The 54,164-nt window shown below is 43.4% G+C and overlaps 1 protein-coding gene and 2 pseudogenes across 1 annotated transcript; 2 read left to right on the top strand and 1 right to left on the bottom strand.

Moving 5' to 3' along the window:
• The first annotated feature begins 11,229 nt into the window (after nucleotides 1–11,229).
• LOC125995825 (transcription factor BTF3-like) lies at nucleotides 11,230–15,222 on the top strand (annotated as a pseudogene).
• A 17,251-nt stretch (nucleotides 15,223–32,473) lies between these two features.
• On the bottom strand, nucleotides 32,474–34,041 carry LOC125996311 (prenylcysteine oxidase 1-like; annotated as a pseudogene).
• Nucleotides 34,042–35,285: 1,244 nt separating this feature from the next.
• TBC1D7 (TBC1 domain family member 7) lies at nucleotides 35,286–46,497 on the top strand. The gene is made up of 8 exons (XM_049765308.1): nucleotides 35,286–35,424; nucleotides 36,594–36,713; nucleotides 37,635–37,715; nucleotides 38,530–38,717; nucleotides 41,677–41,814; nucleotides 43,560–43,705; nucleotides 44,530–44,659; nucleotides 46,153–46,497. The coding sequence occupies exons 2-8, from the start codon at nucleotides 36,602–36,604 to the stop codon at nucleotides 46,237–46,239; spliced, it is 882 nt and encodes a 293-aa protein (XP_049621265.1). The 5' UTR covers nucleotides 35,286–35,424; nucleotides 36,594–36,601; the 3' UTR covers nucleotides 46,240–46,497.
• The last annotated feature ends 7,667 nt before the right edge of the window (nucleotides 46,498–54,164 follow it).

The following is a 54,164-nucleotide window of genomic DNA, read 5'->3' as shown; positions in this document are numbered from 1 at the left end:
CATGCTGGCAGTTACCCTATAAGGTGAAGTGGGGGAAAGGCCCCTGCGGGCTCCTGAGCTACTTCACTTGCAGCTCTTTTTTTTTTTATTTTTTTATTTTTTTTTTATTTTTAGGTCACACCCGGCAGTGCTCAGGGGTTACTCCTGGCTCTATGCTCAGAAATCGCTCCTGGCAGGCACGGGGGACCATATGGGACGCCGGGAGTTGAACCACGGACCTTCTGCATGAAAGGCAAAGGCCTTACCTTCATGCTATCTCTCCGGCCCCTCACTTGCAGCTCTTACTCTGCTCTTCTCACTCGCCATGGTGCCTGATAACAGACCACTGGTTGGCCTTAGAGGGATCACATCCAGAGACAAACTCATTCTAGAATGTTCTAGAGGCTTTATTCTCAGCTAAGAAAGGAAATAGCATCTACCTTTGCTCTGGCTTTCTCCCAGTGGCAGAGACTGCACCCATGGAAAGAAACTCTATGCTCTCAGGTTTTGTTGCTCGGTTTCTGAAGAACATCTTCGATCCCCACCTGGACACCCCCAGTCTTCTGCAGAGGTTTCCACAGACACACTGGGGACAGGCCATGTGGAAAAAAATTGCTCCTATGTCAGTGGCTCTCAGTGCAGGGTCAATGGTAGCAGCTTCCTTGGGGGGAACTTTGTTTAAGGAAAGTTCTCAGTTCTGTTTCAGACCCACAGTTCCTAAATTCTGTGCTGGCTCCAGTCAACCTTCTAGGACATTTGCCTGCAGAAATGGACTCTAGGGGAGGTCTTTATCGCCCATCTTTTCCCACATTATTAAGAATCATATTCTAGGGGCTGGAGCGGTGGTGCAAGTGGTAAGGTGTTTGCCTTACACATGCTAACCTAGGACAGTTTGATCCCCTAGCATCCCATATGGTCCCCCAAGTCAGGAGCGATTCTGAGCGCATAGCCAGAAGTAACCCCTGAGCATCACCGGGTGTGGCCCCCCAAAAAAACAAAACAAACAAACAAAAAAAGAATCATATTCTAGAACTCAGCCCTGGCTGCAGCTTAGAATTGCCTGAAAAGAGGGGTTAGGGTGCAGAGGAATAGCACAGCAGGAAGGGTATTTGCCTACCTGGGTTTGATTCCTCGCATTCCATATGGTGCCTAGAGCCAGCCCAGAGTGATTTCTGAGTGCAGAGCTAGGAGTAACCTTTGAGCACTGCCAGGTGGGTATGGCTCCCCAAACAAACAAACAAAAAAACCCCAAACAAACAACAAAAAAGTGAATTGTCTGGAAAACTTTCACAAAATACAGAAAACCCAGATATTATTATCTCCCCCTTGCCCCTGTCTCAGGCTCTGATCTCATCTGCCATGGGTTCAGTCCTATGTTTCCAGCTGCTTTTCATGGACCACTCAGCCTGCTTTCTCTGCAGATGTGGGCAGCCTGGTAAGCCAGGACTTGCTTGCTGCTTCCCTCTTGGTTTCCTAGCCATGTACAGAAATAACTTATTGCTTGTGATTTGCCTTGAATGCTCCTTAGCTGCAGAGACCACAGCCCAGAGGCCTGAGCTTTAGGGGATGCCCCTTCGACTGGCTGGAGGATTTGGGGGAAATGACATCATGGTGCCTCTATAAACCTCAGTTGCTGCCTCTGGTGAGCTAGGAATCATTCTTTACTTTCAGTCAGAGAGCCAGTGGATCATCTCAGAACAGCTTCTCAAGCAGGAAAGAAACCTTTGAATCTAGAGCCTTTAAAATATTTCAAAGAGGGGCCAGAGATAATGCGCAATGGGTAGGGCAACAATACAGTGAGTAGGGCACTTTGCCTTGCATGCAGCTGACTTGGGTTCATCCCCAGCCTTCTGGGTGTGCCCTCCCCCACTCTTCATAAAAGGAAGGTGAAGAGGTCAAATGACTCAACCAGTTGTTTGTTTTCCTCTCTCTCTCTCTCTCTCTCTCTCTCTCTCTCTCTCTCTCTCTCTCTCTCTCTCTCTCTCTCTCTCTCTCTCTCTCTCTCTCTCTCTCTCTCTCTCTCTCTCTCTCTCTCTCTCTCTCTCTCTCTCTCTCTCTCTCTCTCTCTCTCTCTCTCTCTCTCTCTCTCTCTCTCTCTCTCTCTCTCATGATTACCTTCTTCTTCCGAAGTCAAACTACAGTTTCTCTGCCTACCCCGCCCTCTCCAGCCCCAGGAAGCCTCTCAGTCTGCTGGGTCTATAAGTAAATGCTGTGTCTACAATCCAGACTACAGAAAAACAAAACCAGGAACTCCTAACCACACTTACCTGCAGTGTGGCTGCCAGAAGCTTCCTGTACTCCAGTAGGACCTCCTCACTGAGTTTCAACTACCACCCGGGTAGACCTTCGATAAGGGCATTTCTAAAGACTTGGCTTCCATTATTCCTGCTTAGGAAAAGACATATCTGGGGCCGGAGAGATAGCATGGAGGTGGGGCATTTACCTTGCATGCAGAAGGACGGTGGTTTGAACCCCAGCATCCCATATGGTCCCCCGAGCCTGCCAGGAGCCATTTCTGAGCATAGAGTCAGGAGTAACCCCTGAGCGCTGCCGGGTGTCACCCTAACACAAACAAACAAACAAAAGACATATCTTTCACTTCAAATATGATGATTTAGAAAGGATGCTAAGGGGAAAAACTTTCAAACTCCTGATGGAGAACACATTGTCCTCAGCTTCCTGTATGTCAGTAAATTACCCAGTAATCTTCATATTTTCTTAGTTCCCTCATTTCTTCCAGCAGTTATTCAGGGGTAAACACACACACACACACTTATATACATAATCACTGGCCATACACATGCCCCGACTCACACCATACATACACTCACACATAATTCCTTTCATGCTTGCACACATGTTACACACATATGTTACTCACACATATATGCCTACACCCGTAGGTGAATCTGAAGAAAGCCTTTTATAGATGCAACAAGAAGCAAACCCCTGGTTGGGGTTCACAGATGTGGATGTGCAGTGCTGAGATTCAGACCCAGGTTGTCTGGTCTCCAGTCTGGACCTGGTCTTTGGGACTGAACCCTCTGCAAGTGTTTTCTGCAGCAAGAGATCAATTCCTGATGCAGAATGGTGACAGTGGGGCGCTGTGTTGGTCTGTGATTTCCAGAGTTCTCAATATCTTCAAGAATGAAGATACTGAGTGATAAAGATGTTCAAACTAAGAGTTAGAAGATAGAAAAGTTTATTGAAAAGTAGAGGCATGGGGCCGGGAAGGTGGCGCTAGAGGTAAGGTGTCTGCCTTGCAAGCACTAGCCTAGGACGGACCTCGGTTCGATTCCCCGGTGTCCCATATGGTCCCCCCAAGCCAGGGGCGATTTCTGAGTGCATAGCCAGGAGTAACCCCTTAGTGTCAAATGGGTGTGGCCCAAAAAACCAAAAAGAAAAAGAAAAAAGAAAAAGAAAAGTAGAGGCATAAAAAGAAGGAAGTCCCAACATGTTGAGGACTTTAGCATAGGACTGAATTAATAAGGCTCATTTTGTGGGGGGTTTAATTGGAAAATGGAGTCTTTGTATAGTCTCTAAATGACTCCTTGCATTCCTTATCAATTTGATAAGAACAAAGTTACAAAGAGTATAAGGACCCTACAGAGTGGTATGGCTCATCTGAGTTTAGGGTTTGGCCATTTGCTTTGGGCATCTCATATTAACTGTTTCTCAGTGAGCCTCAATTCTGTGGCAGAATTTTATGGTCTTGAAGAATTACAGAAATGTTTAAAAATATATAATGGGGGGGTGAGTGATAATATAGCAGGGAGGGCATTTGCCTCGCACATGTCGGACCTAAGTTTAATCCTCTGTCATCCCATATGGCATATCGCAGGTCGAGGCCATTCACGGCCCTCCATACAACATTTTGTGGCCCTTGGCCAGCGTTTAACTATCGCAGTATTCGCGATTATTCGCAATAAAAATCGCATTAGTAAGAAAAAAATCGCATTAAACATTTGCATACCCCGAATGGAACTGCTCGGGGTATGCAAATGTTTAATGCAATTTCTTTTCTTACTAATGCGATTTTTTATTGTGAATATTCGGTAAGTGAAATCCCTTATGCGGCCCTGCCTCACCCCGACTTTGCCTCCTGTGGCCCCCAGGTAAATTGAGTTTGAGACCCCTGCCATATGGTCTCCTGAACCTGCCAGGAGTAGGTTATGAGCATCGAGCCAGGAGTAACTCTTGAGAGCCACCAGTGCGGCCCCCCCCCAAAATATATAAATAGGACAGGGACAGTCAAAGATGGCACTGCTCACAGCAGCTGGCAAAAGGAAACAGGCTTCCTCTTTTATTCCCAGTGCCTACTTTCCTGGGCTCACAAACTTCTGGTACTTTCCCTCAATTTCTGTCCCTGGTCCAGGCTGTTTCCCCTGTTAGGATGCTGGGCTTTTCCTTCATTACTTCAGATGGACTGTGCAGGGGTGTCTCAGCAGGGCCTGGCGCATAAATCTCAATTGCTTGTTAGCAGCTCAGGCACTCCCACTTCAGCAGGGCAGTGATCATAACTCCCACCACTTCCTTAATTGCACAAGCAGGCAGTTTCTTCATCATAATATTGTACTGGCCTCTGGACACCATGAGAGTGAGCTGTGTGGGTCCATGTACCTACAGACACATAGACAAGGAATCAAGAAAACCAGGAGAACTATCAACGTGTTTTCTTGGCCTTATCTTTTCTCCACAACCTTTTCCTTTTCCTAGCTTACTTTATTACCATAAAGATAGTATTTGTTAGCAAAGAAGATAGTATAGACTACTTATAACATTCAAACTATGACTTTATCAACTACATATGCTATTGGCTAGACTCTTCTTGCTGTTCACTTGAAATTACCTTTTGTTGCTGATGACTCTCTGAGTGCAGGGCTCCATTCAGAGACAGAACCCAGGTAAAAATTGGAACAGGGACAAAGTAATTGCCTTTTAGACAGTGATAGAGGAGAACTGATTGGCAAGTGAGACTACTGAAAGCTCAAGAATACAGAACTAGGGCCAAAGAGATAGCATGAAGGTAGGGCAGTTGGTTGCCTTGCATGCAGAAGGACAATGGTTCGAATCCCGGCATCCCATATGATCCCCCGAGCCTGCCAGGAGCAATCTTTGAGCATAGAGCCAGGAGTAACCCCTGAATGCTGCCAGGTGTGATGAAAGAAAGAAAGGAAGGAAGGAAGGAAGGAAGGAAGGAAGGAAGGAAGGAAGGAAGGAAGGAAGGAAGGAAGGAAGGAAGGAAGGAAGGAAGGGAGGGAGGGAGGGAGGGAAGGAAGGAAGGAAGGAAGGGAGGGAAGGAAGGAAGGAAGGAAGGGAGGGAAGGAAGGAAGGAAGGTAGGATGGAAGGGAGGGAGGGAGAGAAGGAGAAAATAGGGGGCCTGAACGATAGCATAGCTGTGGGGCATTCGCCTTGCATACGGCCAACCCCAGACAGACTGGGTTTGATTCCCAGCATCCCATATGGTCCCCCGAACCTGCCAGGAGCAGTTTCTGAACACAGAGCCAGAAGTAACCCCTGAGTGCCACTGGGTGTGACCCAAAGGAAAAAAAAGAATACAGAACTAGCAGTTATAGTGAAGGGCCTTAGCTCCTGAAAGTGAAATTCATAGCATTGGGGAGGAAGGGAAGTCTAGAAGAATGGGACCCTCACATACTCTCCAAGGTTGAGGTATAGATTAGCTGATGAGGTTACAGCCTTGACTCTGATGAGAGTTTGCTGAGTAGTTATATCCACAGGATGCGCTGAGAATTGGCCCCAGGTACTCCCCTTGGAACTTGCAGCACAATTGACAAAGTCCCGAGAAGAGGCATCTTGTACTGCCTACTAGGTGCCAACATGGCCTATGGAGGTCCTGGGAAGCAGCCCATAAAGCCCTGTGCTCTGCTAAGTCCCTCTGGCACATGCATCTAAGGAAAGGGCCACAGCAGAGGGCAAAGCAAAAACCCCATTTGCTCCTGGGGTTGGCTCCACAGTCAAAGATCGGGCAAGGAAAGTAGGGTTTGGAGCCAGAATTAATGATAATGTGTTTGAGTCATAACTGACCACAGCAGTGGCCGTCACTCGATGTCTAAACTTAACCATTCAACCTGCTGTCCTGGTCCTGTGAGGGGTTTGCTTCCACTGACTCATTCCCATATCCCAAGTCTCTGGACAATCCCCATGTCTAATGAGAACCCCAAACCTGTTGGATCCCCTAACATGGGTCTGCAATCTGACCACTTGTCAACTCGTCTCTCTGTTGCCTGGCAAAGGTCATCATCATCTCTATGTGGTAAATATAGGCTTGTGACAAAGGTCGTGAGGGGCAAGGTCAATGAGACCCGAAAAAGATGGCTGCTTAAGTTCACATCCCCAAAGAAAGACCCCCTGGGAAAGGCCATGGAAGAGCAGCAGGGTGGCCAGGAACAGAGGAATAGTAGGCAAAATACTCCTGGGGGTGTTCTACATAGAAGGTACAGGCCAGACTGGACAAATGGGTTCATGATGGGCCAGTTTGAGTAATTCTGCAGCCTCTGGACATGGGGCTGATCTAGGGAGCTGTTGTGGGGTGACTCAGGCAGGTGGCTCATGTCTCCAAGTGGGATAACCAGGTAAGGGCTTGTTGATGAACAGGTAGTTCAATCCTGGCAGGTGTGTCTATACATGACAGGTAACCATCACAGCTTTAGGCTCTCTGCAGCCGGAAGCGGAAACGTGGTTGATGGAATCCTTGAGTTTCCATGATGGCTCCCAGCAGATCCCCATATCCTGCAGGTGTCCCTGTTCTCAACCCAATGACAAAAAGAGATTCTAACACCGTGAGGTAGAGCATATCACCCACTACCCAGAGTTCCCCATTTCAGGGCTGGAACAATAGATAGTGTAGTGGGGAAGGCATTTACTTAACTTGCATGTGACCTACAGATGGTCCCCAAGTACCACCAAAAGTGATCCCTGAATATTGCTGGGTGTGACCCCCCAAACCAAATACATATAAAAATAAATATACAACGTTGGTTTGGATGCAGGTTGGAAATCAAACCAGAGTAAACCCTGACTCCATCTCCACAGGAACCACATAGGTTGCACACACACAGCCCCAGTGTTGGGTGCAGAGATTCAGGCTCCTGCTGCGCCACCCTCTACTCAGTCTTTGACCAAATTCTCCACATCCTCATTTTCCTTCGGAATCAACTTCCTTCTGAGCCCCTTGCTACCCAGTAGATGCATCTAAAGTGTCACATGTCTGGATGGTTTTCTGGACCCTTTGGGTCTCTTCTGTGAGAGGTGGGAGTTGCTCCCAGGGTGAGGCATAGAGTGGCCTCAAGATGTTGGTTGAGGATGAGGAAGGTGGATACTCAGAACCCTCTCACCCCCATTTCCAATCAAGTTCTCCAGAGGGCCTCTGATGAATTCACACACAGCCACCATGGCTGATTATGTTGCTCAAATATATGGATCCTTCCTGGCATACTTTTGTTTTGTTTCAATTTGGGGGTCACACCTGAAAGTGCTCAGGGGTTACTCCTGGCACCATATGGAATTCCAGGGAATGAACCAAGGTCAGCTGAATGCAAGAAAACCATTCTATTCTCTAAACTATCCATCTGGTGATAATAGGAGCCATTCTTGAGCCCAAGAAATGCCATTTAAATATAGAGTAGGAGCAAAGAAGGAGAGATTTGGGAAAGCTGGAAATTTCTCCTGATGAAATCTCTCATGCCATCAGGATAAGCAGCTTTCCTGTGTTTACACAAGAGTGAGTGGGGGTCCCCCAATCCAGACATGAACTCCCTGGGAAAGGAGAAACCTAGCAAAGAATAAAGAACCCATCTTTCTCCCTTTTTTGATTCTAACAAACTCTATGCCCCATTTAAAACATTCTTTTACTGTCTTAACAAGTTCTTTTGTTGGTTTGATGATTTGTTTTTCTGAGACATGTCAAGTCTAGAAGAATTTTTTTTTTTATATTCTAAAAAAGCAACTGTGATGTCAGAGCTACAGTGTGGCTCAGGGATCATCTTTCAGCAGAAAATCAGGTTTTTTTTTGTGTGTGGTGATTAACTAGAGTTAAATTCATCTGGAAGTCTGGTTTGTTATATGCGTTGTCTCAAACATGCAAAAATGTATTAGAAAAAAAAACAAGACCAAACAAAAGAGGCTATACAAAAATTTCATATGCCATCTGCTTCTTCTTAATTTTGTGCACTTCCTGTCTATTTTGCAGTGAACTGGCCCAAGGCCAAGAGGAGAAAGAGTCCTCTTTACCAAGATCTCTCGCTTCTCCTCCTCTTCTCTCTTTTCATCCATCCTCCATACACTCCTCCCCTTGCATTCACCCCCTTCTTCACTTTGTTTTAATCATGACTATTCATGAAACCTGTGGGAGGATAGATATAAAGGGGGTTAATCTTCCTTATTTTAATAATCGGGCTGAATGTTCTTTTTCTACAAACTCTAAGACTAAGATCCTACAAACTTGCCTGTTTTTCTGTTGAATTCTACATTTCTTTTTAAACAACCTTTTGAAGAATCACGGTTATAAAACTGGAATTCTACACATTTAATCATTTGTGGACTGAACTTTTCTCCAATATCAGAACTAGGAATTACTGGTTAAAGGAAATCAACAGACAAATACAAACTCATGTATTTTTTGTTTGTTTTGGTTTTGGAACCACACCAAGTGGCACTCAAGAGTCTCCAACCTCTGCCCTCAGAAATTACTCCTGGCATGCTCAGGGGACCATATGGGATGATGCGGATTGAACCCAGTTGGCTGTCTGCAATGCAAAGGCCCTATCTGCTAGCTATCGCTCTGGCCTCACCAACCAAGGTTTAATCATTAGATTCTATAGACATAACATTACTTTATCAACTTACTCTTAGTTTCATTTTGTTGTAGACGCAGAACTGACACTCCATAAATCAATTCTAGCCAGAGGGCCAGACTTTAAGTTATGCTGCTCCAGCAAAACCAAACATTTTTTCCCTGCCATACCTTGTTTTTATTTTGGATGGAGGGGCTGTTGTGGGCTATATCTGGGAGTGATCAGGGCTTACTCCTGGCAGTGTGCACAGAGATCACTTTGGAAGTGCTCAAGGGACTATTTGTGGTGCTGAGAACTAAACAGATGCAAGATAAGTACTTTATTCCTGGTACTATCTCTGTGGCCCATGTCTTAAAGTGTGTGCTTTAAAAGAAAAGATTAGCATCTAAACATTCTATATCTTACCTTGAACAAAGAGACTAACAGAATTTTTTTTACCAGAGAGCACAAGGGTTTATTTGCTCTCTCTCTCTCTCTCTCTCTCTCTCTCTCTCTCTCTCTCTCTCTCTCTCTCTCTCTCTCTCTCTCTCTCTCTCTCTCTCTCTCTCTCTCTCTCTCTCTCTCACCTAGTATGGTAACATATGCCATGTGCTTTTAGACATACTTTCTCAGATGTGACTGGTAATACTAATGACAACATCTTCAGGCTATTAAAAAAAATTCATTGGTGGGGCCAGAGAGATAGCACAGCAGTAGGGTGTTTGCCTTGCATGTGGCTGAATCAGGAGGGACCTGGTTCGATTCCTGTCATCCCATATGGTCCACCAAGCCTTCCAGGGGTGATTTCTGAGTGCAGAGCCAGGACTGACCCCTGAGTGCTGCTGGATGTGGCCCAGAAACCAACCAATCAATCAATCAGTCAATAAAGAAATAAGTTTAAAAAAAAAAAGAAAATTCACTGGCATAATATAAATAAACTGTTCTTTCAACTCTAGGTGCTTGAGTTATTCTTTTACCAGGGGGGATGAAGACATCCCTGCTGCCTCGCCTCGTACTTCCCTCTGTGAGAAGATGGATCTGTGATTGAACCACCAAATCAGGGCTAGTTTTATTTCCCAGCCATCTGTACTAGCGACTGTCTGTTGGTGAAGGCAGAACCTTAAGTGCCTCTTAGGAATGTTACTCCAGGGTCCTGGTGGGAAATATTCCAAACGCCTGTGGTTGCTGCCCTCTGCTGTCAATATTGAGAATTACACCAAGCAGATTTTTCTTTTCCATCCCTAAGTAACCCTTGAAGATGGGGCATCCCTAAACTAAGCCCTAAAGATAGGCATCACTTTGCTGGGGATAACACTGAATGCTACAGACATCTCAGCCCTTTCTCCCATTCAGTTCCAAAGCACACATGATCACTTCTGTGGTTTAGTGGGTGCTGTAATTTTTGTCAAAAATACTCTCTTTTTAGGTTGGAGTGATATAGCACAGCAGATAGGGTGTTTGCCTTGCACACAGCTGACCTGGGACCAACCTGAGTTCGATCCCCAGCATCCTAGATGGTCCCCCGAGCCTGCTGGGAGCGATTTCTGAGCGCAGAGCCAGGAGTAAGTCCTGAGTGCCTCCAGGTGTGTCCCCCACCCCACCCCCCCCCCGCAAAAAAAACACAACACTTTTCTATAAAAATTTTTTAGGATGTGTGTGTGTGTGTGTGTGTGTGTGTGTGTGTGTGTGTGTGTACTTTTGGGTCACACCATGTGACGCTCTGGGGTTACCCTTGGCTATGTGCTCAGAAATCGCTCCTGGCTCCAGGGACCATATGAGACGCCGGGGATCGAACTAAGGGTCCTGGATCAGTCGCGTGCAAGGCTAATGCTGTGCTATAGCTCCGGCCCCAAAAATTCTTTAGCAAAAGAATGTCCTCCATCACCAGTGACTCTTCTTGTCATTCCAGAAAATATTGCCTCAACTCCCATGATCTTTATTATATACATCTCAAATTCTTATCAAATTTATGTACACCCAAATGAATTTGCTTTAACGTGTTTTCCCTGATAAACTGTGTTGTTAAAAAATAGATAAATAAGGAAAGCCAAAAGAATTCAACTTTTTTTCTTGACTTCTGCTTTTATTGGAGTCGTAATTTGAAAATGACAAGGAAATATTTATCTTCAAAGTTAAACAATAAAGGGCATGGAAAAAACCAGACTGATAACTACAGTGAACAGGGCACTTGTCTTACACATGGCTGGCCCAGCTTCCATCTTCCATCTCCAGCACCTCATATGGTTCTCTGAGTCTCTTCGGGAGTGATCCCTGAACACAGAGCCAGGAATAAGCCCTGAACACAGCCAATGTGACCAAGAAAACCAAAAAAATAAAATAAAACAAAAAAATTTATAAAATACATTAAAATAATTTATAAAACTAGAAATGTAGGAGAGGGTTAAAGAGTGGCAGCAAAGGAGGTACATGAGCTCTGTGGTTACCTCAGAATACCACATGGGGAAAGCTGAGCTGTAGGTGCTAAAAACATCTTTGATATGCAGAGATAGCTGGGAGGCCAGGGAGACCCCAATGACCTGGTGAGGGAAAGAGAGGGCAACCCCATGGAAAGTGGGGCTCCCTTCCAGTTTGTCAACTGGTTTGTCAGGGCCCCACCTGGGATAGGAGAGCAGAGCTGTTTCCACTGGCCAGCAGAGGCCAGACTGGCTAATCTCATCATCTGAAGGGTACTGGGGAGAGTTCTTTTTGGTTTTGGGGCCACACCCGGTGGTGCTCAGGGGTTACTCCTGGCTGTCTGCTCAGAAATAGCTCCTGGCAGGCACGGGGGACCATATGGGACACCGGGATTCAAACCAATCACCTTTGGTCCTGGATCGGCTGCTTGCAAGGCAAACGCCGCTGTGCTATCTCTCCGGGCCCTGGGGAGAGTTCTTAAGAAGGCTTGTCTTCATTCTAGAAAGTTCATAGTTCCAGAATAAACACATCTCTGCTTCCAAACTAGCAAGTCTTTTCTGATCTGCAGTTCAATGCAAGGGCTACTGGGTGTGGTGCTCAGACTGCACTGCCAGAGATTCTGGGACAACTCCAGCTGTGTTTGGGGGTTCTAGGACTGCACCCCATGATGCTTGGGGAAGAATAAATGATGCTAGGAATAGAACTAGGGTTGGCCACTTGTCAGGCTTGTTGTACCTCTAGCCTCTCTTCTCTCTGGCCTCTAATCAGCAAGATCCAAATGTCTGGAACTGTTTCCAGTGAACTGGACTGCAATCTAGAGCAAAGCTCGAGAATATTGCTAGAAATGCAGTTACATTCAGACCCCTTCCCCCCAAAAAAAACCACCAGGTTTGGTATCCCAAACCCATTAGTGAACCAAGAAAAAAAAAGAAATATTGTCATACTCAGAAAAAAAACAAAAAACAACCCTGATATCTTCAAATGGATTCTAAACTGACTCCAATGTTAAAATGACTAGACAGGGCCCGAAGAGATAGCACAGCGGCGTTTCCCTTGCAAGCAGCCGATCCAGGACCAAAGGTGGTTGGTTCGAATCCTGGTGTCCCATACGGCCCCCCGGGCCTGCCAGGAGCTATTTTTGAGCAGACAGCCAGGAGTAACCCCTGAGTACTGCCGGGTGTGGCCCAAAAACCAAAATAAATAAATAAATAAATAAATAAATAAATAAATAAATAAATAAATAAATAAATAAAATGACTAGACAAGGGGCTCACTCTGTTGTTGTAGTGCTATTTTTTCCCAGTGGAAAATAAGGAGAACTAGAAGCTAGAATAAACCCAAAACTGAACAGGGGAGATAGGACAGGAGATAGGGACACATGCCTTCCCTGCACTGGTCTGGGCTTGATTGCTGGCACCACATCGTTCCCACATTATTGCCAGACACAACCCTGGAAGCCCCAAAGCACATGTGTGGATATGAGGTCCCCAGCACCACAGGATTTACCAATACCAAATCCTCAGGCTCTTGCATTAAATAATTGACCCGATTGACCTAGAATTGCCAGAAGTGGCTCCCAGGCCTCCTACCACTTGAGAGGTATCCTCACAATCCAAAATATACAACTGAAAGTTCAGAGACAAAACTACAAAGTCTGAGATGACTAGTATACCAGATAGACAAATGGCAGCTGAGACATTACAGAAGGAGAGAAGCGAGTGTTGGACTTTGTACGTGAACGAATAACATTTTCCCAAATGAAACGGAGTAAAATAGAAATTTAAAAATATACAGGGGTAGGGGGGATGCTGGAGTGTACAGAAGGTAGGACCCTTGCCTGCATTCAGCTGATCTGTATTTTATTGGCATTTCATTTGGTCCCGCAAGTCCTGCCAGGAGTAATTCCTGAGTGTAGAGGCAGGAGTAAACCCTGAGCACCACTGGATGTGGCCCTCAAACAAACCCCTCCCTATACCCAAATTAACAACAGTGTCCCTATGTGCTGTGAGATCAAAGCAGCAGACCAACACAGATGTACCTGGAATCTCTAAATTTGGTAGAGCAAAATTTTAGTGCCTGAATTTATTTTGTTTGTTGAAAGCTATAAATTCACAGTTATTTTTTAGGGAAAAGGGGCTGGAGCAGTGGCGCAGTCGTACGGCATTTGCCTTGTACACGGCTGACCCAGGATGGACCCCTGGCATCCCATATGGTCCCCAAGCCAGGAGCAATCTGAGCACGCAGCCAGGAGTAACCCCTGAGCCTCACCACGTGTGCCCCCCCTAAAAAAAAAGATTAAAGAGAAACAAGGAGCAAGTATGAAAAACAGATGCAAAGCTACATTATAATAAAACAGCTCAAATGTTTTCAATTAAAACATTTTAGCTGATATAAACAGATACTAGTTCTTAATATTAAGGAACAAACTGGTAAATCTTGGTTTACAGTCAAGCTCATATTTTTAAAATATTGGAATCTGGAGTTATGCCAGTCATCTAACAACTAGAACAATCTTTCCTAAAGTGAGTGATAGTGTCCTGGAGGCAACAGATGTTAGAAGAATCCAGTTTTGGGTGCAATTGGGGGACCCTGCTGTCCTAAAGCTCTCCTGCTCCTAAAGACACAATATAAAATATAACTTAAGAATTTGGGCCCATGAATATGGACCCTGCATGCATGTGTCAAGTCCACATCTCCCCTCTTGAGATGTGGATTTTCCTACTTTCCTGCTCTCCTGCTGTGTATCTGATCACCTTAAGCACACACCCTATTTTATGACTCCCCTTACCCTATCTTTCCTAAACAAAGAAGCACACGCCCTGTTGTAATCCCCTCTTACATCCTACTCGATTGGCTGACAGAGTCCCACCTTACTCTCCACCTTACTCTTCCCTAATATAAATATCCCTTTCCAATCTACAATAAACTGAGTTACTCTCCCAAAGTGAATGGTGGATTCTTTTTTGTTAGTGTTCTACTCGCCTGAGATCTGACTTCACCAGTGACTTCTACATCTAGCAACCTCACCATTGAGGTCTACTACATCGTGGGATCTGACTATATCAGCCTCATTTACACATGGTGCCTGGACCAGAGACTTCCCTTAGGACTGGTGAGATGTTCTCTGGAGTAGTCTCATGGCTGCTCAAGTGGATTTTTCTGCTGTGAACGTATATATTAGCTCCTTTTTGGTTTAAAGTTATGGTCGTAGCTTGGTTTGGGGATGAGGACCTTAAACTTTTTTTCACATATATGGCTACCCTCTTTTTCCTAACTGCCGAGATGACACAAGTGGTTCTTCTTGTTATTATAGTTTGTATGTATCGAGAAATGCGAAAAATTCGAGCCAAACTTTCTGAAAGACTTTCAACTGTTTCTGAAGCTCCCCCTACTGTTTCTAAAAAGCATCCAACTCTGGAAAGCAAAAGTGTATTTCCAGTAATTACAAGAGGTCAAGCCCAAAGCTCTGAAGCTGGTAATGCACCACATCCTATTGGCACTAGACCAGAGACAGGCGCACCCACTCAGGCTGACTCTCAGGGGCCAGGTCTAGTCAGGGGCAGCTGCCCAAGGGGTCAGGAGGTGATGTCATTGTCTCTTCCTCCATTGACCACTGGATCTGGAGCACTGGAGTCTCAGATGAAAGAAACAATGAACCAAGAGAAGCTTGCAAAACTGCAGGCACAAGTGTGTATTGGTGGGAAAGGAACTGCTCGCAGAAAGAAGGTGGTTCATAGAAGAAGAAGATAGGAGTAAACAGTACCTCTGGCATTGAGGAGGTTATGCTGAGACAAAGCAACTGACAGAAATTATTTCCAGCATCTTAAACCAGCTTGGTGCAGACAGTTTGACTAGTTTAAGGAGACTGGTGGAAGCTCTGCCCAAACAATCCAGATGGAAAAGCATCACTTGCTACTGGAGAGGATGATGATGATGATGATGACGAAGTTCCAGATCTCGTGGAGAATTTTAATGAAGGCTTTCAAGAATGAAGCAAATGGAATTGTGTCAACTTCTGAAGAAGATAAAACATGAAAAAGTTACCGGGCACTGTTATTTTATATTGTGACCATTGGAAAGCTAAATGACCAGTTTGCAGGCTATAATCAAGAAGATCCACATGAATTATTTCTATTACTGAAGGAGAGTCTTCACCAATCTTTTTGTCTGTGTGTGTGTGTGTGTGTGTGTGTGTGTGTGTGTGTGTGTGGTGGCCACTTCTATGTCTGTCTAATGTCCATTATATTGTACCCAATGTCTGTCTATGTTGTATGTAGCCCTTCCTTCTTGAATATGGCCATTTATTTCTCCTGGAAAGATGAAGCCACCGCCGTTGCTGTTTTGTTCTCGTGCCCCTCTTTCCTCCCACTTCCCTTCACCATGAACTGTTGCATGTAACTAGTTTTGGCTTTTGAGAGATCCTCGGCTCTAAAACATTTCCTGATCCATGACTGCTGTGAGCCATTTTTTCAGACTCCACAAGACCATGTTGTCAGCTGAAGATGTGATCCGGAATTTATTCTCCCTGAAGACTATTTCAAAAGACTTAAAGGGGATATGTTTACCTCCTTTGTATATTTCTTAGGTGTATTTCCTCAATATGTATATTTTTTGAATATTTTATTATAGAGATGTATTTTCCCCCCTTCTCTTTGGGTTTACTAGTAGAAATTCATAGTAGATAATATATATGTATCCTTTGAGTTTTGTGTTTTTGATAGAACTAGGTTATAGGAATTGTTTGGTTTGTTATTATGTCCCTTTAGGTTCCAATAGTACCCTATGGCACTGTTCTTTTTGCATGGGCACTTTAAAATGGGGGAAATTTTAGCTATAGAGAGGAGTTACTATCCATTAGAGATGGGGACTCCAAAATTTTTTGTTATGGGGGAGGCTTCCATGCTGAACAATTGCCATAGTGACTTGACTTAGGCTTCAGTTGCTCGGACTTCAGCTGATCACCCCTGAACCTTGGGTCCCATATTTGATTCCAGCATTGTTTTCTGCACCTACATCTGGAATTGACCTTCTACCAGGACAAGGTTCTAGAACTGCCTTAGCATCTAATTGCTCCAGGGTGGGCTCATACTCCACCCTAATGACACCTTGGAAATCAGCAACGAGTTGCTTTCAAGCCGGATGATTTCCATGCCTCAGCATCTAACAGTGAGATGATACCAGGAGACACTTCAAGACACACTGACTTTGACTTAGCATCTGTGGAAGCACCAAGATCTCTAATTTCTGAAGCCTGACTGTGACAAGAATGATTGAGGGGGCTGGAGAGATAGCATGGAGGTAAGGTGTTTGCCATGCATGCAACAGGTCATTGGTTCAAATCCCGGCAGCCCATATGGTCCCCTGAGCCTGCCAGGATCGATTTCTGAGCATGGAGCCAGGAGTTACCCCGGGGCATTGCTGAGTGTGATCCAAACATCCCCCCCACCCCACCCCCCGCCAAAAAAAAAAAGAAAGAATGATTGAGGAGAACCTTTCCTGAGACCATGAAGAAAGACTTTGGGGTTAGACAAATGGGTATGTCTGGAGCCTGTAGTTGGTCTATGTCAGGATGCTTCATTGGTAAGAACACTTTGTTTTTAGGCAAAGTTCTTTTATTTTTTTTTCCTATTTTCCCCAACTTTTGCTGTGCCTAAGCAAAAAACTATCTGTTTTATCTTTTAGATAGAGACATCTTCCTTTTTCTTAGAAACTTGGGGCACAAATTACCTGGTTTAACATCCAGAGCTTTCCCTCACTAACACCCTGCTTTCCCTTATCCCCTTACCTTTGATCCTTGGCACCCCATATGGTCCCCCGAGTCTTCTAGGAGTGATTTCTGAGTGCAGAGTCAGGAGTCATCCCTGAGTGTCATAGTGTGTGAGCCCAAAATCAAAACAAACAAACAAATAAATAAATATCCTTTCCCCACCTACAATAAACTGCGTTGCTCTCCTGGAAGTGGCTGGTGGATGTTTTTTTGTGAGTGGTCTACTCACCTACAATCTGACCTCACCAGTAACTTCCATATTTTAGAATCTGACCATAGCAGTTTCATTTACACTGCTGGGTTGTGTACTGGGGTTCTCTTTACCAGTGGAGAAGCCTGGGCTCTCTCTTGAGCATGTCACTCTCTCCCTTTCTTAGCCTCTCCTTCTTCTTCCTTAGAATTTCCAAATAAAACCTGTTTTTCCCCCCCACCCAATTTTTTTTTTTTTGTAATGACACATCATTAAAAATGTGACTTCAGAAACAGATGGTAGGATGTGGGCTGGAGGGAGTGAAAGGTAAAGTTTTGTATGTGATCAAGTTGTTAACAACTTAAAATAGATTGTTAAAGCTGTAAAAGGTTTATATAAGATCCATGGTAACCCCAAAGCAAAAATATACAGTAGAGACATATAAGATGAAAAGGAATCAAAACATTCTACTACAGAAAGTCTTTTAAATTCACAAAGGAGGATTGCTTGAGAGAACAAGAGACAAAGGCAACAAAGGTGACAAAAATGACTAAAATAAAGAAAATAATAAATATAATAAAACAACATTAGAAGCTTATCTTTCACTAATTACTCTGAATATATAGAAGCATATCTACATAAAGCAAATATTAGCTGACCTAAAAGGGGAAATAGTTAACAATATAATTGTAGTAGTGGAGTTTTAATATCCCACTTTCACTGATGGACTCAACCTGCATAAAATCAATAAGGAAATATCAGCTTTCTGCAACACGTTTGACAGACACATACAGAACATTTAATCAAAAAGCAACATTCTTTTCAAGTTTACCTGGAACAGATTCAGAACAGGTCCTCAGGTGGGTCACAAAACCAGCCTTGATACATTTAAAGAGAATGAAATCATCGTAGGCATCTTTTTCAACTACAGTGGTACATAACTAGAAATAAAAAAAAAAAAGAAAATGAAAAAAATAGAAAAACATGCTGAGATTAAACAAAATGATACTCATCAGTTCTGAGATGCACAGGCTCTGGGGGCTACTGGGGATCACTTTGGTGTGGATAATTAATAATACTGTACACTTGAAACTTGCTAAGGGGAAAGAGCTTCTGTTTTCTCACCACACACACACACACACACACACACAAACTAGGTGAGTTGGTGGTGTGTTAAGCTATTTGTAATTATTGCTCCACAAAATAGTGTTTCACATGATCATAAAATGTATATATTTACTTGATAATTATATGGAAATTGTCAAATCCATGAAGACAAATTTTGATAGAAAAATAATACAGAAGGTAGACTAGAGTGTAGTAATAGATTCACAATCACAAATGTGATTGTCTCATTTTTCAGAGTTACAAGGAAACAATAGGAACAAATGGTGTAACTAGATATTTATATCCCCAAGCCCCCAAATCTATCCCACACAGCAGCCACATGACTTCAAAGTGGTTATAGTGCTAAATGTGTCATTTGAAAGTAAATAATTCTAGAAAGAAACATGGGGGATATCTTTGAGACTTGAGTTTAGAAGAAATTTCTTATGTGCAGCACCAGAAATAGGATCTATGAGAACAATACAACAAAATACAACTGATATGTTAGACTTCATTAAAATTAATATTTCTTTCCTTAAAAATACCACTAAGAAATGACAAGTTTATGGGCTAAAATGATATTACAGGGAATGGGGTTCTTGCTTTTGCACTCAAATGACTTTGGTTCAATTCCTGGCATCTCATACAGTCCTCCAAGCACTGCCAAAAGTAATTCCTTTATAGTGTAAAACTAGGAGTAAACTTGAGTATGGCCCAAAACCAAACCAAATAATCCAAAAATAAAAAAAGAAGTGACAAATTATTACTAGGAGGAGTAGATATTTCAAATCATATACTTGAAAATAGAACTATACCTGATCATTAATAAAAAGTCTCAAGACTTAGTAATAAAAATAATAACAAATTAAAACTTGGATGCAATTTATGATCACTATAGCACTAGAATATGGAAACATACAAATTTCCAACAACACACAAATGGATAAAAAATTGAGGTGTATATACACTATGAGATATGATGCAGGAGCAAGAGAAAGTAATGCCATGGAGTTCCCAGCAGTTTGGATGGAACTGGAGGCCGAAGGACAAAGGCTGGATGATCTCACTCCTCTGTGCTATACTGAAGAACAAATCAAGGATGTGGACAATCCCAACGGATAATAAGCCCTGGGCATGGGCTTAATTACAGACCTGAACGTATCAATTTGGTGGAGCAGGTGTGGGTGGAATGATGAAGTGGACCAGAAGTAATGCAAGGATAAGTTAGTGGTGGTATGCAGCAAAGCCATACCTGTCAATCAATGAAGGGTTGGGTCAGGAGGGGACAGATGAGACCAGAGGTGACATAAGGAGAATGGTGAAGGGTCATAGCACTTTGATGGCCATGATGTGCAGTAACTTTGTACAGCAATACTATAAACTTAAGTACCATGTAATCTTTTTTTTTTTTTTTTTTTTGGTTTTTGGGCCACACCCAGTGATGCTCAGGGTTACTCCTGGCTATACGCTCAGAAGTCGCTCCTGGCTTGGGGGACCATATGGGACACCGGGGAATCGAACCGCGGTCCATCCAAGGCTAGCGCAGGCACCATGTAATCTTATTAGCTAAACTATATTTAAAAAATGGGTGAAAATTTGAACCAATTTTCACCAGAGAAAACAGAGATGGTAAGTAAGCACATGTCAACATTATAAATCTTATTAGTTATTGAGAAAGGAAAATATTTAAAACTCCAACAAACAAAATACACAATAGTAGAATAGCTACAAAAGAAATGAATAAAAAATAAACAAAAGAAATGAATGGATCATACTATATGTTGGTGAGCCTGTGGGAACACTGGAATTTTTACTATCATAAGGTCCATTCATTTTGGAAAATAATATGATGACTCCTTATGTAAGATATACAGCTGCCATGTTATCCAGCCACTTCATTCCTAGATATTTATTCCACAAAAATAAAGCATTTATTTATGATGACTTGTGCATGAGTATTCACAGTAGCTTTATTTCTTTTTGTTTTTAGGAAAACACCCAGTGGTGCCCAGGGGTTACTTCTAGCTTTGCACTGAGAAATCACTCCTAGCAAGCTCAGGGGACCATATAGGATGCTGGGGATCGAATTAAGGTCAGCCTTGTGCAAGGCAAATGCCCACCCTGCTGTGCTATCTCTATGATCCTAAAGTAGTGGGATGTGCAGTTGTGGGGGTCACAGAGAGGCAGAAGAACACTTCTAAGAGTTTTGTGTGTGTGTTTTCTGTTGATCATGGCTGTAATTTGACATTAGACACACATGTCACAATCTGTCAAAGGGCACACTTCGAATATGGCCGCTTAGAGCATGTTAATTACACTCATAAAACTGATTTAAAACCTTTCGTAATCTCAACTGTTTTATTTTTATTTTTGGGGGGAGGATTTGTGTCACACTCAGTGGCCCTCAAAAATTGCTCTGTGCTCAGAAATTGTTCCTGGCAGGCTCTGGGGACCATATGGGATGTTGGGAATCAAACTGGGGTCCATCTGGGGTTGGTTGGATCCATGCAAGGCAAAAACGGTATTGCTGTGCTATCACTCCGGCCCCATCAACTGTTTTATTTTTATATTTGATTATTTTGTTGTATAGGTTTCTGATTTTTTTCCTCTGGAGATTTAATTTTAAAAGTAAATCAAGATAGTATGAGGGCATCTTTTTTTTTTAATTTTTTTTTTTTGTTTTTTTTTGGGTCACACCTGGCAGTGCTCAGGGGTTACTCCTGGCTTCATGCTCAGAAATCGTTCCTGGCAGGCTCAGGGGACCATATGGGACGCTGGGATTCGAACCGATGATCTTCTGCATGAAAGGCAAATGCCTTATCCTCCATGCTATCTCTCCGACCCCAGTATGAGGGCATCTTGTTGCTAATATCATTGACACCATTTACACTTATATCCAAGAAACTGAAGTAGTAAATAACTATTTGTTTTTGTTGATTTGGGGGCCACAAGTAGCAATGCTCAGGGGCCATTTCTGGAGGAGTTGGAGGGACCATAGGCAGCTCCCAGGATGAAGCCCAAGATAGCTGCACCTTATCTGCTATCCGATCTTTCTTTTTTTCCTGCCACACCCGGTGACTTTCAGGGGTTACTCCTTGGCTATGTGCTCAGAAATCACTCCTGGCTTGGGGGACCATATAGGATGTGGGGGAATCGAACCAAGGTTCGTCCTAGGCTAGTACGCGTGAAGCAGACGCCTTACGGCTTGTGCCATTGCTCCAGCCCTATCGTATCTTTCTGATGCCATAACATACTTTGTTTAGAAAAATTAGGTTAATTTTTCACTTGTACTTCTGTATACTATAGTATTGTATATATTTGCCTTTTTCCCTTTGTTTTGGAGGTACACAAAGCAATGCCCAGGGCTTACTACTGGCTCTGAGTTCACAGATCATTCCTGGTGGGGCCCAGGGAGCCAAATAGGGGTGCTGAGTTTTGATAATGTTTACCTCCTGAATTGTACCTGGAATCAATCTGCTTTTACTTATTTATTTTTCAGTTCCATGTGCATGCAGACAGACTCCCAGTATCAGGTTCAGGTTCTACTGCCAACCACCACCCTTCAATCAAAAGAGGTCTCAAGAGTTTTGGAACTGGAAGTTTTCCAGTGCTGTTCCATCTCCTGATTAGCTTCCCCATTAGACTCTGCCACTCACATGTGCCCTAATGCCATCAAGTGATTTGTGTTTTTGTTTCTTGTGGGTTTATGGGTGATATTGTGGGTTTGTTGTCTTCTCTTTGGCAACAAACTTGTGTCCAGCTGAGTTGTGTGACACTTTGGTTACCAATCCCTTTTCCTTCCCTTGAAGGCAAACACCAAATCTGGGTCTGGCCTCTCCAATAAGCTCTTTGCCTTCTAGAGTGCTTTGCTGGCTCTTTGAGGTGTCTGTAGGCTTAGAGCCTCTCTCTTTTTTCCCCTGTGTATGCTTTGCATGATCGCTACTGCTTTCAGAAAGGTCTTTAGCGATTTTAGATTTTAGCTCTCTTAAAAATAAAAATATTTAAGGGGATCTGGGGGGACTTGGGGCCACACCCTGTTGCACTCAAGGATTTCTCTTGACTCAGTGCTCAGAAATCACTCCCGGCAGGCTCAGGGACCATATGGAATGCCAGAGATCAAACCTGAGTCAGCCGTAAGCAAGTTAAATGCCCTACCTGCTGTGTGACTATTTTCTGCTGACTATTGCATCATGATGCTATTTTATTTTATTTGGTTTCTAGGTTACACCCTGTGGTGCTCAGGGCTCACTCTCCACTCTGTACTAAGGGATCACTTTCTAGTGGGCTTAGTGGGACTGTCTGGGATGCTGGGAATCCAAGCACTTACCCATTGTTCTAGCGTTCTGCCCCCCAAGAATTATCTTGACATTAGAAGCTTGAAGTTGGGGCCAGAGAGATAGCATGGAGGGAAGGCATTTGCCTTTCATGCAGAAGGACGGTGGTTCAAATCCCAGCATCCCATATGGTCCCCCGCTCCTGCCAGGGGCGATTTCTGAGCATAATGCCAGGAGTAACCCCTGAGTGCTGCCAGGTGTGACCCAAAAAAACAAAACAAAACAAAAAAAAGCTTGAAGTTGTTTTTCCTTTTAATTAAAATTTTATTTAATGCATTGTGATTTACGAAGTTATTCATAGTATAGTTCAGCATCAATCCCTTCACCAGTGTCAATCTTATTCCACCGATGTTAAAAGGCCTCAATTTTGAAAAATATAAGACAAGACTGAGGCCAAATAATGAATTGTGGTTAATGGATTCATTATTTATAAAAAGGCCCCATCTGCATGAGCAAGTAGATGCACCCTAGAAGTTTCTGAGATAGTGAGGGAAATATACAATCTTTCCTACATAATTGTGGGTTAAAAGGGTTTTGCTTGTTTTAGGTTTTTGGGCCATTGACCTGACTGTACTCAGAGGTTTCTACTGGTTCTGAGCTCAGAAATCATTCCTGGCAGGCTTGAGGGACCATATGGGATGCCAGGGTCAGCTGCATGCAAAGCAAATGCCCTACCTGCTGTACTACCACTCTGGTCCAGTGGGTTGAAAGTTGTTTTTTTTTTTTTTTTTTTTTTTTTTGGTTTTTGGGCCATACCCAGTGACGCACAGGGGTTACTCCTGACTATGCGCTCAGAAGTTCCTCCTGGCTTGGGGGACCATATGGGACACCGGGGGATTGAACCGTGGTCCGTCCAAGGGTAGCGCAGGCAAGGCAGGCACCTTACCTTTAGCGCCACCGCCCAGCCCCGGGTTGAAAGTTTTGACAGGAAAATGAAAGTCTCTTGCCTCTAATAGGACATTTTTGTGTATGCTAATATGATATTCAAAGGGGTGATGAAATGACTACCAGAAAATGACTTATGCAGATATAATATAGGGGTTATTGACAGGAAAAGTCACAAGCACAAAGTAGTGAAGCATAATCAGGCCTGAGAGTGAATCATCCATCATCTGGGCCAAGCAGGGTGGCTTCGTGGGCTGTGGTCATCATCCCAGTACCCAGGAAACCTTGTGCCTTCAACCTTCAGACATGTAGACGGAGGGAGTTGGGATGGGTGAAGCCAGAACTTAACAGTAAAGGGAGCTGGAGCCAGGATCTGACTATTTGAGTCAATTTAGACCTGCTGGACCTGGACCTGTTTTTCTAAATAAAGGCCAAACTGAAGGAAAAATTGGACATTCAGAACCATCTAGAATGGTCTTTTTCATGTTTTGATTTGACAGTCCAATGATCACAATCCATTCACCAATATAGTAATGGATTTTATTCTATATTCATTATAGTTACAGCTTAAAATGTCCATAGTTGCCTTAGGATCATAACCTCATTGTCTCTTGAAAAATGAGGTTTAGGGAGCTGAGGTTAATAGTATTTGAACTATGGTGCTTAAATAAAGATATTATTAGAAAAAAATAGTATTTGATCATTTTGATTCTACCACAGATGAATTTTAAAAAGGAAAGACCCATTCATTCATGAACAGACTCTTCCATTTTCATAGAGACACCCTGAAGTCTCTTGCTTTCTCTTTGGTCCCATTTAACAGGACTGGCTGACCTTCAAGATCCTTCTAACCTTGTGACTTGAATTTTTTGCTTTGCTGTACATTTCCACAATTTTGTAAAATAGGTGACCAGCAGGGGGCAGTAAGGTTGCGAGGTAGGAGGGAGTGATGCTGGCGTTGAATGGCAAGAAAACATGCATGGAAGTTTCCTAGCCCACTGCACTCCAAGTTCTGTCTTGAGCTAGGAGTTCAATAATGCTTTTCAACATTACAGCCCAAATACAACACCGAGAAAAACACCTGTCCTTTCCTTGTCAGCGGGCACCCTCTTCATTCATTTAGAAGTCTGCATTAAGCACTTACCATGGCCCAGTAGTTGTTCTATAAACTTGAGATATATCAGCCAATAAACAAAACAACATTTTCTGATCTCCTGGAAGTAATACTCTGGTGGGGAAACAGACATAATCAAGTGGACACAGTATTAACAATAACAATGGTGGCAAAAGTACTGTGGGACAAAGAAAAAGTAACTGTAGATGGGGGCATTTAGAGTCAGAAATGGTGGTTAGCAAATTGAGGAAGGAGGTTAGAGAAATCCTTGGGAGGGACATTTAAACAAGATTGAAGGGCGAGAGAGAGAGAGAGAGAGAGAGAGAGAGAGAGAGAGAGAGAGAGAGAGAGAGAGACAGACAGACAGACAGACAGACAGACAGACAGAGAGAGAGAGAGAGAGAGAGAGACAGAGAGAGAGAGTACATAGGGTAAAACACTTACCTTGCATGATCTGACTTGGTCCTGAGCCTGGCAGGAGTGATAGATATCTCAATGCAGAATCAGAATAAAGGCCTAAACATTTCTTTCTTTCTTTTTTTTTCTTCTTTTTTTTCTTTTTTTTTGGATTTTGGACCACACCCGGTGATGCTCAGGGGTTACTCCTGGCTATGCACTCAGAAATCGCTCCTGGCTTGGGGGACCATATGGAACACCAGGGGATCGAACTGCGGTATGTCCAAGGTCAAAAGCCCTACCAAGGCAAATGCCCTACTGCTTGTGCCACCTCTCTGGCCCCAAAGGCCTAAACATTTCTGGGTGTGACCCTAAAACAAAGCAATAGAAAAAAAAAAACAAACCAAGATCGAGGTGAGGGAGTAGACTTTGTGGTTCTCTGGAGAAACAGGATTTTAGGAAGAAGGGACATATATGGGTAGATGGAGTCGAAATAAGAAAAGGCAGGCCTCAATAAAGCTTTATTAGACATTCAGTTCTGAGTGAAATTGTCACTAAGGTGGAACTTGAGCACAAGGCCATTTTAAAGCAGTTGGCTATAGATATATATCCATATATCCCACATGGCCACCAAAGGCAATTATATTTGGTGACCAGTTAGCTAATAGCAGCTAATTCACGTACCTGATATCTGTGCCAGGTGAGGGCTCTGTGCCCATGACATATCCATCACACTTAGTCCTTTCATTGCCTCTATAGGGTATGAGTGAGCACTAGAGACTACATCTTGGTCTCCATTCACTTACTTCATAGACTCCATGACCTTGGTCCTGTCTCCTCATCCTACCTAATGTTCTCAGGGACTATGTATGTAATGTTAAACTAGGTCCAGTCATGGAAGAATGGGGACAAACAAACACCATACACTCTGGAGAGATCCGTGACTGCTGTCATGTAGACCTCTCCAGAGAAACAGTTACTTAACTATGTTATTTTCAGGGCTTACAAGGAATAAGCCACTACTACCCCTTGGTGACTCATTCATCTGTTAATGTTTGCTGGAGGGTCACAGGACTAGACCTTTTCTCTCCCTTTGTCTTGTGGTTCTTTTCCACTATTTTTCCATTGGCAACATTTTTTTTCTTTTTAATATTTCAGTTAGACAATGTCTAACACCCATGCCTTCACCAGTGCATATTACCACCACTGATATCCCCAGTTTCCCTCCCATTTTCCTCCTGCCGTCTCCTCTGCTTGCTTCTATGGAAGACATTTCTCTCTCTCTCTTCCTTTTTTCCTTTTAGACACTATGATTTGGAATATTGTTACTGAATGGGTATCATGCATATCACTTTACCTCCTTTCAGAACCCAGTTCTTGTCTAGAGTGATCATATCCAACATCATTGTCATAGTGGTCCCTTCTCTGCCCTAACTGTACATCTACACAATGGAACACTATGTAGCTGTTGGGGAAAAAGAAGTCATGAAATTTGTTTATACCTGGATGGATATGGAGAGTATTATGCTGAGTGAAATGAGTTGAGAGAGAGAGAGAGAGAGGGATAGACATAAAATGAGTGCACTAATTTGTGGGATAGATTGTATGGTAATAATATCCAGAGACCATAGAGATGAAGGCCAGAAGGACCAGTCCATGGTAGGAAGCTTGTCCTTTGCTAGCTTTCACTTGTTTTTATGTATCAGCTTATTATAACCCTTAGAGCAAGATGGCTTGGAGAGATCGGATGAAGCACATCTGCTTCTTGGTTGCTAGCACCTGATTAAACCTGAATAAACACATCAACTCTTGCCTCTTGTGAGCTCAAATTTAATAAGAGAGCTTGATGGCCTAGCCAGGAGCAGCTGCATGCCTGAATGGGCTGGTCATTTACTCAGCCGGGAGGTGGCCTCAGTGGATTCTAAAGCTGACCTGACAACATTCCCAAGATCGGTGAGTCATCATCATGTGCTGACCCAGGGGTCCTCAAACTTTTTAAACAGGGGGCCAGTTCACTGTCCTTCAGACTGTAGGAGGGCCAGATTATAGTAAAAACAAAAATTATGAACAAATTTCTATGCACACTGCATATATCTTATTTAGAAGTGAAGAAACAAGGGGCCGGGTAGGTGGTGCTGGAGGTAAGGTGTCTGCCTTGCAATCGCTAGCCAAGGAAGGACCGAGGTTCGATCCCCCGGCGTCCCATATGGTCCCCCCAAGCCAGGGGCAATTTCTGAGCACATAGCCAGGAGTAACCCCTGAGCGTCAAACGGGTGTGGCCCAAAAACCAAAAACCAAAAAAAAAAAAAAAAGAAGTGAAGAAACAAAATCGGAATAAATACAATATGTGGCCCACAGGCTGTAGTTTGAAGAAATGAGAGATCTTTAGGGCCTCACAGTAGATACAGTAGATGCCAACACTCCTATCTCAGGGATTCCTCTCTCTTCTCAAAGCACCAGCACTACCTTGTTGGGGAAATAGTTTCAGCTTGGAAATAATCAATAAGCTACAAATTTGAATTGTTGCCAGGTCTCATGATCAGAAGTCTCTATCCTTGATGTTTGGGATTTTTTAAAAATCTTTACTCACTTACCAATGCACTTTGGCCCACATGAGTTTGAGACTTCTCTCAGTCTTGTTCATGCTAAGAGGCTCTGCACTTGAATGACCTCTATTTGTATTTGATCTTTGTTACATCAATAGAGGAGTATTTGATCTTGAAACTATCTATAAAGTTGTCTTTAATCACTGGGCCATGGACCAGTGCAGGCTCGCAGGTATAGAATAGTTGAAAACCATTGGTTTATAGCTTTGGTTAGAACTGTAGACTGAGAAGGAAACTTTTTTTTTTATGGTAACATTACTTCACCTATGTATGGGCTAGAATGTGAGAGAAGAAGGCCCTTAAACAGCTCTCCAAATAACAATATTATATTCTGATTGAGATCTGATCTTTGGTTGGAGATACCATATTTCTAGGCTTTTATGTTACTGCATAAGGACTTATCTCTGAAGGACTTATCTCCTGCTCATGGTACAGAGGGGAGGGAATGGGAGGGGACTAGGCCTCTCCCCAACTGTAAAACTGAGCAAGAAAAAGACAAAACCCTTTCTTTTATTGCTTTAGTAATATAATGCAGGACATGCAAACAAAAGATCTGAAGCACTCAGAGAGGTGACCTACATCAGAGATGTCATTTCTTCTTCTACAGTTAAATATTTATTCAAACTGGTATATATACATTACTATTTTCTAAAATATTGGCCCCTTTATTTTATCTCTTTAAAATTTTTTTTAAGGCACACCAAGTGATGTAGTTTATTTTGAACACAAATGTTCAAACACAAGTGGCAAACAATTTTGAATAGAAATACGGTTATAGAGGAAAAACATTCCAGTTTTTCTGTGGCTTTTTGTGGAATACTTTGAGAATGCTATCCACAATATATTCATCTAGTTAGTTCACAAACGATGGTACACAACCCCATATGAGATCAATTACAAATGGTTGTAGCAGCCTATTTTTAAGAAACCTAAGAAGCAAATACTTAAGCCTATTTCTTTGATCTGCTAAAAAACATATAAATCTTTAGTCACTTTAAAACTCTAGAGAATGGGGTATTCTTTCATACCCCATTCACACAAATGAGTGTGTGACTTAAAAAAACACAATGCTGACTTATGTGTATCTCCTATTTATCAGAAAGCAAGAATGGTTTAGAGGGATCAATCAGGAATTAACATGAAGTTCAATACATTTGTGCTCAACTCATCTTAATGATACAGGCTTGCTTCTGTTCATTTGCGGTGCTAGGGACCAAGCCCAGAGCCTCATGTAAAAGGCAAATATTCTTTCAGAGTTGTGTCTCCAGCCACAAGCTTTTTTTTCACAGCCATATAGAATTGAACTACAAAATTGGTTCTCTGGTTCCTAACACTAGCATCACCCAGGAGCTGAAGAAAAAGCTAATTTTTGTCTTCAGCTTTTAAATCTTGAACATTCTATATGAGCCCCAGCAGTGGTTTAATGAATCCTCCAGATGATTTCAAGACATCAAGCTGGAGAACCACTGGAAAAGAACTGGATTTCATCCAGTTCCTGCATGTTTGTCTTCAGTAAAAAGAAATCTTGCATGGTAAGGCTCTGACAGTATTTTTCTTCCAATTAAAAATAATACTGAATTGCATTAAAATATACTTGATATATTGATAACCTGCTTTGTTTCTTAAGAAAACAATTTCAGATACCATGTTGAGAAATAATCAGGTCTGAAATAGAAGCAACATTTTAAATTGGTGTTCCTTTAATTTTAAATAAAAATATATCTCACCCAGGGACCAGAGCATATTACAGTGGGTAGGGTATTTGCCTTCCAAGCAGCTGACCCAGGTTTGACCCCTAATATACATCCATGTTGTCCCCTAAGTCTTTCAGGAGTAATTCCCTGAGCTTTGAGCCAAGGAGTAACCCCTAAGTGCCCCAGGTGTGGCCCAAAACAAAACAAAACAAAAAAAATGATATATATCCCATTACAAACTTTACAGGTAACAGAAACAAACTATTTCATTAGTACTTTCCAATCTTTAGTATATATAATAATTTGAATCTCCACAGTTTTAACCTTTATGAGAAAAACAAGCAATGCCTTGTACTTGTTAATAAAAAAGTTAACCCATTGGCAGTTTATAAATTTAATACCTTCTCTAGTCTTTATTGGCATATTAATTTCATAATAGAATCATTTTTAAGTAAAAAGACTTAGCATTTTGCTGAAATATTCTGGTAAAAAAAATTTAACATATCTTGACTGCAATTTAGGAAGAGGCAGGCAGAGGAAGTCCTGTTGTCCAGAGAACATACATGGTATAGACAAGGCAAGCACCTTAACAATGTTTTTGTTTTTGTTTTTGGTGCATTTCTTGGGGGACTATATGGGACACCAGGGGATCAAACTGTGGTCTGTCCTAGGTCAGACACATGCAAGGCAAACACCTTACCACTGCGCCACTGCTCCAGCCCCTTCACAAGCTTTTTCTTTTATCAGCTGCACTTTGTACAGCAAGTGTAATTTCAGGGTTAGTTGCATGTCAACCATTTGGAGCAACATTCCAGTGTACAGTCAAGGTTGAGAATGACAACCAGTTTCACTCAAATTCACAATAGCTCTGACACCTTTGACAACTTAATCAAAGCAGGCTACCATTTTGAATATACTACTCTAGTATCAACTGCTCTGATCTAAGGTATAAGTTGTCTCTGCTGCTAGACATTTATTATGTCTTGCTATCAAGTAAGTGTATTACTAGAGTTTCCACTGAGAATTTTTTCATAAAAAGTCTGTTTTGATACTATAGTTGTGTTTCTTGGGACTTTTAAGGCACTAAAATTTTTTTGAGACATCTTAAACCCAGTATCAGTGATTCTCAACCCAGGTTATAATACACATCGACCTTTAAAAAAATTTAAAAGGTCTTTATCCTCAGTCAATTATCTCAATCCATTACAGATCCTTTTTTATCAGAATCACAGAATGAAATGATCAATCAGTAAATATTTTGGTTTGGTTTTGTTGGTTTTTGGGGGCTGCTAAGGAATTACTCCTAGGGATAGGGGGACCATACTGCTAGGAAGCAAACCTGGGTTGGCCAAATGCAAGGCAAGCATCAAAACCATTGTACTCCACTGTTCTCCAGCCTGAGTTTTTTGTTTTCTTTTTTGTTTGTTTGGTTTTGGTTTTGGAGCTATACCCAGCAGAGCTCAGGGTTACTCCTGGGTGAGCTCAGAAATCGCTCTTGGCAGTCTCAGGGGACCATATAGGAATAGGGAATCTAACCCAGGTGTGTCTTGGGTTGGCCTTGTGCAAGGCAAACGCCTTACAACTGCGCTATCACTCCGGCCCCCACAGCCCAACTTCCATTTTATTTTTTCTTTTGGAATAATAAGGCTGGAAAGATCTAAAGCAGCAAAGATCTTTACAACACACTCACAGATTCCCTAAGGTATCTTTATATTCTGACCAACAATCTTTAGTATTTTATTCTTGTTCTTGTGCCTGTCACCATGTAATTGCATTGTTTCTGTGTTTCAAGAAGGTAAAGGGGTAAGATGAAAGAAAAAATACAAGTCCTTCATTTCTCAGTATTTCTCAAAGCTTCTCAGTTAATGATCTGATGACAAAATGCTCATTTAGTTTTTGTTTAAAATGTCAATTTCTTAATAGCCTCTCTTAGCTTTTTATTTTACTTGAAATTTTTGTTTTCATCTTAAAGTTATATATACTACTAAGACTTCTGAATTTCACCCCCAATAACCAAGACAGCAATCAAAAGAACATTCTGAAAGTCAAGGCTTCAGACACCTTTACATTAAAAAGGATATAAATCACTAAAGTCAAGTAGAAGACCTAACTTTCAGAGTATTTATCCTATTTTTTTTTTGTTTTTTTTTTTAGGGGGGGCCACACCCGTTTGATGCTCAGGAGTCACTCCTGGCTAAGTGCTCAGAAATCGCCCCTGGCTTGGGGGGAACCATATGGGACACCGGGGGATCGAACCGGGGTCCTTCCTTGGCTAGCGCTTGCAAGGCAGACAGACACCTTACCTCTAGCGGCACCTCACCGGCTCCTATTTATCTGATTTTTATCAAAATCTATCACATCCACTTGTGAAGTACAAATGAACTAGTATCTCACTCAAGAGTACTTCTTTAGGGGCCGGGAAGGTGGCACTAGAGGTAAGGTGTCTGCCTTACAAGTGCTAGCCAAGGAACGGACCGCGGTTCGATCCCCCGGCGTCCCATATGGTCCCCCCAAGCCAGGGGCGATTTCTGAGCACATTGCCAGGAGTAACCCCTGAGCATCAAACGGGTGTGGCCCAAAAACCAAAAACCAAAAAAAACAAAACAAACAAAAAAAGAGTACTTCTTTAAATTATTCAAGTATCGTTTAAAATGTTCAGAGCATTGATTCAATATCCAGGGCTTCATCTTCAGACCTTCTAAATTCAGAATATTCAGAGGAGCCAGAGAATTCTGACACCTAATGACCTTAGGTGACTTTTCTGTTGGTTGTGTTTTTTGTGTTTTTTGTTTTGTTTTGTTTTTTTTTTTTTGCTTCTGATTTTAGGGTCCCTTCTCACGGTGCTCTGGGGCTACTTCCAGCTCAGAGGTCATCATCCAGAATCTTCCCTTAAGCATGGCAGTGTCGAGGGACCGTATGTTATCGAGGACAACATGCAAAGCATGAGCGCTAGTCTGTTGTTCCCTCCAGGTGATTCTTATGAGCAGACAAGTTTGAAAAACAGTGTTGATGAATATTAAGAGAATTAAGTTTTGGGAGATGGTCTAAACCTATTAGTTATACTTTATGCTCAATTACAACGTTGTGTGTTCTTATGACTTGCTGGGATTATCCCTGTTACATGATGATAATGGTAAGACATTAAATTCAAAATCAATTCTGCTCATTCTTTTTATTTATTTATTTATTTTGCCAGTGATAATTCGTTTGGACTGAGACTTGGAAAAGAGAATGAGACTGACCTTCAAAGTTCACTTTTAAGCTTCTCGTATAACTCTTCTTGGTCAATCATGTCTTTATGTCCATTCCAGCTGTGAAAGGCCAGGAGAGCGGCGTTGTGGGCTGCGATGGCACTCATTTCCATGGCACTTGCCGCACACTCAATGCTACTGAGATAATAAAGACGATCATCGTGGAGGATAATGGAGGTACATTTCTCCGGAGGCTGATAGCGAGAATACGAGAGCCACGGCTGCTTCGAAGCATGTAGATAAGTATCGAAGAGCTTCGTAATTTGTCTTTTAGTAAAAGTCTCTTGAGCAAACATCTTCCAAACACCTGTCCCATCCCTTGACGGTTGGATATAGTTCTGTTCATTTACAGAGATCACCAATCCAAAGTTGTTGACGAGCAATTTTGATGTATCAGTAGTTAAGATGGTACTGAGACCAAAATTAGTTGAGCATCTGGAGCAAAACAAATTCGTGTTCAATTTCCCCTTAATGAAAGTTGTCACTATATGTTGGTACTATTGCTGGAATTCCTCAATTGGAGGATCGAAGTTGAGAAAAGTTATATTGGACATGTTTTGATTCAATGGAATAGCCACCAAGACAATGTCATAGGTATCTGCATGGGTCTCAGATCCAAGCTGGTATACTACTTCGTACATCTTCGTGGTATCACCTGTATTCCTGGTCCTTGTTTTATCTTCTATGAACATTACTGAGCCAGATATGAGGTTGCTTTTGGAAGCCCGAAGGAGTCCTGAACAAACAAGTTTGTTGCCACCTTCTACTGACCAAAGGCCAGAATCAGCACCAGTCATTGACACTGCTCCTACAAAGCCATTGATGCCCGTGCTTTGACCATAATTGACCCTCATGATAGGAGCAGCAATTTCTTGGAGGAATTTCTCCGATGAGCCAGCTTTCTGCAAGGTCTCATTAAGTGTCTGATTAAGCATTCAAGGAAGTCGTCCCCTCCTAGAGAATGTAGCAGCTTTTCTACACTACTGAAGGCATAGTCATGAGATTGGTAGCGGTAGATCCTCATAAACTTGTCTAATATATCTTCTACCCACATGTGCTTTTGAAGGGACTGAAATCCATAGCGCCAAATTAGTTTAATCATGTTAATTATAAACCAGGAGCTCTCCTGAAATACCATTTTCTCTCCATTATATACCTTTATGAGGCCACCAGAGGCAGGCAGAGTAGAAAGACCCAAGTCCTTGACAAAACGCTTCACGTGCAGATTAAGAGGGTGGATGACAGAACCTCCTGCCTCATATTCGCGCCCTTGCAAAATCATGGTGGCCAGACGCCCCCCCCCCCAACTCTCCTCTCTCGAACACGTCGATCTTCACATCCTTTCCAAACTTCTGCTGTAGGTAATAGGCTGCCGAAGTGCCACCAATTCCAGCTCCAATGAACGATCTTTTCCGTCGGGGGCAGCGCTCCCAGAGCACCCCCAGCTGCACAGGAGTAGCCCCAGCCCCACAAGCGACGAGACAAGCTCACGCCCCGCGTTGCGCCCCATGGCTCAGCAAGCACCATCGACGACCGGCCCGAGTACATGACAGCCGCTAATTTTTTTTATTTAAAGAATTTTATTTTAAATAAATTTAAAAAATTTAAAGAATTTTATTTAAAGAATTGTGATTTACAGTTATTGAGAGTTGAGTTTTATGTATGTATCTCAACACCAACCCCACCACAAGTGTCAACTCCTACCAACAATATCCCATGTGCCATCATCCCTCAATACCAGCCCTCTCACCTTGGAGGCTCACTACAAAATTCTGTGCTTGTTGCTTAGGCTTTGTGTTGAGTTTTGTGTTGAGTTTATGCTTTGCATGTATAGAGCTAGACTACACTCCCATATCACCAGTGTAATAGAAGCCTTGACCTCCAGTTCCCCATTACTTCTTCTTTCTCACCTTGAATTCTTTCCTTCTAGTTGACAGAAATCTTAAGGGAAATTTGGATAATTTTCTTCCTCCCATTGGCTTCAACACATCCCACAATAGCCCTGTCAGCCAATGGAAGTGGTGGGAAGCCACTGTCACAATATAGGACAGTGACACAAATGTTCCCCTTCACAGGCCAGAGAATTTTAAAGGTTCTATTTACTTCTATTCTTATCACCCACCAACTGGCACTGTTGAGAATGCAGCTAAGTGACCTTCAAGCAAAGCTGGGTAGTGTCTCTTTCCCTTGCACCCAAATTGGCCATTTGTTAGGAGCAACCAAGGGCCAGCATTTGTGTTCTGTAGTTATCCAAAAAGTAATCAAGACCCTAAAAACCAAATGGAGAGGCTTTGGGTCAGTGAGAAGAACCAAGATGAACCAGAAGTTCAAGATTTCCACACTGGAATAAGTACTGTTTACTCCCTTTGGGGTTAGGAGTCAGATGAAATAGTCTGGGAGAATCTTCCAAGCCTGGGTTTTGGAGACTCTTTTGCATTTTTGCTATAGTCACCACAGGCTGCACATAGACAGCCCATAAGCTCCCTGAAGTCACCTCCTTTCTGCTAGACTTCCCCTTTCCTGCACCTCCAGAGTCTCAGGTCATTGCAATGCAAGAGAGCTCGTTCAAACATCCCGGGGCCCAGGCTGTGCGCACACGCGCACCTTAAGCGCGGTCTCTCTGCGCACGCACGCAGCTTAAGCGCGCTCTCAGCGCATGCGCATTACTAACACCGCCCAAGCTCCACCCGCAATGACGTCAACGCAGCGCGACAGCGGCCGCGGCAGTGGGGTCGCATCTTCCCGTCCAGTGGCGCCCAGCGCGCGCGGGGATCCCACCGCATCCTTGCCCGGGAGTGGTCGGTCGGTCCCCCACGCGCCGGCCTTCTGCGCTCCGGGGCTGCTTTTCCGCGCCACTTAGCCTCTATCCGGGTGCGGTGTCCCGCTGCGTGAGGTGAATGGAGCCTTGCTAAGGAGAGGGGGACTTGGGCGTGCAGGACCGGAAGTGCTTGATTGACTCCTGCATCCGGGTCTTTAGGAGCCTGGGTGTCATTGCAAGTCCTAGAAGATGCCTGTGCAGTGCACAGTGTCCTAAGCTTCCCGGCATCTTGTCGTCCTACAGCTTGGGTCCCTTTTTTCTGTAAGGAGGACTTCCTCTGCCTTCTGGAACTCAACCTGCCCTGCAGAGCTCGGGTTCTTCGTTTCATCCACACTTTTAGGCATTTGGAGTCAGGCAGTGCAATAGGCTCTGGGCGAATGAATGCATTACCCCCATTCTTCAAACACCGGCCTCCTGTGACTTGACTCTTTGCACTGACATGCTTGCTGTCAGCCTAGGAAGCTTATTGCGAGAGAGCCCAGCACCCCCCCCCCCCCCAACTTTCGAATTCTGACAGCAGATTGATTATATATTGTTTTCTTTCTTTTTTCTTTTTTCTTTTTTTCTTTTTTTTACCTCTGAGCATCTCCTTGTCAGTTTGTTCCTCCCTTGATGTAAAAATGGAATGCTATCATCTGGGAGTTTGGAAGTTTGATCATTACACTCAATAGGATTGTGTTAAAAGTTAAAGCAAAACTTAGGGACTTGTGGTTTTATTGCAACATTTAAAAAAGTAAAAGAACATTTTCTCATAATAAGGAAAGGAAATTAAAGTCGATCCAGCTACCCCCCAAAAATACCATGAACATTTCAGAATATGGTCTGAGGGTTAGAATGCACAACATTTGTCAAAGTAGAATTAGAGTATGTTCTATGTACTCTAATTCTGAGAACCCCGTTTACTTGAAGTCTGACTTTCCATTTCACTCATCTTTCTATTTTCATATATGTGACTTGGTGCTTTCCTAAAGTTGGAGTCTCTATGGATGAACCTTGAACTATCTGATTTAGTAGTTCAAAGCTTTGTTTGTGTCTTGGTTTTTGGCGAAAGTGCATACATGAGGTGGAGTAAATGGTTTAAAAGGGAAGATTGAATATTGAGCCTGACGTGAAGGCCATTTATTATAGGATTCAAAGTATTTGTGAGAAAGAGAAAAAGCTGTTTTTTGGGTGGGGAGGGGGGAAGGAAAGTTAAATTCTTTGTTTACACGCTTACTTTTCCCTTCTGCTTTCATTTCTCCAAGGATGAAACATGACTGAGGACTTTCAGAGAAACTTTCGCTCAGTATATTATGAGAAAGTAGGATTTCGTGGAGTGGAAGAAAAGAAATCATTAGAAATTCTCCTCAAAGATGACCGTCTAGGTGAGTTTTATAAGTTAATTAACATTGTTCTCAGTCATACCGGGTGTTAGGGAATAAGTATTATAAAAAACATCCAAAGGAATTTGTTACCTGCTGTAATTTTTAGTGGCAGGATGATAGTAGAGTGGCATATTTGGGGAGAAGTTTGGGATATTTTTTTCACTTTATATTTTACTGAAAGAAAGCCAGACATTTCAAAACAATCTTTAAGAACTCAGTAATAATAGTTTCCTCTTACTAGACTGATCTATATGCACATTATACATATATACACAATACATACATATATATATTCTTAGTTTTTAAAGGTCTCATAAGCTTTTGAGTAAATTTTTAACAATTTTTCTCATAATTTTTTTCTTACTATGTAACATTCTTCTAAGTTCAGTAATAATAAAATCTGTTCTGCATTTGGTAAAAGTAAAATAAACTGAACTGTAGTCAAAAATTGTACTTACAGGCAGAAGAGTGACTTTAACGTTTCATAAAAACATTCCCCATGTGATCATTGATCTTCAGTAGACAGTCTCTTAGTCTATCTGCTATTATTGTTCTCACTTGACAATTAGAGGTTGGGGTCAGGAGAGCCTAATGTGATGGGAAATGTGAGGATTTGAAAGTGACTCAGTGAAGTCATTTAACTGCTGTGAGCCATAGTTTTTGTCCAACAAGCTTGCAGTATGGAGTTAATGAGAGAAATCCCATGAATAAGAACAGCCTCTTCCTTCCAGTTAAAAATGATGATGTAAAAATTCATCTCGTGCTAGACCAGCTCCTTATTGCCTTGCATGCACTTGCTGACTGTGCAATAAACTTCCCCTTGAAGAAATGACTTTCTCTGCTCTTGCTGTAAAAATTAAATCCAGGGCATGTTCACATGTTTGGATCAGCAGGTAAAGCTTTTGTTTTTCCTTCCTCTAGATATCGAGAAACTCTGCACATTTAGTCAGAGGTTCCCTCTCCCGTCCATGTACCGTGCTTTGGTGTGGAAGGTGCTTCTAGGTACGAGACCCAGGGCTGAAAGGTTGATCTCTAAAAATATTGTGGTGACATCAATTGTTGTTTTATTGGTCAGGAAAAGGAGTTTGGGCCCTATCCTGAGTGTTGGTTTTGTCTTTTGGAGGCTGACCTGTAAGAACATCTTTCAGAAAAGCACTTTAGTACCACCAGATATAACTGTGGGGGAGAGTCAGTTCAGTCTGTAGTGGGGTCCAACTGCAAAGCCTGGTGATAGAACCAGAGAAATAGTACTAAAAGATGCTACTAAGAGTTGGGCACTTGCTTTGCTTGTGACTGATCCCAGTTTGATTCTGGCATCACATATAATTTCCCTGATCACTGCCAGGGGTCACTCCTGGGCACAGAATCAGGAATAGTTCTGAGTGCCACTGGATATCAACTCTATCCCACCTCCAACCCCCTGCCAACCCTCACAAAAGGAAAATACCAAAAAACAAAACTGGTGTTTAACCTGTAGGAGTAAAGAGTGCTCCACACTGACAACATTAATTGATTTAAATCATAATTTATTACATATTTTAAAAATGTGTATAGTACACATTCCAGAACGTTATGAGAAGACTATTGGTTATTTTTAATGCCAGTCATGCCATTGCTTTAAAATCTCAATAGCATTTAAAATTTGAGATTGTTTTATATTGAGACTCTGTTTTAAAGGAGACTCTGGCAGTTAAATATTTGGGTGGGTTCTAGTCTGACTGTTGTGTGCAGCGTCCTCTGAAATTCTCTGTAGTAGAGTGATTTGTGTTGTCCTCTCAGTGTTGTTTCCTCCTGCCCTTTCCCTGTGTCTCTGTAGGGATCCTCCCTCCACACCACGAGTCCCATGCCCAGGTGATGCTTTATCGCAAGGAGCAGTACTCTGATGTGCTACATGCCCTCAAAGTCATTCGCTTTGTCAGCGACGCCACACCTCAGGTCGAAGTCTATCTCCGCATGCATCAGCTGGAGTCTGGGAAGCTGCCTCGGAGTCCCTCCTATCCACTGGTCAGTGGTACTTTATTTTACGCTCTGCTCTACTTTGCACCGGCCCATTTTGCAGCCTCTGGTTGTATCATGTTCTGACTTAGATACTTTCCTTGCTTCTTTTTCCTAAAAGGAAAAGTGCATTCTGCCTCAGTCTTCCTGTTTTTGCAGAATGTAATTTGAAGTAATTTCAAACTCAAGGAAAACTTACTAGTACAAGAATCCTTATATACCCATAGCCCACTTTCCCTAGTTATTCACCTATTATCGTTTTTGGCTTTGCTATTTTCTTGTATATATGTCAGCCTCTTTGTACTAAACCTTTTGAGAGTGAAATGCAGGTAATGTTAATCTATTACCACACACACATCCTTTGACATATACTTTCTAAAACAAAGATATTCCCCGACATGATTTGGTTATAGTCATGGAAATCTACTAGTTGACATTGACTCAATAGTAAGAGCTAAAGTGCATATTTACATTCTGTTCATGTTTGTCCAGTTGTGCCAGTAATGCCTCGGTCACAAACTGGTTTAGATTCAGGCCTTAGCATTGAAACGATGTTTCGAACTTCTGTATACAACTCTTATAATTTTGCTGTTTGTCTCTTGCATTGTCCTGCCTTCTTAGGTTGCCATTAACTTGAAATAGTTCCTGTCTTTTCATGACCTTGACACTTTTTGGAGAATATACCCTGTATGTTCTGTAGGATCACCATAGAAGAATGACCCTGATTAGGAAAGTTGTTCATTTTGACCCTGGGTTAAGTGATAGATGCCAGGTTTACTGTTTTTCCCTTTGTAATTAATAAGTAACTCTTGGGCAGGTTCTCAGAGCCTGGAAATATCCATCTCCTAATGATTCTTGCCTGAAGCACATTTTGTGGCACTGGTTGCCAAATAGTGATTTTCTGATTTCTTATTTCTTCTGCCTTAGTTGCAAAAATTTTTTTTTCATGAGGAAGACTTTTTCCTTCTTCCTCATTTATATCCATTTGAATTACTGTATTTTTATTAATTTATTTTTTGGCCACACCCAGCAGTGCTCAGGGGTTACTGGTTCTGCTCTCAGGAATAACTCCTGACAGGCTCTGGGGACCATATGGGATGCTGACGATCAAACCTGGGTTGGCAGTGTGCATTGCCCTACCCACTATGCTGTCACTCTGACCTTGAGGATTCTTCTTTTACTCAGTGATCTCTACTCCTTTTATTTATTTTTGTGTTTAAATTGACCCAGATGTGAGCACTGGGCTCACCTTCAAACTGTCCTCTGTCATTTTGAAAAGTTTATTGTTCTCAGCATTTCTTTACTTCATGGAACATACACAAATAAAGTTATCTCTGATTCATCTCCCTTTTTTTTTCCTACCCAAGCTAATAAGGAACTATTTCTTCTTTGATTGGTGTGTGTGATACTTAGATACCAAGAGCAGGACACACAGTGTCGTTCACTGCTCCTGGAATGTCTTTGCTTCTGCATCTTTCTGGCAAAACAACCAGGTTCTCACATGTTTTTATAATTTTACACATTATTTATCTTTGTCTTAGAAACCTCAAGTTCTTACTACCTCCAGTTCCATAACAGTTTTTTTGTTTGTTTGATTTTGGATGGGGGTTGCTCAGGGTGTACTCCTAATTCTGAGCTCAGGCATCTACTCTTCACAGGGCTTGGGGACCGTATAGAATGGAACCTGGTCAGCTGTGTCATTTCTCTGGCATCTCCAGTTCTACATTAGCATCTTAAATTCATTCTAACCCTTCACAACTGCAGCTGCCTTTTCCTGACAGCTGTACATGTAAAACCATCCCACGAACCTTTAGTCGATTTTACCTTTTTGTTCATCTTCTGGTATGTCATTGTCGCAGCTGGCCTGCTCTCTGGCTATTGCATGTAGGCACCACAAGCCTGTGGTCCTGATTTCTCCTTGGCATCAGCTTCTTAGGTCTCAGCCTGCTCTAAGCTTTATCTTTGACAACTTCCTTCCTCTGCCTACTTAACCATTCTTAAAGTGAAGAGACTGGTGAGGAGGAGTGAGAGGCAAAAGGATGAATGTAGCTGTGGGGCTTTGACTGTTTTTTCTATGCAATTCACAATTCATTTCGGCATTTTAATAATCGGAGGTGGCTTACACAGGAAGTTGTTCAAAATAGGGATTTGCCTGCAAGCTGTGCTGTTCTATGGAAGTAATTGTTTTATTCCTTTTTTATTTTTTTTGAAATGTAAATGTTCTGGTTTGAAAAATACAGGTTTGAGAAATGCTGTTCTGATTTCTAAAATTCTAGTTTGGGGGATGTTTTAACTCTTTTTTTTGGTGGTTTTTGGGTCACACCCGGCAGTGCTCAGGGATTATTCCTGGCTCCAGGCTCAGAAATTGTTCCTGGCAGGCACGGGGGACCATATGGGACGCCGGGATTCGAACCGATGACCTCCTGCATGAAAGGCAAACGCCTTACCTCCCATGCTATCTCTCCGGCCCCATGTTTTAACTCTTTAGGTGTTGCAAAGCAGTATAGAATTATAAAGGTATTTATGAATGCCTTGAAAAGAAAAAGCTTTATTCTATTGGTGTCCTTTGGCTTTTGCAAATTCCTGCAATGGTACATCTCCACCAATGCTTATTTTAGAGTTGTTCACATCCTTTGGAAAGGTTTCCTCTTGCCCTAAGAATATTTTTGAGTGGAGAGATCATAAGCACCTTGCTTCTGATTTATTTCTGCTAACCCTCTGATGGCCTCAGTGTTGGGCACAGACATTCCTGTGTGAGCAGCCTGAAGTCAGGACATGGAGGAGAGCTGGTTCCTATCAACCTCATCTCTTTTAGTAGTTTTCTCTTCAGTAGTAAACCTTCCATTTTCCCACACTTGGATTTACCAGTATAGCCTCCTGAAAATATAGGTTTTGAGATTTTTTTTAAAAATTAAAATATATATCCCTCTCCTCTGCTGTCCTACTGAGATTGTCATTACTCTTTCAGGAGTCAGAAGATGAAGTATTTCTTGCCATTGCTAAAGCTATGGAAGAGATGGTGGAGGATAGTGTCGACTGTTACTGGATCATTCGATGCTTTGTGAACCAGTTAAATAACAAGTATCGCGATGCTCTTCCCCAGCTGGTAAGGGACTCAGTTTCGGGCTGTTGGCAGGTGGGAGTGAGCAATAGTATTTCTAGTCTCCAGAGAAGACTCTGGACTCATGGTACTGTTGCAGGTATGAGTGGGCCCTCTTACGACAGGAGTCACCAAATGTCTTCCCTGCATTCTGTTGCAACCACTCAGCTCTGTTGTTGCTGCACAGAAGCAGCCATGGACAAATACCTAAATGAATAGCCTGCTGCGGGCTCCTGCTTACCTGGTATGAATCCACCAACTCTGTCTAGAATTGTCCTCTGTTGCTAGTTGACTGTGTATAGTAGAAATCTCTGAGAACACGGGCCGGGTAGGTGGCGCTGGAGGTAAGGTGTCTGCCTTGCAAGCGCTAGCCAAGGAAGGACCGCGGTTCGATTCCCCCGGCGTCCCATATGGTCCCCCCAAGCCAGGGGCGATTTCTGAGCACATAGCCAGGAGTAACCCCTGAGCGTCAAACGGGTGTGGCCCAAAAACCAAAAAAAAAAAAAAAAAAAAAAATCTCTGAGAACAGAAGAAGCATCCTTGTTTTCATTCATGGCCCAGAATTCCAGCATTAAGGCAGCCAGACTAGTGCCTCAATGCCCTATTAGTGACAGGGATCCAGGCTCCTTCCTGTCCCTGTCAGCTAGTGTCCTCATGGATGATCTTAACTCCTACACATGATGGAGACTTTAGAGTAGCAGCAGGAAGCATGTAGTCTAGACAGGTATACTTGGCACCAAGAGTTCCGCGTTCCACAGCAGCCTGTCCAGGAATGTACTTTTCCTCTGTGCCTGTCAGTGGCAGACTGAGCCACTTGGCCTCAGCTGTCTGCAGGGGAAGCTGGAGGCAGTTTTACTTTGCAAAGCCCTGCCCATGAGGCAAATAGCCTGAAGGGCTGCTGGGCATGCTTTGCAGGTGAGAATCCAGTACCACACAGGACTCTCATCCATAGATTTATGCAGGTATGCTCTAAATGTACTGCTTCATTTTAGTGGTAGAATTAAGAAAAATTCTAGGTCAGATTAGGGTAGGAAAGGCCATGGAAAGGTATCTGGTCAACAGTACATTGGAGAGAAGTTCTGGGTATAGGGAGTGGTTTTGTAGAGTTTTTGACAAGCTCTTAGAATTCATAAGGGGTCACAAAGCTGGATAAAGAGAAGCGATCCCCAAGAGAAGGAGGAGGAAGTAAGACCAATAGTTACAGGCACATCCTTTTGCTTGGCTGACTCCTGTCCATTCTTACAGAGGCTGTTAGGTGCCATGTTTTCTGGGAGATTGTTTTTGGTTTCTGAAGCCTGAGTGAGGAGTCCCTGGGTAGTCTCCTACAGCCCCACACCAAAGCTTTGTTAACTCTGCTGCATTCTTCTTTCTACTACTCTCTCTCATTCGGGCTGTGAGCTCCTGGAGGCAGAAACTTGGTTCCCACATGGAACAGTGCCAATGTGGGTGGTGATGGATGGGCTCTTGCTAGCTTTAGTTTGTCTCATTCTTTCTAGCTTGCTTGGACCTAGAGACCTGGAAGAGCTTGATCTCATTAGGAATTCAGAGTGGCAGCTATTTAGTCAAATAGACAGTTGCATTGGCTCAGGTGACCTAGAGTCTGATTGTGGTCTTCTGCATAGACTCGAAAGTTTGCCTGTAGGATCCACTCTTTGCCACTGGACCCACTGTACACAGTCCAGGTGCCTTTCTTTCATCGCTGACTGTAAGGTAATGTTAGATCACAGCATCTCTCTCTACTTTATTCCTAGCCAAAGGCGTTTGAACAGTACTTGAACCTGGAAGATAGCAGGCTGCTGAGCCATCTCAAGGCATGTTCTGCAGTGTCCAGGCTTCCTCATGATCTTTGGTTCAAGAGGTGCTTTGCGGGGTGCTTACCTGAGTCCAGTTTACAGAGGCAAGTATTGGCCGGAGACTTAGAATCCAAAGAATCCTGGTTTTCACCTGCTCATTCCTCAGAAAAGAAACTTGTTTTAGAATAATACAGTAGTTTGAAGTTAACATCGGCAGCTAACAGAATGCACAATTCTGGTTGTTATCTTTTCGATTATTAAATGACCATTAACGAAGTCTAATAGCAGTGTTAGAAGACAGAATATGCAGAAGTTGAGTTTCTCGGATTGTTAGAAACTGTACGATACTCAGCTCTGAAGCCGGACTTTAGGTAGGCACTGGCTTTTATTAGAACAATGATGCTGCCTTATCTAGAAGAAATCTTAACTTAGTTCTATTATGGCTACTTTAGAGTAACTGAAGGCAAAAAATTGACATTCAAACTTGACTTTTTCATTGGCTACAGATGTGTGATTGGTATTTTGCAGTCCTGATGCTTCCTGCCAAGACTTTCTGATGTAATTGAAGAAAGATTGTGCACTGAGAATGTGGCAGGACAGTCTCTATGCTACATAGAGTGTAATAGCAACCTGCAGTCATAGGACTTAACAGTCTTTGCTGTACAATGGTTGTAGATCAGTAATCAGTCCCTTGCATCTTTGGATAAGTTTAAGAAACTTGAACTACTGGAAAATGAAATTGAATTGACTAGTTTGTTTTGTTGGCAGATTATTTCATCACAGAACTTCTCTGAAGTTTATATTTACACTAGAATTAATTTGATTTAGTTGTATAATTTGAGGTGTTTTGGTAAACAGTTTCAAGTACAAGTAATTTGATTGCCTTTTTTTCTTTTTCTTTCCTTTTGTGTGTGTGTGTGTGTTGTAGGGTTTGGGATAAAGTTGTGAGCGGATCCTGTAAGATCCTGGTTTTTGTAGCTGTGGAAATTTTATTAACCTTCAAAATAAAAGTAATGGCACTGAACAATGCAGAGAAGATAAAACAGTTTCTGGAAAATGTAAGTGGACTTTATTTTAATTCTAGAGAGGGAGTTTGCCTAGCAACCTGAATTTTATTTTATGTTATTATGTTATTATGCATTATGTTATTTCAGAGAAGCTACACAGTATGCTTTTTTATAAGCTTTCCATGAAATAATCTCATGAGACCAGGGAGATTGTACAGTGGGTAAGGTGCTTGCCATGCAGGTGGCCAGTGTGGATTCCATCTGGACCACATATGGTCCTCCGGAGCCCCGTCAGGAGTGATCCCTGAACCTGGAGCCAGGAGTATGCTCTGAACACCAGTGTGGCCCTAAAACAAACCAAAACAAAGAAGATGAGCCCAGAGTTGCTCTGTGGGTGACAGTTTGTGTCTTCTTTCTGAGTAGTTAAGTCTTGGTTAAAGACAGAATTTCGTACCCCAAGGGCTTGTCCGGAGAAGGGGATAAGGCCTAGTACTCTAGTGCAGCGTTTTTCAACCACTGTGCCGCAGCACACTAGTGTGCCATGAAATATTGTCTTGTGTGCCGTGGGGAAAATTCCAATTTTATCTGTGACATGTGGCTTTGGCTCACAAATAGACCAATTATTAGATTGTTATTATTATTTTATAATACAGTAATTATAAAATACTTTCTTTGTGTTTATTTGATTCCTATTCAAGAGTATTACTTTATATATAGTCAATATAGGCACAGAGTTAAAAATTTTTTTAACATTTTCTAACGGTGTGCCTCGTGATTTTTTTTTTCATGAAAAAAGTGTGCCTTTGCACATGAAAGGTTAAAAAACACTGCTCTAGTGCACAGTCGTTAATGGACAAGGATGCTGTTTGGGGTGGTTCTGTAGCCTTTTCATTTCAGTCACTCTCACTGGTAAAATCTCAGTTGAGTTTGTTAAGGTTTTTAAGCATAACTTTAGTTCATGTCCAACAGGTCTAAGTGAGTCAGCTTTTCTGCTCTGTAATTTTGGATGTCCTTAATTAGACAAGGCATGAGGTAGAAGAAAGATTGAAATAATACATTTCATAGATCCAAAGATCTGTTGTTTTTTTTTAAGTCACTATTCAGTTTGAATAGTGACCTGATGAAAAATAAGTCCCCCATATATATAATATATAAATATATATATATAATGTAGATATATTAATGAATCATCCCTTAATAATAATGGCTAACAGTGCCTAAACTGGTGCTGGATGTTGGCCTGGGATTATATCATTGTCCTTCTGTAAGCAGCCCTGTGAAGCAAGACTGGCGAGATGGGCTCTAATTCCAGAGTCTGTGAGCGACCTGTTCTGCCCACATGACTGGTAACAAGTGGGCAGTGCAGGGTTCCATCCAGGTTGCCTGACCCTGGAGCTTTTAGTAAGTCATCAGATGACCCGGGGAACAAAGGGGTGAGGTTTTTTGAGTGCCTTGCAACCTCAGCGCCACTGGGAGGAAGTGAAGGACTGGCTGACGCTGTTAGCACTAAGGATTCACTGAGTCTCTTTTTCTCTTGTTCACAGATTCCCCAGGACAGCTCTGACGCCATTGTGAGCAAAGCCATCGACCTGTGGCACAAGCACTGTGGGACCCCAGTCCATTCTGCCTGAACCCCGGCCACACCCGACCTGATCGCCTTGGTCCTTGCCCCACAGTGTGCTCACCTGTCTGAACAGAGGGAATTTTTTGCTTCGGTGCTCAAAGTCCCCACTTCGTTTGTTTGTTTGTTTTTTGTTTCTCTCTCCAGTATAATTATTTAAGTACTTGATATTCCCATGTGGTGGAGCAGCTTCTCAGATAGAAGTTCCGAGTTCAGCTCTGAAGAGTGTTTCTTTTTTTTTTTTTTTAAATAAAGCGTCGTTGGGAAATTGTGCCTGGTGTTTGGTGACCTTTGCTGAAAGCATGTGTGTGGGTACTCCTGTCTCCACAACCACCCTGCCTGGTATTTCTCTAACAGGCGCTGACCTCCTGACTTTTTCTGTGTCTGCTTCTGGGGGTAACAACAGCTTCCTTTTGTTGACAACCCAGATTCAGTTTTGGTTTGGTGCAGCTGTGTGCATTTCCTCCAGAGATGGCCACTTCCTGAGACTCCATCTCACTCAGTAGATATAATGAAAAGCCCTGATTCCCCTCCCCTCCCCACACTCTTGGTTGGAATGAAGCAATGATGGGCAGGAGAGTGTAGCTGGGTCTGCTGGAGACTGCGAGCTCTTGAGGGTCTGGCTGGCCGAACTCTGGCTTGACTGCCTCTCTGGATGTTGGGTCAAGGCTCTGGCCTGGGAATGAGTATTGCGGCAGATGTAGGGGAACAGCCCAAGGCCTCAGGCCCAAATGTGCTTGTGACGATGGTGACTTCCTGGGACAGAGCCGGCTGCAAGGCAGGGAACAGGAAGGGCCCCTTTGTTCGCTACTGAGTCATGTGTCAGATTTGCATGGTACTTGGGATTCTCCACCTTGGCAGAGGCGGGATACTAGAATGGTGGAGGTTTTGTTGTAAGCCTTCTGTCCCTCCCTAGTGAATAAAATGCCTGCAGAGAAAGAGTGCAGACTTAACAGCCATTGAACCACATGGTCTTGTTACCAACATTTAAAAAGGAAATGGAGGTTTGCTGTTAAGAATGCTGTTTAATGAATGTTTAAGAATGCTGTTCTTAAAGCAGTCCCACTTGGGGCTGGAGAGATAGCACAGTAGTAGGACATTTTCTTTGCAAGCATCTGACCCAGGACCTATGTTGGTTCGAATCCTGGCATCCCATATGGTCCCCTGTGCCTGCCAGGAGCGATTTCTGAGCACAGAGCCAGGAGTAACCTTTGAGTGCCTCTGAGTGTGGCCCCCAAACCAAACCAAAACAAAACAGAAAACAGCTCCATTACTACCAGTTCATGTTTCATTCTCCTTGCCCCTTCCCACCCCCACCCCCAGTCTGGGAATCCCAAACTGCAGAACCCTCAGCATTTCAGAAAAATGGAAACTGAAGTTCAGTGGTATCTGATTCTTTAAATCCAGAGAAAGGAGAACACATGACACACATTTCTGATCACTCAACTCTCCAATTTTGAGAAGATGTGGCCAGAAAGGCAGTTGGGAGAAGGGCTGAGAAAGGTGAGCCTGGGGTTCTCAGGGATAAGGATCTCATAGGGGACCATATTCATTCCTCTGTGGGAGGGCGATACAGGTAATCTGGAAGAATTCTACAGGCATATTGTGTGTGTGTGTGTGTGTGTGTGTGTGTGTGTGTTTACTGGAAGATTTAAAAAGTATCATGTAATATCTAGGAAACTGGAGGACTAAAAGCCCATCTTAGAAGAAGGATTTTTTTTTTGGGGGGGGGGAACAGTGAGAATTTACATCTGTAATAGAATCTCATTTTGCTGAGTAATATGTCTTCATCATCCATTTCTGCCCACACTGATTGGGAAACTCAGCTCAGAACCTGATGGAAATACCCTATTCCCACTCTGAGAATATCCTATGAGGCTCCTACAGATTATGTCCTCTCTGGTCAGTGCCCAGAGCTGTCATGCCCACATCTATTCCAGCTAGTAAGTGGGCTTCTCCTCAAAAAACTGGATATAAGCACTAAACTTGGCTTAAAAGTCCTTCACTGCTATAGCATCTAAATATGTGAGAGCAGCTCTGAACTCGTGTGTGTCTGTGTATGAATATCATCCCTGGCTTCTGGCATGAGACATTCCTGCCCAGCAAATCTTCATGAATTGTTAAGTGATCTTTGGCTCTGACATGTGTCCAGCGTGTCACTTTTTCTGCAGCTCCAATTTTCCTTCATGAAAGCAAAGAACTTAGAGAATATCTGGGGAGCAGGAGCCCAACTATGGAGCCTTGCCCAGGACTGGCTCAAGGTTAGTCTTGTCCCTTGTTCATGGTCTCTTAAACATAGCTGGGCTCTCATTTAGGTTTTTGGTTACAGGGGAGGATGAAAGTGACAGGCAGGTTCTTCTCTGCAGCTTTATTCAGGCTGGGAAGGCCCGAGGCCAGAGAAGGGTTTCGGGGACTGTGAGCTAGCTCATGTGCTGGATCAAAGAACTGTTTTTTGTTTGTTTTGTTTTTGGGTCACACCCGGCAGTGCTCAGGGGTTACTCCTGGCTGTCTGCTCAGAAATAGCTCCTGGCAGGCACGGGGGACCATATGGGACACCGGGATTCGAACCAACCACCTTTGGTCCTGGATCGGCTGCTTGCAAGGCAAACGCCACTGTGCTATCTCTCCGGGCCCCAAAGAACTATTTTTCCTGTTGATGGTGAGAAAGAGCTCGTGGCTCTTGACAGATGCCATGGATCTGGGGACCAGGCTTTGCTTGCCCAGCATCAGCACTGGTGTGAGATGGATGGGGTGGGCAGAGAGCCGGCAGTGAGGACAAGGAGTGGGAATTTTCCTGGAGGCACCATTCCCTGCCCATCTCAAGTTTGTTGTGGCGAAACCCACAGGGGAGAGAACATGTCCAGAATCCTTCAAGAAGGTCTGGGAGATGGTCACACAGCAGAGTCCTGTGCCCACATCATCTGTCATGCCTCTCACAGCTCTGTACCCATCATTGCCTGGCCTGGGGTGGTGTCTCAGTCTGGTTCACCAAGCACTACACATCTGCCTGCCAGCTCTGCTACCCACTTTGCCTGTACCTCTCCTGCTCAATTTCTTCTTGGTTTCTCCCTTCACCTATTTTCTGCAGTGTTCACCTAGTGTTTGGTGGCATCTCTGTGCCCTTCTCTGACTGCATGCTGCAGCAGTTGAAAGGGAGACAGCCTGCAGGCAGTTTTACATGTGCAAGGCCACACTTTACACCTTGGCTAGCCTCCAGGCCCCACCCTTGTCTTTTTTGGCCTTTTATGCTTTTATGCATACCCATTGGGTCATGAAATAGAGATGAATGCATTCCAGTTTGTAGATCAGGCACCGAATTTAATGGCAGAGTAAGTCCTGGGGTGTCTGCCTACTGGAGCTTGTAAGGAAGCAAGGAAGATAGAGATGTGAGTACATAGTTGCTTCTCTGCCTTTCAGTCCACCCTAAGCTCTGGAGCTGATGCATGAAGCTCCTATGCATGGAGCTGATGGCTGGAGCTCCAGGAAGCATACAGGGATCCTGGCTCCCTGTCCTAGGCCACAGTAGAAGTGGCAGAGTGAAGCTGGGATACGGGGACTGTCATGCTTGCTAATTTTCTGGCCTCTAGGAGTCACCCATCTGGTAACAGGTAGACCTTCCAGTAGTTGTTCTGTTACATTCCTCACCTTCTATTCTCTAGTTTGTACTCTGGCCTAGTTTCCTGAAAAGGTCCTGGGAAACTCTGGCTTTAATAGCAGCCGCCAGAAAGGAAGCTCGCTCTTCACTGCAGGATTTGCTGGGCTGTAGCCAAGCCTTGGGGGCTGTACTGCCCCCCTATGAGTTCCCACTGCTCTGAAAAGTCTGGGCAGCCTCCTCTGAGCTTCTGCAGCTTTCAGGCACTGCAGGTTTGGCAAAGAACACTGAGCTGTCTCTGTTGGTTTTCCTGCTCCTTCAAGAAACTTCCCCTAGAAGCTAGAGACACAAGTTCTCTCCAGCTGGGGATGCCATGTTCAGCCTCCTGGGCCCCTTCCCGGTGGGCTCTCCTGGCTATGTCTGCCCTTGCCTTCTGCCTGGGCACATGGTCCTTTTCAGCACTTTGGCTGCTTTGGTTTAAAATGATGGTTTGTTGGCTCCACTTTAACCTGTGCAGCCCTGGAGGGCAGATTGTGGCTTCTTCTGCTTTCTCTCAGCCCTGCCCAGCCACCCTGCAATCATCGTTAACTCTCCCTATGTTTGTCTCAGTGGCTTTTATTTTCTTTTCATTTTTTAAAAATAATTTTCTTGTTTCGTTTATTTTTTTTGGGGGGGGGCACACTCAGTGATGCTAAGTGTTCACTCCTGGTTATGTGCTCAGAAATCACCCCTGGCTTTGGGGGACCATATGGGATGCCAGGGATTGAACCTAGGTATGTCCTAGATCAGACGTGTGCAAGTCAAACACCCTCCTGCTGTGCTATTGCTTCATCCCTATTTCTTAGTGGCTTTTCTGGAACCCAACAGCTGAGGGAGATAAAGTTATAATAGGATGCGGGGGTAAGTCTTGAACCCAAAGGGGGCTATACATAGCACCTTTATGGGTTGGCTTTGTGTTTCTGTCGTCTTCTCTCAGGGAGAAGCTCACATTGCAGAGGCCTGACTTCTGGAGACAGTCTGTGAGTCTGTCCTTGGTGGGCAGAAGGGACCCCACAGCAGACACTTGCCCCTGCCCCCCTTCATGGAGGGCTCAGATGAAGGGTCAGTGCTCAGATTCGAGGATATGGGGGTTCACAGTTCTGTGGCCAGATGCCCTGCCCTGTTGTGGCAGCCTTCCTTCATCCCAGAAGGGCTCTAGGCTGATTTCTTGCAACCTCAGACAGCTGCTGCTCCTGCCTCTGAAGGTTGGCTCTGCTTTCCTGCATGCCTTGGTATTAGCCTTTCTGCATAGATCTAGGGCCCGTCAGACCAGGGCCACTTGGGTGAGCAGGTCAGGCAAGGTCTTTGCTAAGGTTGATTGACTCCAGCACCAAGGGGACGCTGACCTGCCCAAGGAATGCGGCCACATACCCTTCCCAGAGCCAGAGGAGAGAAGGTAGTTCCAGGAGGCAGTCTGGGAGGTGAGGGGCCACTGCAGGGACCCAGAGCTTCTGTCTGCCTGGAGAGGCCTCCCTTCCTTTTACTTCCTTCCTCATCTGCAAACTCTGTCCACCTGTCCACCGAGTCCTCACATCTCTTTGTGGAAACCAACCAACTCTCACCCTCAATGGTGATTTTTCTGACCTGAGAACTGTAAAATAGCAGTTGGGCCTCCCTCAGTGGGTAGGAGGTTGTGAGTCAGGGCTGAAGCCTCAAATGTGGAGTTTTGGTGGGGGAGAAGCTTGCAGTAAAGAGTCTTGGGGTACAGGAGGAAGCAGTTAGAAAGTGCATGACTTGGAACCATAGTGCAGCAGATTAGGCACTTGCTTTGCATGGGACTAATCCAGGTTTATTTTCTGGCACTCACTATAGTCCCTCAAAGCACTATCAGGAGTAATCCCTGAGCTCAGAGCCAGGAATAACCTCTGAGTATTTCAGGGTGTGACTCCTGGGCACAGAGAGGAAATTGGACCTAGTCTCAGGAGAGTCATCTTAGAGCAAATTTTTTAGGGGGATTGGGCCACACCTGGTGTGTGTTTAGAAATCACTCCTGGCAGGTTCAGGGGATCATATTGGATGTTGGTGATGGAACTCAGGTTGGCCATGTGCAAGGCATATGCCCTACCTGCTGTTCTATCACTCCAGCTCCAGCTTAGAGCAGTTTTGCTTCCCAAGAAGTTTTGAGGAGGTTACTGGTTTACTGCAGCTAAACAGAGCTTCTCAAACTTGGACATAGGTGACACGCATGGGCCTCTGGACCCTTTGGAGGAGGCAGATTTGGTAAATGGGGCTCTGGGCAGGGCTTGCCCAGACACCCCTGAGTGTCAGTGCCTGGGGTGGCCCGTGGAAGGCCCCAGATATAAATGTCAGCCCATAGCAAGATACACTGCAGTAGTTAAAGAAAGAAAAGGTGTCACGGAGAATGACCAGTCTGTACCATTTTCTCTGTTTCCAAGTATTAGGAGGATGCCACCTCTAGGTGGCCTTCTGGTGACACTGCTCAAGGTATATAAAGCATAAGCATTAGCATTGAGACATAATCTCAGTAATGAAGGCATGTGGTTTTACTGCCCCTTCTCACAGGATGTTTTAAGGGAAAGCTCCAGCTAGCCTGTCACCTCCTCTCCCCTCCTAACAGGGCCTCAATGAGATTCATTCCTACTATTGTCATCAAGGAATTATGGTCCACAGATCCTTAGTATTGATGTTTAGCCGTGGCCTGTTACTGTAGCATCAGAGTCCACTTTCCTCTGCTATTGGCCTCTTTGTCTCTTCTCAAAATGCATCTCCTTCATCCCCTGACCTTTCCTTGCCAGGTAGCCTAACTTCTTTAGGTTGAACCTCAAGGTGTTTTCATTGCCCTGGTCTTTTTTTTAAACTTGATTGATTGATTGATTGATTGATTTCTGGGCCACACCTAGCAGTGCTCAAGGGTTACTGGCTCTGCACTTGGAAATCCCTGCTGCCAGAGCTTGGGGGACCATATGGAATTCGAGGAATTGAACCTGGTCCTTCCCTGGTCAGCCGCATGCCAGGCAAATGCCCTACCGCTGTAATTTCTCTCCAGCCCCTGGTCTTTGTTTTTTTACCTTCCACATGAGTGAGAGCAACTGATATTCTCCCTTCTCCTGACTCAACTTGCTTAGTCTGATACTTTTGGTTCTTGCAGTGGATTGCAAGATTTCATCTTTTTGCATAGATTAGTCATATTTTGCTTGTTTCGGTTTTGGGCCACACCTGGCAGAGCTCAAGCCTGACTCCTGAATGCACTGAGGGATCCATCCTAATAGATGCAGGAAATCATATCTGGTACTGGAGATCAAACTTGGGTTGGCTCTGTGTGAGGCAAAAGCCCTACTTGCTGTACTATCATTTAGACTCCTGGATGGTTTTCTGTTGTGTCTGTACCACTATGTCTCTATCTGAAAGTGTCCCCTATTGTGGGGACACTTGGGCTGTTTCCAGATCTTGGCGATTATAAATAGTGCTATAATGCAGAGATGTCAATGATAAGATGTCAGTCGATTTGTGGCAAGTGCATAATAATAGAATTTAATTTCCTTAGCCATTTTTGGTGAGAAGGAAGAAGAGGAAGAGGTCTGGCAAAATCATTACATAAAGCTTTCTGAAAAGGTTTAATGGAAAATTTACTTAGCTGACAAATGACCTTTCCTCTTAATTTCTGTCTGGAATGCATTTGCAATGACTGGAGATCTTGCACCCATATTGAAACATGAAGCAACCTCAAGGGGAGAAGCCACCTGGGAAAGGACCATGCTAGGCAGTAGGGACCATGCTCAGAAGTGGCATGAAGGGGTGTCCAGGGATGAGGCATAGGTCGGGCTGTAAAAACATCCAATTCTTCCTTTGGGGTTGTCGACCAGGTGTGCCAAGCAGACGGAGCATGATGACTACTGTGCTCATAAAGAGTGTTAGCAGAACCCCACCTGTGCATCATGCATGTTCTCTGCATGCAGAGCTGTTGGGAGGAAGAAGGAGTCCCTCTGGGTGGGCCTCCGAGACCTGCTCTTTCTGGTCCTTGCATAGCTCCTGAGGGCAACATTTTAGATCACTTCACAGTTCTGTTTCCTCCTACCACAGCTCCTAGCTCTGAGTGCTTAGCACTTAGTGCTCCCTCTGTTCAGTTACCTGGAACTTCTGGACTGGTATATCTCTAGCAACATCTTCTCTGTCCACATCAGACTCTTTTGGGCTGAGATTGGTCTTCACCATGCTCTAATCTTTAAGCTGCCATTTTGTTCCTCTGTCCCTGCTCACCCATGTGTCTCTCTGCTCCTCACATGTCTCTGCTCACACATGGCTGCTGGCTGCTGGAGGCCCTGATGATCTTCACTGACCAAAAC

The sequence above is a fragment of the Suncus etruscus genome, chromosome 18, assembly GCF_024139225.1.
Source record: "Suncus etruscus isolate mSunEtr1 chromosome 18, mSunEtr1.pri.cur, whole genome shotgun sequence".
Lineage (NCBI taxonomy): Eukaryota > Metazoa > Chordata > Mammalia > Eulipotyphla > Soricidae > Suncus > Suncus etruscus.
The sequence above is the reverse complement of the archived record's forward strand: the minus strand, read 5'-3'. Positions and strand labels throughout refer to the sequence as shown.

Coding starts and splice junctions, on each gene's coding strand:
- TBC1D7 (XM_049765308.1), top strand. CDS start 36,602: ATGACTGAGGACTTTCAGAGAAACTTTCGCTCAGTATATTATGAGAAA. Junction 36,714..37,634: donor CCTCAAAGATGACCGTCTAG/GTGAGTTTTATA, acceptor TCCTTCCTCTAG/ATATCGAGAAACTCTGCACA. Junction 44,660..46,152: donor TAAAACAGTTTCTGGAAAAT/GTAAGTGGACTT, acceptor TCTTGTTCACAG/ATTCCCCAGGACAGCTCTGA.